Here is a 62500-nt window from a genome sequence, read left to right as displayed (position 1 = left end):
GCACTGTATTCTAGGCCGCAACTGCCATTCTCATTTGCAGCTCCCAGACCACAGAGCTCGCCGATCTATGTTGTCCAGAAGATCGGCGGTGATCCTGGAGAAGGTCAGTTCCTCACCGAGCCACCCAAAGAGATCCCGCACGGTTACACGTGCGCCTACATCCCTGACAGCATCAGTCCAGCACGCTCGGTGCAGATGGCGAACCCAGGAGCTTCTAGAGTAGACACAGAGAAACAAGTGTGGCTGGCAAAGTACGCTACTGGGCCGAGTGCTGAGCCATCGGCCCCAGGAGTTCTTAGTGTGGAGCAGGTCAGTGCAATACTGAGAGACCAGTTTGGCATCCTGCCCAAGAGGAAAGCAATCGGCTATTCCAAGCCGTATCCAAGCGACTATGACTTGATCCCACTGCCACCTAACTATCGGCTTCCTGAGTTCACCAAGTTCAACGGGTCAGAGGGAGCCAGCTCCATCGAGCATGTGAGCCGATACTTAACGTAGCTTGGGATGATTTCAGTGTCGGATCTGTTAAGGGTCCGGTTCTTCGGCCAATCCCTGACAGGCCCAGCTTTCGGATGGTATGCATCACTGGCTCCAGATTCAATTCGGACTTGGAGGCAGTTTGAAGATCAATTCCATACCCAGTACCATTCGGAGGCTGCTGAAGCCGGAATTGCCGACCTCGCCCAGGTCAGGCAAAAGCGAGGAGAGACCGTGTCAGAGTACATACAGCGCTTCAGAGAAGTCAAGAACCGATGCTACTCGTCGCGCATCACAGAGAAGGAGGCAGTCGATCTGGCTGTCCTGGGACTTGCTAAGCCGATCAAGGATGCGGCTTTTCAGTTGAAGTTCACGTCTCTGGCGCACCTGGTGCAGAAGCTTACAGCATACGAGCATTACCATCCTGAGCTGTACCAGGACAAGTTCAAGCGCCACGTAAACATGGCACAAGCTGAAGAATCTGAGGACTCTGGCGAGGAGCAAGAAGTAGCCGTGGTAGAGTGGACTCGGGGGGCAAACCCTGTCCCGTGCAAGTGGGTCAAACAGCAGGGACTTGTGAAGGACTTCGACTTCGACGTGACCAAGGCGGAGCAGATATTTGATCTACTCCTCAAAGAAAAACAGCTGAAGCTCCCAGAGAATCACAAGTTGCCAATGGCCCAAGAGCTGCAGGGAAGACTGTACTGCAAATGGCACCACTCGTTCACTCATTCCACGGGTGAGTGCAAGGAGCTACGTCGACAGATACAATCGGCTATCAAGCAAGGCCGATTAATCCTGGCTCAACACACGATGAAGGTTGACACCAAGCCCTTCCCGCAGGCTAACGTGGTGGAGCTGTCAGCTTTCGGATCCAAGGGCCAGGACTTGGCATTCCAGATCAACATGGTGGGACCCATGCGCCGCCATGATAGGCAGGGGAGAGAGGCCGCTTCTGGCAAACGGCCGCAAGATGAACGTGAGCTGGAACAGCGGCACGTGATTGAAGAGCAGGTGCGCCACATCCGCAACCAGCTTCCAGCTTCTAATCGGCTTCTGGGAGAATACCAGTACCAATACCAGCTACGCCGCCGATATGAATCGGAAGAAGATGAGTACGAGCACCGCTCAGGAAGGACATTGGGGAGGCACCAGGCTATACGCTACCACTGGCATTGCCCGTTCTTCAGGTACTGTTGGAATTCCGGCATGAGCCGATTACCTACTATAGATGATTGCTTGGAGTGCAGGCCTCGAGGACACCAGCAGGACAAGACATCAGTGTTCCGGCGCTTAGGTCCCGGAACACATCATGATGACCGTATGAAGAGGCCAACCAAGGGCGATTCCGAGCAATAAGAAGAAGAAGACAGGTACCATCGCCCACGGTGGTGTCCTGATGGGCTCAATCGCTCGCAGAAGCGCAGAGTACAGTGCTTGCGCAATCTGGAAGAGGCTGAAGCAAAGTATCTTGACGTGCCGAGGAAAGCGCGTCCGGATCTCGCGGAGCAGGTCAGGCGACCGAGAAGGGAGGAAAGCACCCTCCAAGAAAAGAGTGGCGCCCCAGGCAGAAAAAAGCCGATGAGAAGCCATCGGCTGACGTAAACATGGTGTTCGTGCTCCCGTCGGAGTTTCGAGCACCCCAACCGGAAGAATCGGCCGTCGCACAGTTGGATCTGGGCCCACGGCCGGTCATCTTCGAGAAGCCCAAGGAGAAAAGCTACAAGCACTTGAAGGGATTGTATCTCAAGGGTTTCATCAACGGCAAGCCTGTGAACAGGATGTTGGTCGACACTGGTGCTGCAGTCAACCTGATGCCATACTCTGTGCTGCGCCGATTGGGTCATTCTTCTGCCGATCTGATCAAGACCAATGTGATGCTTAATGACTTCAATGGACAGCCATCAGAGGCAATGGGGGTTCTTAACTTGGAACTGACAGTGGGCCGCAAGACTGTACCAACATTGTTCTTCATCGTTAACAGCAAGAGTACATACACAGTGCTGCTTGGAAGGGACATGATTCATGCTAACTGTTGTATTCCCTCCACAATGCATCAGTACCTCGTCCAATGGGATGGCGATGAAGTCGAGGTGGTCCAGGCAAATGATTCCAGTGAGGTTTCCCTCGCAGATATGAACGCCTGGGATGCGGAAGGACAAGAGCCGATCTCAGGGATCGCCCTGGAAGACTGTGATCGGATCGAGGCGACAAAAAACGGACTGAGGCTGGTCTTATCCACTGGCCTCACAGAATAGATGCATCCTGGCATGCTGATAGGGAGGCCGATCCCAGCGACCGGCCCCAAAAAATAGAAAAATTCTGTTTGTGGTCGGAATTGTTACATCGTGTACACATGATGGCCTGCTCTGGCAGTTGGCCACTCGTTGACTATTTGGCTCTGAGTGATAATAGAAGTATAGAAGCGGCCAGCCCGTGCGGTTGGCCAAATAATTTTTCTTGTCATCTCCCTGTGTTTGCCGCTAATCTTGTAGACAACGAAGACTCGCCTGCGTTCGCAGCTGGTTTTTCAGACGACGGTAAATTAGGATACGGGTTCACGTCGGCTGACGATTTGGAAGAAATTGATATCGGTCCTGGGGATAAGCCACGGCCGACATTTATCAGCAAAAAGTTGGATCCGGTCTTGCGTGAGGAGATGATTGCATTACTGAAAGAGTACCGGGACTATTTTGCATGGGACTACACTGAAATGCCCGGTCTGGATAGAAGCATCGTCGAGCATCGGCTCCCACTCAAGAAGGGATTTCGGCCATTTCAGCAACCAGCACGTCAGATGAAGGCCGAAGTCCTAGAGGAGGTCAAGAAAGAAATAGAGAAGATGTTGGATGCTGGTTCATCAGGCCGTGCCGATATGCAGAATGGATCTCCAGTGTGGTGTCGGTGCAAAAGAAAGATGGCCGATGGCGTGTCTGCGTCGATTTTAGAGATCTCAACAGAGCAACTCCGAAGGATGAATACCCGATGCCTGTTGCAGAGATATTGATCAACGCCGCTGCTGGCCACAAAATGATGAGTTTCATGGACGGTAATGCCGGTTACAACCAGATCTTCATGGCCCCAGAAGACATGAACAAGACCGCGTTCAGAGTACCAGGCGCAGTTGGCTTGTTCGAGTATTTGGTTATGACCTTTGGACTGAAGAATGCCGGTGCAACGTATCAACGTGCCATGAATTACATTTTTCATGATCTCATCGGCAGATTGGTAGAAATCTACATTGATGATGTTGTGGTCAAGTCCAAATCGGCTGGGGGCATCTAGAAGATCTGCGCCAAGTTTTAGAACGGACTCGAAGGTTTGGGCTCAAAATGAACCCAAAGAAGTGTGCCTTCGGTGTATCGGCCGGTCAATTTCTAGGATTCCTGGTGCATGAACGGGGAATCGAGATCGGCTTGAAGAGTCAAGAAGCTATGAGGACGATGAAACCACCTACTACGAAAAAAGAGTTACAGAAACTCATCGGTAAAATTAAATTTGTCAGGCGATTTATTTCTAATCTGTCTGGACGCATTGAGCCGTTTATGGGTTTAGTGAAGATCAAATCCGATGATGAGTTTCGCTGGGGGGCAGAACAGCAACAAGCTTTCGATGAAATCAAGGAATATTTGTCAAAGCCTCCAGTATTGGTTCCTCCTCAGCATGATAGGCCGTTTTATGTGTACCTGTCCGTGGGTGACACTTCTATTGCTTCGGTGTTGGTTCAGAAGCATGACGGCCAGGAGAGGGTAGTTTTCTACCTCAGCAGACGCATGTTAGACGCCGAGACCAGGTACCCTGAAATCGAGAAGCTTTGCCTTTGCTTATACTTTACATGTACAAAGCTTCGTCATATTCTGCTCTCGGTGGAAACAATTGTTATATGCAAATCGGATGTCATAAAGCACATGTTGTCGGCTCCTGTCCTGAAAGGCCGACTTGGAAAATGGATGTTTGCATTGTCAGAGTTCGATATCCGATATCAGCCTGCAAAAGCAGTCAAGCGACAAGCACTGGCGGATCTTGTTGCGGACAGGATCAGCACTGATATTGCTGCGGTATTTATTCGTGCTTGGGCTATATTCTTTGATGGATCGGCTTGTGATGATGGGTGCGGTGTGGGAATTCTGTTGGTCTCGCCTCGTGGGGCGACTTATTCCTTTTCCATCAGAATGACTGCCCCATGCACCAATAATTTGGTAGAATATGAAGCCGTTCGCAAATGGATGGAATTACTCCTTGAAGCTGGAACAGAAGCGGTGGAAATTTTTGGGGATTCAAAGTTGGTGATTTCTCAGCTCACGGAGGAATATAGATGTGAGAGCGAGGCTCTTTTTCCGAAATGGATGCAGTGCCGTGAGTTGATGTCACGATTCAGGTACATCAATTTCCATTGGATACGCAGGACTCTGAACAATGAAGCCAATGATTTGGCACAGATGGCTTCCGGGTACAAGGAAACAGCCGATGGAGTCGATGTGGAGGTTCAGTTTCTAGAACCTGAAGACTAGAGAGCCGATATCTTCAATTACTTGAAGGATTCGGCTCGGGGGGCACCCAGAAGGATAAGACTCAAGGCCATGAAGTATGTTCTGATAGGGGATGACATGTTCTACAGGACCTTGGAAGGACTACTGCTCAAATGTCTGGGGCCTTCAGAGTCAAATCGGCTCTTGCACGCGGTTCATGAAGGAGCCTGCGGTACGCACCAATCGGCTCATAAGATGAAATGGCTGATTAGGCGATCGGGTTATTACTGTCCCACTATGCTTGAAGATTGTTTCAAATATTACAAGGGATGTCAGGCATGCCAGAGGTTTGGCAAAATTCAGATAGTGCCAGCATCAGTGATGAATCCTATCATCAAACCCTGGCCATTTAGAGGTTGGGGGCATGGACATGATTGGACAGATCAACCCGTCGTCTAGCAAGGGTCACCAATGGGTCTTAGCTGCCACAGATTATTTCACAAAGTGGGTAGAGGCAGTGCCCATGAGGTTAGTAGCATCGAGAGATGTGATCAGCTTTGTCAAAGAACACATCATTCACAGATTTGGGATCCCTCAGACCATTACGACCGATGGAGGATCGGTCTTTATATTAGAGGAGTTTAGAAAGTTTGCCGATGACATGGGGATTAAGCTGATCAGATCATCTCCGTATTATGCCCAAGCTAATGGACAGGCTGAAGCATCTAACCAGAGCCTTATCAAGCTCATAAAGAGAAAGATCGATGAATATCCTAGGCGCTGGCATGAGGTGTTATCAGAAGCTTTGTGGGCATATCGTATTTCGTGTCATGGGTCCACCAAGTCATCACCGTACCATCTAGTCTACGGCCAAGACGCTGTGCTACCATGGGAGATCACGGCTAGATCAAGGCGTGTTGAGTTTCAGAATGATCTATCTGCCGAACAGTATGCAGCCTTGATGAACGATAATGTGGAGGACCTGACAAAGCTAAGGCTTTGGTCGCTGGAAAAAATCAAAGAGAACAAAGCTAAAGTTGCCCGTGCATACAACAAGAAGGTCAAGCCTAAGGATTTCTGAGTTGGAGATTTGGTTTGGGAGGCGGTATTGCATTGGGAACTAAAGACAAAAAGCTTGTAAATTTGGCCTAAATTGTTTAACCATATATGCCCCTTTCACCTTTGGCAGTAAAATTCATTTGAGAAACCATCAGGTATGTTGGTTTATAGGTCTCCTTGATTATAGGTGTTTTGGTTTATTAATTGATGGGATTCTAATTTATTTTGTGAACACCAGAATCATCGAAATTCTACCTGGCCAAACTTTGTTCGAAGAGGTGCTATCATGGTCAGTTCACGACATTTTGAAGCAGCAACGGGCCCCTTTTAAGGTATGAGCCTCTCCCAACAGGCAATATTCCTTATTTGGCACCTGAAACATCTCCATTTCATGGTTTCCATGTTACTACAGGTGGAGACGATTCCCAATGAATTTGAAAACCTTTCTGGTCTATACAAAGGCATTTCGTTATCCAACAATAGAAGAGATTTGGAATCAAATCTGCTCTGGCATGGATACCATATCCATAGGCCTAAATGTTGGCCTAGATGTTGAGAAACTCAAGAACAGCAACAGGCCAAATAAATACGAAGTCAAGCTCATTTTGGGAAAGATAATGAAAAAGGATATGCCAAAAAGAGGAGATATCATGTTATTGTCAAAGAGGGGATTGAACTCAAGCGACCAAATTATCAAGGCTGGCTCCTTTTGCACTATCCTAGTGGTTACCTGTAGCACCCTAATTTAATTTTCCTAGTTAATAATAAATTTAATTGGTTTTATTTATTTTTTTCTAGGAATTTATTTGCTTAGTCTTGCATTTAATCTAATTTTTGTTCCTTAAGTAATTAAAATTTTATTATAGGTCTACTTTTAATGTTGCATTCATGCTGGTGCATTTATTTTACTTTTTTGAGTGTTTGAGTTGAATTCAAATTCAACTTTGAATTCAACTAGTTTGGTTGAGTTTGAATAGGAATTAGAATTAGAGTTAGAAAGGAAAAGAAATAGAAGAAGAAAAAGGAAAAGAAACCCAAAACCCTCAACCCAAGTCAGCCCACCTTCCCTTTTTCCTTTCCCGCTCAGCCCAAGCCCACCAGCCAGCCCGGTGTTCCTCACCCCGCGTGGCCCAGCTCCTCTCTTCCCTCCCGCACGCCTCCCGCGGCCCGTCTCCCCGCACTCCGCTCGGCCCGCTGCAGCCGCTCGCCACGCCAGGAGCCCGGCGACCAACGCCCAGCTCGCTCGCGCGTCGCTCAACCCACTCAGCACCGCTCCGCAGCACGCGCTCGCCCGGCCCAGTCACCCTCGCCTTCAGCCCACGCGGAGCTTTCACCTGCACCGCGTCCGCCTGCCAACTGGGCCCCGCGCGTCAGTCGCCCCTCCCACGCCCGCGCGTCACCTTTTCTTCCTCGTCTCGCTGACCGGATGGGCCCGCTATCAGTATCTTCTCCTTCCTCCTGCGAGATCTTCGCCGGACTCCCCGCTTCGTCCGCGCTGCGTCCCGCTACCCCGTGGGCCACCCCGGGCCTTGCAGGGCCAATCGCCAGCTACCCTCGCACCTTCTAGAAGCTACCCTAACAGCATCACGCGGCGCCATTATCGGTCTGTTTTCCCCGCGCGCAGCCCAGCCGCGAATCACGGCGAGAGATCGCCGGACGCGCACGCCTAGGACCCCCAGATCCTTGCATTTAAACACCGAGACCCTCCCCTGCGCTCTCACGACGCCACATCGTAGCCGCCGCCCCGAATCCCATCACATCCACCCCCACCACCGCTGCGCAAGCATCTGCGCCGCCGCAATCCCCCATCTCCGATGACGGCTGGACCTCCCTGACCCCACCACCAGCCTCTCAGCTCTACTTCGAGGCTTCCCGCGGAGTCCAGAGGCCCTGAGGACCCCTTCGGCGCCACTTCTCCGAGCTCCTGCCCGATCGCCGCCCGTGCGCCGCCGCGGAACATCACCGTCGCCGCCTTTGTGCCGTTTTCCCCATCAAGATAGAGCTCGGTGAGCTGCATCCCAACCTCCCCTTTCCTCTGCGCATGTTCCCTTGGCACGGGATGCACCCTAGCTATCCGGACACCGCGCGCCGGCACTGCGCCGCCGCGCAGGGCCGCTGCCGCTCTTGCCCTCCCCACTCCGGGCCTTCCCGAGGTCCAAAAAGACCCCAGGTGGACTACGCATGGAGCGTAGTCCGTCCTAGAGCCGATAATGTGCCAAAGAGAGCCCAGGAACGCCGGTTAGGCCAAGTCCGGCGACCCTCCGCCGCGGAGCAGAGCTCCGGCGGCCTTCCGCCGCCGCCCCGCGCGCCTCTTTGTCCTGAGCCGCCCGATTAGATTTCAGCGGGCTAGATTAGATCAGATCCTGATCTAATCCGGACCGTCAGATCCAAAACCGCCGGCCCAGATTAGAAGATACCCTTTCGCCTAGTAATCTTTCTAAAGAGCCCCTTCCTTTATTGCTAATCAACCCGCGGTCCTGATCTATTCAAAAATAATTACGGTGTGGCCCTGTTTTATTCACTTAAGCCCCTGAGCTTTCCCAAATTAGCACCCGCAGTCCAGGCCTTGTGTTTTTGCACGTTAGCCCTTAAATTTAATGTTTAATTATGTTTAGGCCCTCGGGTTTTGCAGAAAATCCCCTGAAACTTAGTTTTTATCGCAGATAAGCCCCTGAACCTTGTTTTTAGCCTAGATTTTGCGTTCTAGCTCCGTTTTAGGCGTTCTTTATGTCCACGCGATCGTTGTAACGCGTAGAATAGTTTTAGACTAGTTTAGTGTATTGTTTTTATGTATTGATGGGAGTTTGGGTAGTTTGTTCAGACCTAGAAATGTTTAGCTCTAGAATTGGTGACCACCAAATTGAAATCAGTGACTGGTTCTCTCGTCGAAAGTCCCATCTCTTTATCTCGGCATGTTTTGAGCTATAGGATGAATGCCCAAGTTATCACAAACTGTTTCCCAGCCAGTACATACCTCTGTTCTGAAATCATCTCTTTCCATCAGATTCATCGAGGAAAGGCAACGAAAGGAACAAGTCGAAGTGGCCATCGCAACAAAGTTTGCAGCTCTTCCATGGAGATTTGGCCGTGGAAGTGTCATCTGTGCACTGAAGGCCTTATTGGATCGCCTTGGCGTCTCTTCGGTTGCGCTCTACCAACTTCATTGGTTGGCTCATCATCCTTTAAATCGACTTTGTTTTTCTCCCCTGTTGACTCCATTGGTTAACTTAGCCGCTCTTCGCATTTCCTTTTCAGGCTAGGGATATGGGGCAATGAAGGTATCCACAACGAGACTTACCACATAAATATGTAACCCGCTTTAGGATGTCAATTTCACTGTTCTTACACGGTTTAGGTTACCTGGATGGCCTTGGAGATGCTGTTGAGCAAGGTCTTGTGAAAGCTGTTGGAGTCTCGAACTACAGCGGTTGTTGTCTGACTTTGGTATTCTTGTGATATCATTTGTTAGGCTAGGTACTTCTTTTTCTGTAAAACTAACTCAGATCACGTTTTCCATGACTGTACAAAAAAATGCCTCCGAGATGCTCGTGCGCAGCTTAAGAAGAGGGGCATTCCACTCGCTTCAAATCAAGTAAATTACAGTCTGATATACAGGAACCCATAGGAAAATGGGGTGAAGGCAGCTTGCGATGAGCTCGGAATTACTTTGATTGCGTATTCCCCAATCACCCAAGGTAGAACATCTTTCATTCTGTGCACATTGTTGTTCTACTACTACTCAAGCAAGGTGTTGGAGCTATTGTGACGTGATGGACAGTGAATTTCGTCCAAAACTTTACAGGATCTAAACACACGCTTAGTGGAAAGAAGGTGCTGGAGCTATTGTGACGTGATGGAAACTTGTATAGTGTCAAACTGTCAATGTTCATGAATTCAGTGTCCAGTGGACATCAATGCTCCAAGATCTGTCAGAGCTTAAGATGCTTACTAGTCCATACCTTGAACACTTGAAATTCTTCCTGTTAGACAATCAGCAGCAAACTACGACTTACGTTGAGGCACTTCAGAACTTCAGATATACTAATGCATTATTATTCAAACAATCTCCAAGTTCTGAACATTGATGAACAGAACTGAATGTTGGCAATTGTTGGTCAGGTGCACAAGTGTTTGGTGCAGAGGAAGGAGATTCAGTGTATGGTTATCTCGTTTTCAGAAACTGAACCTTTAGCTACTGCTTTTCAGTTCCAAAGATGTACTAAGAATGGCCAAATCTATTGGTTGGGCAATCGTATTGAGATCAAACTGAATGCCTGAAACTGACTGAAGTACAGAGCCATCTTTTTAACTTTTCAGGAAGGGCTCCATACACTATTTGTGTTTAGTTCTAGGGAGTCAGGTCCAGACAGAGACGCTCGATGGTCATCAGTGGTCATGACATAGAACCATTGAGCTCAAGACAATGATCTTTACTGATGCTGATCTCTCCTTCTCACCTTGTTTGGTGGGCTTTGCATCTGGTGTTAAAGTCCTTTTTGCCATTGCGGCTAAAGGTTGTTTAGTATGGATCTGAAGTCTGACCAGGTGAGGAAGGTACATGAGGGCGGTGATAGTTCACAATAAAATCTGATATTGACTGTGCATCATTATGTTCGGCGCATGATGAGTTTGCGTGATCTTCATTAGTAGGGCAATTCACAATAAAATTAGAAAAAAAAATTCATCGCTATTTAGTTTGTTTATTCAGTGAATTTTTTCCAGTAAAATACTAGTTGGTTTGCAAACCCACCTGAAACCATCTTAAACCACCTTGAGCAGCCCAAGTTGAAACCATGTAAGTATGAATTTTCAGGAAGTGTGATCATCTCATACAAATAAACCGCCAAGTTGAAACGATATTTTGACCCAGATGAGTACCACTATTCTCACTCAAAATGCTCAGAAGAATGCATAAGTGGTTAAGACACAGATATCTGTGTTGCTTGGGTTTAGCAGATATATTAGCTTGGCTTAAATTTAGATCAATTGCCAAGATCTTATCATCCATCAATAACATGCATAATGGATGAATAAACTCCTATGAATCAATAACCAGTTTCAAGGACCCACAACAAAAAATAGGTAGGAGTAGCAAAGTTCTACGTTTACTAGACTTTTGCAGAATCACTGTTTAATATTACTAAATAAAATGTAGTAATAACTGCAATGAAATGGCTGCTACAAAAGTACAAATATCAGATAGCTTCGCACAAATAATAACATGGAAATATCACTTTTATTCAAGATGCTTATCAGTTTGTTCAGAACACAGGAAAGCTTTCTTCTGAAACAATCTAGCATGCAGACTTGTTTACCGCAACTGAACCATAAGGTTTCAGAGATGCTTGATCAAATGTTCAAAGTACTTATTGGGTAATTTTGCTCATATCAAACTCAAATTGAACTACAGAGTACTTTTCAGCAAAGCAAAGCACATATCCAACATAATATCATTCAAGAACCCTGCTAAGGCAAATCTTAACAAAAGCTCCAACAAGACCAAACATATGTTTACAATTCATGAGCAGGAGTTTTTTCAAGACCCATAATTGAGCATGAAAACTTATTACTTGCTCAGCACTTATTCGGTTCAGAGAGGAGCTAATCCATACTGATGAAAATCTGCAGAACAGAGAAACAGAGTGAATATATGTATATTCAGTTCCAAGTGCCCACTTAAAGTATGATAATAAAATATTTTTTTTACATGTGCACACGAAGCAATTGACAGGACAAACGACATTTGGGAACAGATGGGTAACATTATTCGCTCAAAGTGCTAAACAGAAAGCATAGATGATCGTAAACCCAGATATCTGACTTTCTTGGGTTTGCCAGATAAGTTCCTAGCTTGGCTCAGATTAAGATTAATTGCCAAGATGTCGTCATCCATCCATAACATGTATACAAGATGAATAAGTTCCTAGGCATCTCTAACCAATTTCAAGGACCCTGCAACAAAAAATAGGTGGGAGTAGAAAATTTCTACAGTTACTTCACTTTGACAAATTCACTTTTCCATATTTTCATGGACTAAATTCTAGAAACTGAAAAACCATGGACTACGCAAAGTTGTACCTGGGATGTAGAAGCTCGTGTATGGAACAACACCGTGGGTGTGACCATCACCACAGTCCTCTTCCCTCACATGTCCGGACTCTAGAGCAATACTGAACCAAGCATCCTCTGTCCCCACAAAAAGACCCCAGCGCCATGGGCAAAACCAACATAATCATTTACGATGGCAGCTGCATCAACTTGGAGCAGTGTCAGGAGCTCAATGGATCCTTTTGGTGCCCATGTAGCATCCCCCTCAGGACCTGTCTCCATTGACCAGAGCCAGAGTCTGGAGTTCCCCACCCTTGCGAATCCCAACATGCCGTCCTCCGACGTCGTGAGCACCGCAAAATCCGAAACGAAACCGAGAGGCAGGTGAAGCACAGACACGCTCCGCTTGGCCAAATCATACTCTAGAATGTTGTTGGTCGCATCAATCAGGAAGTAGAGCGCATTCCCCGACAAGGGCGGTAGGAACCATTTCGACCCCATAGGTTGGGGAGGGAGGGCCGTAGGTTGGCTCGCTGCAGGCGCCAACCTCCGATGAGTAGACGTACACGTGCATCTCCTCAGGGCCGGAGTCGTCCAGGAAGACGACGAGGAAGGGCCCGCGGCGGCAGTCGAGGTGGTCGCACTCGCCGTGGGCGGCGCAGACCACCGCCGCGTTCCAGCTGAAAGGTGAGTGCGGCAGGGCAGGGCCAGGAAGCTCCCACAGCTCGTCCGTGACGGGGTCCCAGACCTCGAGGTTCGGCCCCCAGGGCGTGGTGGTGAGGAGGACGCGGCCGTGGCGGGCGTCGAGCGCGCGGCGGTCGAGGCGGTCGGCGTGGCTCGGGCGGAAGGGGGTGGCGGGGACGAAGCGGGCGACGAAGTCGTACTCGCAGTCGTCGTCCTCGCCTCCGTCCCTGAGGTTGGCCAAGAAGCCGAGCATGGGAGCCGCACAGTGGCGCTCGGCGAAGCCGCGGCGGAAGCCTGGAGCGGAGACGATGCGGCACCACCGCCTACACACGGTGGCGGCGCGGGTCGTCCGGCGGCAGGCGGAGGAGGATCTCCTCGACGAGCTCGTCCATCAGCCCCTCCGCCATGCTGCTTGCTTGACCGGACCCGGAGCGCCCGCGGCGAGCGGCGGCGGGAGGAATTTTTTTTTGATAAAACGTACCTGTATTAAACATAAAGATACCGTACAAAGTCGAGGGCGGTGGGCCTCTCTCATGACACGGGAAGAAAGGGTAACTGTTGTGTGGATGACTTCGCTCCCTATGCGTGTGTGTTAGGTTTGCCTTGCAAGATTAAGAACTCGATTCGAATCGGCCGCCACTCACGGTCAATGAGACTGCTTAACATACTTGTCACATCGAGTAACAAGTGCAACATGATAATAATGAATACTGATGATGTTTGATTAATTCTTTAACATGGGTGATTAGAGATAGATGCTCATTTAAAATGGTTAATTGAACTAGAATTATGAAAGCTAAAAGCTGAAAGTAAGGATTTATTATTAGCTGCTTTTCGGTAAAACAAACTCCTCAGCCAAAAGTCTTGCATGTTTAGTTAAAGTGGACTAAGGTATAACCATTTACGAGTAAGCCTTGTTGAGTATTAGTATACTCAGTCTTACTTGTGGCATTGTTTTCAGGTGGGGCTTTTGAAGCTATGTTCATTGGTAGAGCTTGGCCGTGATCCTTGCCTTCTGGTTGTTCCGTGGTGTGGAATGGACTTTCAGTTGGTACTGACTCCGCTCCTCCAGAGTGATGTCTCGTATGGGCTTATCGAGATGTCTAGTTATCGCTAGTTTGCGTATTTCTGCTTCCGCTAAACAATGAATACAAAATAAACTGTAATAATTAAAGAACTTCTGTAACTGGTTTCATTTTCTTAATCCATCCTATAAGGGACGGATTGAATTATGCTACGTCCACCAACATTTGCGTCCCCCGCTGAGATGCCTTATTAGTGTGCACCAAACATTGTGTACTCTAAATCAAACATTGTGTACTCTAAATCTCGTGAAGGGACGGATCCCAACACCGAAAATTCCCATGGGTTGGGGGCCGTCAGCGTAGGGACCGTGTTGGAGCCGGTCGCGGTCGGTACTGACCAACGCGACGTGGCGGGCTTTGATTCGCCCGCCATGCCGCGTCAGCGCCACGTAAACTAGTTGTCTGTGACAGTTTGAGCTCCAAAAAAATTGCAAAAAATTCAAAATTTCACCCCCCATCCATCTATAAATAGAGGTGCCCGGTTTGAGCTCATTCCACACCTCTCTCAACTCATTCCACTCCCTCTCTAAGTACATTTCACACTAGTTCTCCACCATTTCTAAGCATATTTCAAATAGTTCTCCACCATGACCAATTGGAGCACGAACACGCAGAAGTACTTCGACCTCCTCAACGCCGACACACCGTTGGCCAATGTTTCTGAGGAGTTTGTCGATTCTTCTCCACTCCATCGCCGCTCCGAGCCCGCTCCGTCATCGCAGCCCCGTGTGCTCTTTCCACCCTGTTCATCAACGGGCCTTGAAACGTTTGGAAAAGGAGCTTAAACTTGACGAGGAGGATGCGAACTTGGTGGAGAAGGAGGAGGATGACGAGTAATTTGTATTTAGTTTTTAAATAAAATTATATAATCTTTATTTTAAATTATTATGTAATTTTTATTTTTAATTTCGATGTAATTCCTGAATTTTTAAATTTAATAAAATAAATTTGTCTTGGCGGTACTAGGCTGATCGGTACCTTTGGAACCAGCCTAAGTTTTGGTGATTTTTTCCCATCGCCCCGGCGGCGAGCTCGAGAACGGTCGCGGAAACATTGCAAACATTGTGGAAGGAGGCAAGCACCAAGCACCATCGATCGACTTACCAACGCTCGGTTTTTGCTAAAGGGTGAGCAAGGAAGGGGTGGGAAGATGAATGGCGGCTGCGGGATGGAGATCGAGGTCCGGTGGCTATGGTGGCGGGATGGAGAGCAAAGTGGGCGGAGGCGTCGAGGAGGGAGCTGGGAAGGTGTGGGAGCTCAGGACTTCACGAATCGAGGAATGAGAGAGAACTCTGAATAAAGAGAGTACATATTAGAATTCCGTTTGAAAATCAACAAAGAGCAGATGGCAAATAATACTTAGCCTTCCGTCCTAATTGTATATTCCAATCCACGAAAGCTCGAGCCAGTAAATCGGCAAGACATACCACGAATCAGTTTTTAGCTTTATATAAATACTTCTATGCAAGAGTACTTTCAACATTGGAACTAGTTGAACAATAATTCTGAATAAAGGCAATTCACCAATCCAAGACAACTCTAAAAGCACTTTTAATGGCAAATCAGAGCACATAAGGTACATTGAACTGACCTAAAAGCAAAATTGTAATATACTGTTCACATAAATTCTTTGCAGGTTAAAATGAATTAATAAACAAAAAGAAACTAATGGACAAACAGAAGCTCAGGGACTCAGTCACGGTGTGTCATCCGGCCAGCAGAATCGCAACAAACACCAAGAGCAGGCACAATTAGCACCAAACGAATCACAGACTCACTAGATCCTAAGCTAGCTAACAGAAAATCACAGAAAAGGTCACTCGGCTTGAAGATGACGGCATGATGTTGTTGTCGTGCGGCGCGGCGCTGCAGCTGAGTTGGGCTTCTGTTTAATATGTAAATGGCGCGGTCGTCACTGTTCCTCGGATTGGAACCATCGGATGAACCATGCATCCCAACTCGCAATGAATTCAGACATCTCCAGTGCGCAAGTGTTTACTATGGCAGTCTACAGGACACGGCTGCGCCGGCCACCTATAGCGTACGGATACACACTGCCCACACACGGTGGGCTCGAGCGGCACGGCATGCTCCACATTGACCGTGGTTCACAAGAGTGAGCGAACACTGGAGCCCTCGTTTAGTCCCCCGTGTAAATTTTTTAAAATGGAATCTTTTCATATTTAAAGTATTAAATATAAACTAATTATAAACCTAATTACAGAACTCGTCTGTAAACTTCGACACGAATTTATTAAGATTAATTAATTCGTTACTATCACATGGTACTGTAGCAGCTACTATGGCAATATAGTGTCTAATTATGTCTAATTAGGCTTATTAGATTCATCTCGTAATTTACAAGAAAACTATGAAATTAGTTTTTTATTTCATTTAGATTTAATACTCTATGCATATGCCGCAACATTCGATGTGATAGTTTTGAGGTGTAAAATTTACGCAACTAAACAAGAGGCAAGAGGCAAGTGAGAGAGAGAAACCAGAGGAGTGAATGCTGCATTGAACAGTGAGCAGCGTCTGCCTCCGCGTCAAAGCTGCCTCCACTGCATGGAACAGTGAGCAGCTTCTGCCTCCGCGTCAAAGCTGCCTCCACTACGATCCATCAAAGTTTGACCCATCAAATCTACTGACCCATCAAAGCTGTCCTGCGGTGCTGCTGTCCCGTGGAGCATCCATCAAAGTTTGACCCATCAAATCTACTGACCCATCAAAGCTGTCCTGCGGTGCTGCTGTCCCGTGGAGCGTAGCGGCAGCCTCCTAGATTCTCCACTGCTCTCGCGCATTCATGATGCTCACCAGCAGGCTCGCCCAATTCCTCCGTGTGACGCGCATTTGTGCTGCTCACCAGCAGCCTCACATTTGGTGCTAAGCTGAAAGCATTTTTTTTATTTAAAAACAAGGCACCATGTGAAATTTCATAAGTGATGTTAGGTAAGGTTTCTGGGGTTGACATTTTTACACAAGGTTGCCCTCTGAGTAAGGAATTTACTGCATAAAACTTAGCTCGTTTTGCTTAGTAGATTTATCATGATAATTAAACTAAACAGATAAAGCTAGGATCATCTTTTATTTATTTAGGACAGCATGAAAGCAATGGGGCTCAAACTTTTACTGACGTTTCCTTATATATATATATATTCTGTCAATATTCTGCAGGTACACTAACCGCGATTCGATAAGTTAAGAACGGTTAGAATTTATCGACTAGATATAATAGGGAGAGACGTATTCATGTTATTCAACCGTACTAACCGCGTAAGCTCAACAATAGTTGGCAATTATTTATCTTGAGAGGGCGAATAGGTCGTGCATGCATAGTGTGAATATGTTTGATTTGATTTCTAGAATTTGAAATTGTTACATGAGTCTTTTTAAGGGATTTCTAGTGTGGATCTTCATGGATATGTATTAGTATACTTAAATCATAAGTTGAGTTTAAACTTAATATTAGGAGCATGTTTGTTGAAACATTTAGATTTCCTTGGATGAAAAGATGGATTTGAGTCATGCCTTCATCCTTAGTCCCATCTTGATGTTCTAATGATCTTTTCGTTCCAAAGAATCTCAAGTGATGAAACTAAATCTAGAAATGGTACCTCAAGAAAGTCTGAACCATATAGCTGTCGAGCCTACACTTCATGATAGCATCATCATGGCACAATTACATGATGAAGGTATCAAAATCATCAAGGAAAAATTATCCCAAGGAGAAGCAAAGTACAAGTGTTTCCGAGTGGATCATAAAGGAGTTCTATGGTTTGAATTTCGTCTTGTTGTACCCAAGAATCACCAGCTTAGAAAACAAATCCTTGATGAGGCACATCTCTCGAAGTTTTCTATTCATCCCGGTAGTACCAAGATGTACCAGGATCTTAAGCAGAATTTCTGGTGGACTCGGATGAAAAGAGAGATCGCCAAATATATTTCTGAGTGTGATGTCTGTCAAAGAGTTAAAGCTAGTCACTTGAAAGTAGCTGGTACTCTCCAACATTTACCCATTCCATCCTGGAAATGGGAGGACATCAGTATGGATTTTATCGTTGGCTTACCCAACACTTCGCAGAAGCATGATTCTATTTGGGTAATCGTTGATAGACTCACCAAGACCGCTCATTTTATTCCTGTGAATACAACTTATTCTGCCAAGAAGTATGCAGAGATTTATCTCGACCAGATTGTCCGTCTACATGGAGTTCCAAAGACGATCATTTCTGATCGTGGGGCTCAGTTTATTGCACGTTTCTGGGAGCAATTGCAAGAATCCCTTGTAACTAAATTGATTCGTAGTTCAGCTTATCATCCACAAACAGATGGGCAAACTGAACGAATCAATCAAATCCTTGAAGACATGTTGAGGGCATGTGCTAATCAATATGGCAAGAACTGGGATAAGTGACTAGCACTGGTAGAGTTTTCATATAATAACAGCTACCAATCTAGCTTGCAAATGGCACCATTTGAAGCGTTATACGGTCGAAGGTGTCGAACTCCTTTGAGTTGGTCACAAGCTGGAGAACGCAAAGTATTTGGGCCAGATCTAGTTACTGAGGCAGAAGAGAAAGTCAAAGTTATCCAGGCTAATCTTAAAGTAGTCCAATCAAGACAGAAAAGTTATGTAGACAAAAGAAGAGATCCTTTACAGTTCAAGGTAGGGGATTTCGTATATTTGCGAGTATCTCCTACTAGAGGTGTTCAACGCTTCGGCATAAAAGGGAAATTGGCACCCCGATACATCGGACCATTTGAAATCATCGAAACTTGTGGACCAGTTGCTTACCGGATTCGTCTTCCTTCTCAGTTGGCCGCCATTCATGATGTCTTTCATGTATCTCAACTCAAGAAGTGCATCAAAGTGCCCACTGAGATTCTAGAACCACAAGATATCGAGATTGAACCCGATTTATCTTACGCTGAGTACCCAATCAAAATTTTTGACACCAAAGAAAGAAGTACTAGAAGGGAGAAAGTTAAAATGTACAAAATCCAGTGGAATCATCATACTGAGGAAGAAGCCACTTGGGAGACTGAAAATTTTCTCCAAAGAAATTTTCCCGACTTTCTTAGAACCAATCCAGGTACCAAATCTTTCCGTACTTATTCTTCCTGTAATCTCGGGGCGAGATTCCTTTTAGGGGGGAAGGCTGTGACACCCTAGGTGTCTGCACAGTAGAATTGCATTTATTTTGTGCATCATGTGCTTAATTTGCTTGAAAAATGACCTTATTTTAAAAATCTAAGGGTAGTTGTGTAAATATGATTTAATGCAGGGTCTTTTCTATAACTTAATTTGAATAGGGAGAGCAAATATTGCTTTTGGGGAGGGTTTATTTGTAAAATTCAGTGTAATCATTGCTTGGCAGAAAATTTTGCTTTTTAGTTTGAAATTAAACTGAATTTGCATTAGAAAAGACAAAAGTCCATTAAATTCAAAATCCTTCCTATGTTTTCAAAATAACTCTTTAACCTTTGGCTCTGGACCCACCTCCCCTCACGCTGGAGCCCCCTCCCCTCGCCACGCCGCCCCAGCCGAGCTCCGCGGCCACCACCTCGCCGCCGCCATAGCCAGCGCAGCACAGAGCCCTAGCACCCCAACTTGCGCGCGCCCCAGCACCTGGAGGAGTCCCGCATCACTTTTCCCCTCCTTGCCTCGCTCGCTCTCTGCCCAGAACCTCCAGAACACCGCCGCCGTCCACCCGAGCTCCGACGAGATCAAAGCTCATCTTCGACCAGCCACTGCAGCCCTCTTCCGCCCACGCTGACCCTACCATCAGCTTCGCCTTGTCCTCGCGCAGCTCACCGACCCCTCCTCGTCCCCTATTATCCACCGGAGCAACCTCGCCGCCGTACCCCGGGCGCCGACCGCCACTGCTCGCCGTCGACGACCTAGCTCTGACCATCCCCTCGGCCTCCCAAGCCCACCCAGAGGTGCGCCATGACCTGGTGAAGCTCCCACGCCTCTCCACCCTCGCCGTCGGCGACCCGAGCCGTCGGGATAAGGCCGGTCAACACCCACCCCCTGCTCTGACTCCGGCCAGGGGCATATCTGCTAGGATTCGAATTCTTTTAGGGGCCTATCTGCAAGATTTCATGTCTTTTCCTTTTTACTTTTAGGCTGAATTTTGAAAATGCCTAGAAATTCGTAGAAAATTAGAAAAATGCAAATCCAAATGTTTTGGAATCCTTGTGACAAGAACTACAAGTTTTGTTACATGCATATTTTCAGTTCTTGTGTGTATTTTAATCCAAGAAAAAGAATAGCATAAATAGGCTTAATTTGTTCCATGAGTTCTAATCAGTAACTTCATGTGATTTTTGTCTAGAACGTGTCTTGCAGTGTTGTTATCAGCTGGTAAAAATTTGAAACCTTTTCGACATCATTAGCTATGTCAAAGTTTCAAGATTCTTGAATATACTAGTTTTCCTAATTTATTTGTACTGGTAGAAATAATCAAGTTCTGTGTGTGAAACTTTTTCCATGATCACATGTTACTAAAACTTTGTTGTTATCTAAGTTTGGGAAATTTTTGATCTGTTTAACTATTTCTTTGATTTAATGCTGTTTAAGAAGACTTTAATTGTGATAAATAGTTACCTTCTTAGAAAATTCTGATAATTTTTGGTTTATTTTTGTCTAATTTATTACTTCAGTTTTGTGTCTAGATAAATTATGAAAAATTTATGAGCTGTTCATAATAATATGTTGTCTGTTTTGAAAAAGTTTGAGCTTCATAAGTGTTGTAGTTTGTCCTATAGAATTCAATCTTGCTCTAAGAACTATCTGAATAATTGTTTTATTCTGATTAAATCGCTGCATGAAATGGCATGAATTTTACAGGGTAGATTACTCTATGTACATCCTGTTTGAAGTAATTTTTGCTGAATTTAAATATTGTTTGTGTACTGAGTTACTCATTTCTTTGCAAATCATGTTTGACATGTTATATAAACTATTTGAAACTTACTTTGTAAGTTTAATCAAATTGTCTTGTGATGTTAACCATGTTGTTTTGTGTAGCTCAATGTATTTATGCATAAAGCAAAACTAAAATCTAGGAGTTATACTAAGTTGCAGGGCTCAAACTTTACTAACATGAATCTAACATCAATTAGGGGCTCCAGAAATGTGGGTGGAGAGGGGAGGGACGAATCTGTACGACATGGGGCATGATCTCAGTGGATCGTGGCAGCAAGGCCACTCTGCCACTTGCAATACCCCGTCGCGTGTTTAAGTCGTCTGCAAAGGATTCAGTAGGGCTGGGCCTTCGGTTTCTTCGGCGTCGGTTTCGGTTTTCACCGAAGTTTGGGCTCCTAACCTGGCATCGTCGCTCCTGACTGTCTTCCTCCCGCCGCAGCGGCTGGCCGCTCAACCACCAGCGGCTGTCATCCACACCTACGCGTGGTCGAGCGCTGCGTCCCCACTCCCCAGCATCGCGAGTCCGCTCGCCCCAGCAGCTGTCGTCCGGCATTGCAAAAGGCCAGCCGCACTGATTCAACCTTGGGCCCCTCCGTCCTTGGCCGCCCCTCATCGCGTGGAGTGGTGGTGATGCCGTGCGGCCATGTCGCTTGGGGAAGAGATGAGCACGTGATGGGTGGCTTGGGATTACGGAGGAGAATCATGGTGGTGGCGGCGGCGGCTATGCGTGTGTGCGTGCGGCTTGATGGAGTTAGCATGTTGGGCTGTTGGGTCATGGTGGGCCGATATTGGTGCAGCCTTACGGAGACTGGAGATGCCATAGCGTTGCTGTGCGGTGTCGAGATTTCGGTTGGCTCGGTTGTTCGGTGCCGCAGCGACGAGAACCGAAGCCGAGCCGAAGATTTCGGTTTGTAAAAAATAAAAACCGAAGCCTAACCAAAAATCGAAAAAACCGTATTTTCGGTTCGGTTTGGCTTGGTTCAGTTCGGTGATCAGTTTTTGGTAAAATTATGTCCAGCCCTAAGATTCAGCCCGCCGCTCATGAGGAAGGGAGCTTCGAGGCGGCCTGCCACAGCTCATCGACCGGGCAAGCTGAGCCAATGGCATGAGCCCTTGGGGCGCGAATGCCCTGATGTGGGTCGGGGCGAGCGGCGGGCACAGGCGCCGGTTGCTAGTTTGGATTCTAACTTAGAGGCGTTCAGTCATAATCCGACACACGGTAGCTTCGCGCCACTGCCTTTTCAACCAAGCGTGATGACCAATTGTGTGAATCAATAGTTTCTCTCATACTAGGTTGAATTACTATCGTGGCACGGTCATCAGTAGGGTAAAACTAGCCTATCTCACGACGGTCTAAACCCAGCTCACGTTCCCTATTGGTGGGTGAACAATCCAACACTTGGTGAATTCTGCTTCATAATGATAGGAAGATCCGACATCGAAGGATCGAAAAGCAACGTCGTTATGAACGCTTGGATGCCACAAGCTAGTTATCCCTATGGTAACTTTTCTGACACCTCTAGCTTCAAACTCCGAAGGTCTAAAGGATCGATAGGCCACGCTTTCACGGTTCGTATTCATACTGGAAATCAGAATCAAACGAGCTTTTACCCTTTTGTTCCACACGAGATTTCTGTTCTCATTGAGCTCATCTTAGGACACCTGCATTATCTTTTAACACATGTGCCGTCACAGTCAAACTCCCCACCTGACAATGTCTTCCGCCCAGATCGGCCCAGCAGAGCCAGGCCTCGGAGCCAAAAGGAGGGGCAATGCCCTGCTTCTGACCCACGGAATAAGTAAAATAACGTTAAAAGTAGTGGTATTTCACTTGCGCCCCAAGGCTCCCACTTATCCTACATCTCTCAAGTCATTTCACAAAGTCGGACTAGAGTCAAGCTCAACAGGGTCTTCTTTCCCCGCTGATTCCGCCAAGCCCGTTCCCTTGGCTGTGGTTTCGCTGGATAGTAGACAGGGACAGTGGGAATCTCGTTAATCCATTCATGCGCGTTACTAATTAGATGACGAGACATTTGGCTACCTTAAGAGAGTCATAGTTACTCCCGCCGTTTATCCGCGCTTGGTTGAATTTCTTCACTTTGACATTCAGAGCACCAGGCAGAAATCACATTGCGTCAGCATCCGCAGGGGCCATCGCAATGCTTTGTTTTAATTGAACAGTCCGATTCCCCTTGTCCGTACCAATTCTGAGTTGGTTGTTCGACGCACGGGGAAGGCCCCCCGAGAGGGCCGTTCTCGGTCTGTTCCCCGGTCAGCACGCGGCGGCCTGCTCTCGCCGTGGGAGCAGCTCGAGCAGTCCGACGGCAGCTGATGGGTTCGGGACCGGGACCCCCGAGCCCAACCCTCGGAGCTAACATGTGCCGCAACATTCGATGCGATAGTTTTGAGGTGTAAAGTTTATACAACTAAACAAGCGCTAGATAAAATGTGTTAAGTTTGCATAGCCCGTGAAAGTTTTCCCGGAAGCTTGCGGTGTAAGATTAGAGGAAGGTTTGCAATGCAAGCTTCAGACTGGTTGTTGCCGCGCCGCCCACACCCACCCGCCCCGCCCCGCCCCGCCCGTCGTTCCTCTCTTCCCCTTCTACCTCGCGCCGACACGAGTGGATCTGCTGCTCGTGGAGCTCCCTGCCGCGCCCTCTTGTGTGGAGCTTCCGCCCTTGGAGTAAGCGCTTCCCTCCGGCCTCCATCGAGCTTCCCTCCCCTTCGCATTCGTAGATCCCGGAGATCAGGCGGCGGGCAGGAAGACCACACCCGGCGTGTCTCTAGCCGCGGACCACGTGGCGGCGGACATGTTGCTTCCGGCTCCACTGGCGCCAAATACAGCGCCCAACAAGCAACCCTCCTCCGTGCTGCCGCCGAGCAAACCCTCGCTAGCGTGCCGCGATAAGTTGCGCGCGGTGGCGCACAAGTTAGCTGAGCAACCTGTTCATGGCACCGAGCCCGGGGCCTGGGGAGTCCTCACAGCCATCTCCGAGAAGGCCCGTCTCCTGCCGCAGGTGAATAGATTCTATGTTTGTTTTCTATTGTAATAAAATCTGCTAACTGATTGGAGTCTTTAATTTGGATCACCTGAAGGGAACGGATATTCCATTATGTGCCGATGAGCACTGCTTTGGCCGCACAGTCCATGATCACCGTTTCAGGATTTCTGATATATTGGTCAGCTCATGCCATTGCAAGATATATATGGACACCGTGTTGAAGGAGTTGAACCCCAATGGGCCTTCACCCATTTTTCTCAAGGACACAAGGTTTCTATCGATTCTTGATCTTACTCTGTCAATCATAGCTATTTTTTCTTCAATATAACTAGCTGTAACTGTGCAGCACAAATGGCACATACATCAATTGGAAAAGGTTTAGAAAATCTTCAGCTCCAGCCAAGCTTACTCAGGGGGACATTATATCATTTCCATATGTTGCCCATGACGGTATGTGTCCACTAATATTTTGAAAACTTTGGTCCTCTGTGCTCCATGCATACTTGCTCATGTAGAGTTTGTTTTATGTTTAGTTATCACTATGATGCTTCTATTTCCCCTTGTATGCCTTAACATTTTTTTTATTTCTACAAACTGATATGGCCTTTTTCTGCCTATTAATTTTGCAGAAGCTTCCTACACATTTGTCTACCGTGAGGTTACTGAAATCCACTCAGAAGAGAATGGAACAGCCACTAAAAGAAAATTTGGTGATGGAATGTGCTGCCTTATGTTTTGTTGTCGCATTACAACTATATGTTACAAGTTCAGTTTTTTTTTACAAATATTTGTATCTGACTCTACAGGTGAGGTTGGTTCTGAAAACAAGATGCTAGAGGACACTATGGTTGGTTCTGCTGATGGTCCTGTTTCGCTAGATGTTAGAAGACCGCAAAAAACTAGAAAGGTAGGTAGGCTACTTTAAGATGCTAGTTTTGTTACCTGGTAGTTTTCGAATTATATTAATTATTATAACCTACATAGGGTCCCAAGGAACAACTTGCATCACATTTTGCCATGATCAAGGAATTGAGGACTGAAATAAAATTGGCTCATGTGCGGCATGAAAAGGTATTTGGAATGACCTTATTGTTCCATAATAGCTTTTGTAGGATAATATCTTGTTTCTTTTCCATTAAAATTGTCCTTTTTTGTTACCATACAATATATTAGTAGGAAGTTGTAGACATAATCATTTTACAATATCTTATAATGTAGGAAGTGAAGGAGTTAAAAGATACCATAGCGAGTTCACAGCTAGCTCTAGTGGGGAATCAAAAACGATTTGATTTGGTTAGTGAATTAAATATGGAGTTAAAAGGTACGATAAAGTATCTTGGGGAGAGGCTCGATGCATCTGATAAATCGCAAGCTGAAGCTGGCAACACAATTAATAGGTAATTCACAAGTACTAATGAAATTCTTTTATTAGGACCTTCAAATAAAGATGACACTCCACATTCCCCTTTACATTTTACTTGATAACCACAATCATAAGGGGCTACTAAATGTATTCCAATATCTTCGAAAATCTCCTAGATTGGAATGACAATAAATTTTTTTATTATAAAGCAAGCCCATATATAATATAACAAAAAATTACTCACTCGTAAGTCGAAATATTTTCAGGCTGAAGTTTAACATATGTAAGCTTGAGGCGCAGTTACAAGAGGAGAGGAACTTGAGAATGGAGTATGATAAGTCTTCAGAAGACTTAAAATGTTCATGCCAGGAATAGAAAGAAGTTATTAGCAAGCTTCAGGTTTTACTTTTCTCTAATGATTCTATTCCGTTTTTTATGCTTTGTTGATGATTTCTGAGATTCTTTGCTGTTATGTTCAGTTTATATTGATTTTTCCCCCCTAGCGCAGGATAAAACTACCTGCACATATTACGCTTTTGAACCGCTTTACAGAGAGGAGCTGAAAAAGCTAGAGAAAAAAAAGAAACAAATAGATTAGTTTGATTCTTCATCGGCATTGGAGGGCAATTCCAGCAAGGTGGAGACTGAGATAGGTGATCTGAATGCAAATACCAGCATCCTAAAAGCTGAGATAGCTGAACTGAAGGCCATTGCCAGCAATCTAAAACTCAGATAGGTGCTTTGAAGACAAATACCTGCATGCTGATGAGCTTTGAGTAGCTTCTGAAAGTGATGCACCTTGTGACTTTGGTGCTTTGTCTCTATGTCGTCTTGTTTTTCAAGCATTAAGGTTTTTCGGTTCTGAGCTTATGATGGCCGTATTAGACATGGATGATGGTGTGGCATGGCCTTGGTATCGCTTGGTGTTCCCATGCGATGGCTACTTGTGTATCAGTCCAATTGGTGGTGACTACGCAATGTGTCTATCCGTCTCAGCTTCTACCAGGCGTTGGCAATTTGTGTATCACTTTAGTTCCTGTTACTTAAATATTACTCCAACCCCCCATTTCATTAACAGAATCTTCTCCAAGTGGTGAACTGGACACAGCTATATACTAAACTAGGCACCCCCAATACACAGCGAGACATCCTAGTACGCCACAATGGATCCAATACAATGCAATACAACCCCGTTTGAAATGATGAATCAATCATTAGTTGTCTTGAGACAACAAAAAATGGTTCATGGGTTTCTATGTTTAAAATCGCGGGCTAAGATATTCAGCGGAAGCCCTTCCAAAAAGCTAAGAGAGCTATAGCGAAAGTTATAGCAGAGCTATCCATTTAGCGGTTTGCAAAAAAATTATACATAATGTGGCCAATAACATCAGTAATGCAACCAATTTCAGCAAATTTTTCATAGTCATACGTCCATAATACATACAAAATTAGCATAGAACGGGATCATGAAAGGGGCAGAAATTGATACATACAAAAAAATTATACATAATGTGGCCAATAACATCAGTAATGTAACCAATTTCAGCAAATTTTTCAAAGCCATACGTCCATAATACATACAAAATTAGCATAGAACGGGATCATGAAGGGGGCAGAAATTGATAGAACGAGATTAGTACCTTCAAGAGACTCTTGCATCGGCGTTCGCATAAGCCTCAACTCTTTGCTCCGCAAGCATGCTCAGTTTCGTGAAAGCCTGAAGCAAACTTAGTTTAGCTCTTCGTGCATTTTAACCATAGCAGACAATAGGACAAGATACGAGTAGTGGAAAGCTAAGGGTATTTTCATTGCAAGTCTTTGCTGGAAGCCTGAGTGCCTGACTAACTGACGAACGTTATAGTTGGGATGGAAAAATTAAAACATAACAGTTTTAAGGATGAAAATAAATACCGCTGTGTACGGATCGTCAGATGGCTGGTCTAGGAGAGGGCGAGAAGCCGTCCCCACTTGAGCAATACGTTTTGCAAGTGCATCCAAAGGCACATCCAACAAAACAGATAGACCTTTCTTCATGTAATTCCTGTTTTTTATTTAAAAAAGGAAAGCAATCATAATTACTATTTTTCTGAGAACAAACAGCAAGTTCAAATCACAAGACGGGAAACCAAAGTTATTCTAGTACCAGTTGATTGGCCTAATAACAGCACCACCTCCGGTTGCAACAACTAATCGCCGCATTGAGGACAAATCCCTCAAGACATTACTCTGCAACACAGAAAAGCAGAGGAACATGAAAGTGTCATTCCATAAGGCTTTCTATTTTCATTACTAAAATGACAATAACAATTCAACGAATTACATAAGAAGATATATAAAAGTTGTCAAAGAGCAAATAAAATTCAGCAAGCATTTACCTCATTCTCTCTGAAAAACGCTTCACTATGAATCTTAAATATTTGAGCAACGGAAGACATGCCAACTGCTTGTTCTACCAAATTATCACTGTCGAAGAATGAATAGCCCAAAACTTCAGCCAATATATTTCCCACCGTGCTCTTTCCAGAGCCCATCATTCCTGCAGTAAGAACTCACGCATTAATTTCTGATGAGGCGATACGACAGATCAATATATAACTTGGTCAACAGAGAAGTATCGGAAGTTCAGAACTAACCAACTAGGTAAATGCACCGCCCATTCAAGTGGAACATAACTTCTTCTGATTTCCTCTGCAGTTATGATGGAAATATATCACAAACAATGGCCTAAACGCAAGAAAAATATGATGGCACATGCGATTTAATTCATATTAGAACTTTGGCATACTATTTGTTTACCTTTAACAAGAGGGCCTCGTCAACTGAGTTATGCACGCTCCCACTGCCTATTATTCGAGGTAGGAGAGCATGCGGTGAGCAAGTTATTGGACACCAACAGATATTGATGTAACAACAAATAGGAGACATCATCATCAGATGTCAGCAGGTGAGCGAAGTCAACATGTTTCACATATCAACACTTTGGAAATAAAGAACTGATAGGATGTCAGCTTACCTTTGGAAGAGGAATAAATGATCTATTTTTGAAAAGCTTCGTTATGTCACTGGACCTTGAAGGCTTCCATCCTTTCAGGTCCCCTACCAGCCGCTTCAAGGATGATGACTGAATACATTTCATAGTAATAGGGAGTTTAGGCACTGCTGTTGCAATCCACCATGCCAATGAACTATGATATGGTGCTAAGAAAGAGAAAAGCTACTCAGAACAGTTTAAAATTTAAAAGAAGCAGGCTTTAAAGTTGCACAACAATGCAGGGAAGTGACACAAAGTTGGTGTATCCTTCTTTTCTTCCTTTACACCTAGTTTGTTTTACTGGCTAAACTACAGTTCAGCAATTGCCAAGGAGGCCATCTAGAAGCCCTCGTTGCTCTCTATCGCTACACTTGGCATTGCAGTGGCTTTTGGTAGCACGTCTGCTTTGCTCCTGACAAAATACTCTCCAGTCACAAAAAGGTCACTTTGGAAACCGATAGTCACCAACATGCTACTTTGACTACTAAGTACGAGTATAAAGTATATGCAAAATGTAGCAAAGACTACTAATTATGAGTATTAAGTATATGCAAAATGTAGCAAAGCTATAATATTAATAAATTATATGTCAACCAATCTAGGATATCGATGGTCAGAGTAAACATGCTGATTGAAAACAACCCAAAATGGCACAAACACTCTTCTTTTACTGGAGAGAGCATAAATCAATTAGTAGCCCCATTTAATAGCTGTAGCGGTAATTTTTACTAGAATAAGTAAATTTCTTTGTACTAATCAGACCTCAAAGCAATGCAGTACAACACTGAAAAAGGGTGGATGAAGGAATCTTGTCAGGCCTGACTGTGCAGCCTTATGCACCTATAGAACTAGAAAGGCCAGAAAGTAGTGTCAACTTGCACAATTCATTTTCAAACCAGGCAGAATAAGACCATGCTTTGCAGGAATATAATGATAAAAGCCCAGCTTGTACTCACGAAGGATAAACATAAATAGGCATTGCTTTTGCATTTTTTTTTCTCTCTAAAACAAGCATGCCATTAGGCCAAGCATAATGATATCTAGTTTAGATACAATCCTGAACTAGTAAATTATCCAACGGGCAACGGCAACCAACTATAAAAAAAATATGGCTTCGTGCCAATGATATGGCCGCCACATCAACCACAATAAAGAGCGCTTACAGGAATATTCGGCAGAATGGGCTAAGCAACATCAGCATGATAAATTGTTACTAATTTGGTTCTCATCACGAGTCACTATCATTGCAACTATTACGACCAGAAGCATTGGATGGAAAAACTAAAAGTTAGTTAGGCACCTTGCGTGGTAAAAAAAAATAAATGTGCAGAAACAAATACATGAATAACTGGGAGAATAAATGTTTTCTGGACCAGTTGCAACAGGGGAGGATCAGAAAACAAGCATATCTTCTTTAGCAGGTTGGCAAGAAAATTACCAGCGGAGACAGACGAGCCAGATTACGGAACAGCAGAGTCCTCTATATTTAAGCAGAACCCACATAAGAACCAACAACAAAATATATAATTGAGTGCAAGCAGGTAGGGCTAATGGAGCTTATACGGCTTACAGGTTCTTTATCCTTAGGTGCTGCTGTTGATGCCTCTGTTATGTTCTGCCCACATATCAAAACTAGAGGTCCAGTAAGTTGATCAAACATTTCCTCTACCTTTTCAACAAATTCTCTGCGATTTAATCTTGGAACTGCCCTAGACAGCCACTGGGAACTGTCTGGAAAGTAAACAATGGCTGGTTGTAGAGATGACAGTACCTATTTTGTAAACATAACATTATAGATAAGTTTATTAAGCAAATCATAAGGACACAAACACTCGTGAATATTGTCACTCGTACAGCAGACTGAGTGGTGAACCTATGCAAGCAGATGCATGTACACGAGAAAGGAATATATCAAGATAATACAAGTTATATACAAACAGTTATATTAAGATAAAATACCTCGCAAAGTGCTTCCAGTGCAATATGCCAATCTTCCGCCTGAGTATCATGGTCATGCTCAATATCCTGAGCTAGAAGTACAAAAAGAAAAGAACGCTAAATTGCAGGCATGTCCAAACTGAATATAGCAATATGGACGCTTGGGACTAGAAGCATACTGTCAACCAAGTAAACTGCTGGTTTAGCATTTTGCACTTTGTCTACTTCATCTTTGTTACCATCAGCCACCCTCTCCTCAGGAGGGTCAAATATAACAGCCACTTGATCACCATTGATCTCATACACCTCTCCACGCTGTCCATTTGATAAAGTTCTGCAATTATAATAGATAGAAGAATGTTCAATTATAAAGGATTTGTACTTACAAATGTTGAGAGATAATAATGCATCCCCCATTGGCAAAGGCTCGAGCATGCAATATAAGGAAATACAACCATGAAACCAAGTCATCCATCAAAACCAATGTTGGGAATAAGGCTAAGCAAGTGTATGTAACTATATAAGATTCTGCATCTATGTCTCATTTATAAAACTAAGCAGTATAAGAATACAAGCGTTTCCAAAGAAGTGGTGACATGTACAATTTACATGTACCAAGCAATGTTAAAATGAACTCCGCTTATGTTGTCTCAACATAGTAGGTCCCAAGCCCTGGTAAAGGAGGAGGGTGCGATAGGCTTGGCGAGCCAGCAGTGAACCTAGCCATTCTAATGGAGATGAAACCCAAGAGAAATCCGTTGGGGCGTAACCCTCTTAGCAACGCGTCATATCGGAATCCGGGTATGGTGTTAAATGGGCAAGGGCCGGGTCGTCTCCCCCTTGGTGACGCGTCGTGTCGTGATCTGGGCACGGTGTTAAGTAAGCAAGGATCAGGTCATCATTTTCTGAGTGGTGCGCTACATCGGCACCTGGGTGTAGTGAAAAATGAGCAAGGGTCTTCACATCTCTCTCGACAGGTGCGAAGGGCAAGGAAGTTAGTCGAACCAACTAGGATTCGTGTAGGTAGTTGGAATGTAGGGTCCCTTACAGGTAAATTAAGGGAGTTAGTTGACGTAGCAACTAGGAGGCGTGTAAACATCTTATGTGTTCAAGAGACTAAATGGAAGGGCCAGAAGGCGAAGGAGGTGGATAATACCAGTTTCAAGCTATGGTACACAGGGACAACTGCAAATAAAAATGGAGTAGGAGTTTTAATTGACAAGAGCCTAAAGGATGGAGTGGTGGACATGAGAAGGCTAGGGGATAGGATTATCTTAGTTAGGCTTGTTGTTAGTGATACGGTCATGAACGTAATTAGTGTGTATGCTCCCCAAATAGGTCACGATGAGAGTGCTAAGAGGCAATTCTAGAAAGATTTAGATAGCGTGGTTAGAACTGCACTTTCTAGCGAAAAGCTTTTCATAGGAGGAGATCTTAATGGCCATGTAGGTACAACAAGGGCAGGTTTCGAGAGGATTCATGGAGGCTTTGGGTATGGTAGTAGAAATCAAGAGGGAGAGGAAGTCCTTTTCTCCCTGGCTGACAAGTGTGCCAGGGCCGCTGAGGGCCGCGCATGGCACTCAGCCCCCCAAGACGGAGACGCCAAGGCTGGTGGCTACCGTCCAGGGCGGTGGCAAGAAAAAGAACCAGGGTCGCGGGGAGCCACAAGCCGGCGGTCTGGTCGCTGCAGCAGCGGCACCAGCTGCTGCGGCAGCGGCTGGGGGCCAGAATGCGCATGGCAAGCGTCCGCGCCCGCAAGGTGGCAACAGAGGTTCATGCCCAGTTCATCCCACCGCTCGCCACAGCGCCGCTGACTGCCGCGAGATCCAAAAACTCGCGAAGCAGGTCAGTGGGCGGTGTGAGCAAGCCTCCAAGGACGGCTCACCCCCTCCTCGCCAGCGGTCTGGCAAGGAGAAAGCCTCCGACAGTGAGGCCGCTGCCGGGGAGAAGGAGCTGGGGTACCAATCCCCCGCTCGGGAGCTGAAGGGCGTTTACAGCCACGACAACTCTGACAACGAGGAGCGCCGCAAGAAGCTGTACGTAATGTACAGCGGAAGCTGGGAGCATGTCTCCCGGCGGGACGTAAAGACCCTTCGTCGAGAGGTCCTTTCGGCGAAGCCGGGGGTCCCGAAGGCGGCGCCGCACCACAGGTGGAGGAACACCACCATCTCCTTCGGGTCATCTGACTGCCCGGAGAACATGGCCGGGGCTGATGTACTACCTCTAGTCACCGCCCCTGTCATAGCCAACATCAGGCTCTATCACGTGCTGATTGACGGTGGGGCTGGCCTCAACGTCATCAGCTATGCAGCGTTCAAGCAGCTGCAGATCCCGGAGTCCAAGCTGACTCCCTCTCGCCCATTCTCCAGAGTGGGCCCACATCCGGTGTTCCCTCTGGGGAGCATCACTCTGCCGGTCACGTTCGGGACTGAGGAGAACTTCCGCACAGAGAGCGTCCAGTTCGATGTTGCGGAGGTGAACCTCCCGTTCAATGCCATCATTGGCAGGCCAGCTCTCTGCCGCTTCATGGCCATTGCGCATTACGGGTATTTGGTCCTGAAGATGCCTTCCCCTGCCGGTGTCCTCACTGTGCGGGGTGACCGCACTGCTGCCGTCGCTGTAGTTGAGAAACTGCATGCTCTGGCGGCAGAGGCTGCACGTTCCGAGGAGGACCCATCCACCTCGCGAGCCAAGGTGCCTGCCAGGGCACATAAGGTTCAACCGTCCGACCCAGACAATGTTCCCGTGAAGACCGTGCAGGTCGGAGCGGATTCCTCCCGGACCACCCGCATCGCGGGGAACCTGGAGGAGAAATAGGAAGACTCGCTCATCACTTTCCTCCGGGCAAATGTGGACGTGTTCACCTGGGAACTGTCACAAATGCTCGGGATCCCCAGAGATGTGATCGAGCACCATCTGAGGATCTACCCTGTCGCCACGCCGGTACGCCAGAAACCTCGGAAGCAGTCCGTGGAGCGGTAGAACTTCATCCGTGAAGAAGTCCGCAAGTTGCTACACGCTGGCTTCATCAAGGAGGTCCACCACCCCAAGTGGTTGGCCAACCCGGTCGTCGTCCCAAAGGCCAACGGGAAGCTTCGGATGTGCATCGACTACACCAGCCTCAACAAGGCATGTCCTAGAGACCCCTATCCTATTCCACATATGGATCAGATTGTTGTGACATCCCAGAGTTTTAAAATGCTAAGCAAGAAATATTAAATATGATTTCATGCTTAATAAACAAGAAAAATTCAAATTATGCATTTCTTTTGGAAAATAACATATGTGTATGTATGTGTGTTTATGTGTATATGAAATTTTGCACATAAAATGACAGGTCAAATGAACCATAGTATTCGAGGTTTTAAATAATCTTTCAAATTTTAAACAAATATGCTTTAAAAATAATTTCTAAAATATAGCTCAAACGAACTTTGGTCCAAAACCAAAGTTATAGGTTTTCAAAAGACGAACAACTTTTGTGTTCAAAGTTTTATGAGTTGCCACACAAAAATGGGAGAAAACTTTGAATTTCGAAGCATATAGTACCTATTCAAATGTACTCAAGTTTCAAATTTGATCTTTCAAACGAAGCCTCAAATGAACTTTTGCCTAAAACGAAAGTTGTAGATCTCGAAATTTTGAGCAAGTTTGGTATTCAAAAGGTTTTCATTTGAGGCCATGTAGAAGGAGAAAAATTGAGTTGACAAAATGAATTTTGAACTTTGATCTAATTACGGTTTTGCACTCACCACCATCTCTCCTCTCTCCTCTCTGTTTCTCGCCGTGACGACATCGTTCGCCGCCGGCGTCGGCCACGCACCGCACCCTCGCCGCGCCCCGGCCAAACAACCTCGCGCGCCCCCGGTATCGCTCCAAACCACTCCCTCCTGGTGTAGCGCGCAGCTGCCATGCGCCCCGTAGCCTGTCCGCACGACACGCCGCCGAACGTCGTCGCCGCTCTCGATGTCGGGGCCACACGCGTCGCCGCGCCGCTGCCCGCGCCGCCGCTCAAGCCGTCCTCACCCTTTCACGACGCCAACTTCGATTTCCCCTCTTCAGCTCGCTATTTCCCAGAGCCGAACCCTCCTCTCCGTCGCTCAGAGTGAGCTTCGCCGCCTGCCATGGTCGCTGCCGCCCCTGCACCCGCGGAACCCCTCCTTCATCTCATATCGGCCCAAATTGGCACCCCAGCGACATTCCCTTCCTCCTCCCGAAGCTCCCAGACCAGGCCGCCCCACCCTAATGCCGCCGGTGTGCCGCCACCGCGGAGCAGAGCTGCCGCCGCCGCTGTGGACCATCGCCGCCGCCCTGCTCCCGCGGAACCCCCTCCTCCACCCCACCCCGAACCAAATCAACCCCGCAGCCGGATTCACCTCGCCACCAGGAAGCTCGCCGACCCCTCCGCGCCCCCGCTTCCTCACCGGAGCACCCCTGCCGCCGCGCAGCACCGCCGCCAGCGCCCGCGGCGAGCCCGCCTCCGGTCGTCCCAGCTCGCACCGAGTACACCCCTAGGTAGCTCTTGGCCCCCTCCTTCTTTTCCCCACCCTAGCCCTCGTCGCCGGCGAGCTCCCTCGCTGGAAATCCTAGCTCCACCACCTCCCCTGCTCTGCATTCCGGCCAAGGGCCTGGATGCAAGGGTTTAAAAGATTTGAGGGGCAGTTATGCAAATTCTAGGGACCCCGTTGTAAGGTTTAGTTAGGTTTTTCTAAATTTTGCTGTGAACTTTGAAAATTCATAAAAATTCGTAGAAAAATTGTAAAAATGCAAATCCAAATGTTTTGGAATCCTTTCAACAAGATCTACAAGTTTTATTACATGCACATCTTCAGTTTCTGATTACTTTTAAATCTAGGATAAAGATTAGAATAAATAGCATATGATGGTTGTAGGAGTTCCACACATGAACTAAGGATGATTTTTAGACAGTAGTTGTACATCACTGAATAGAGTACTCCATACAAATTTAATGGCCAGAAACCAACTTTAACTGGGTGTTTTATCGGATCTTATTTTAGGCTAGGATCAAATATCACATTTGTGTTCTTGATGTTCTAGTGCATATTTTTGAGTGAAACTTTTTCAGCACACTTGATATACTACTAGAATAGTAGGATAAAATTTTGGAATCCATTACAACTGTTTAACTATGGTTTTGATTTAATCCATGTGTAATAGTGCTATTTCATGATAAATAGTTCTAGTGCTTAGAGAAATATGAAACTTTGTCCAATTGTGGCAGTTAAGTTAAATAGCTCTAGGTGCTTATGTTAGTGTGTTGTACCTTATGAATTCTTAGCATGTTGCACTTTCATGCATTCATAAAATATGTGTTGTTGCATTTCATTTAGGTACGATAGGTGAACCACGTGAAAGATGTGACGTTGGAGCCGAGCCAGAAGATAATGAATAGTGGACACATCTAGAAGATGGACGGATGGATCCCAATGTGCATGACCGATAGACGATGCTCACCGAGCAATTATCCTCTAAATAACACTGACCTAGTGTTAATTCCAGGCAAGCCCCGGAGCATGTCCTATATATTTTAAATTTATGCAACTTATTATTATTCCTATCTACTTGCACATTTAAGTTTACAGGAGTTGCTTGGAACCTTAGCTGCATGATCCTAGGTACCTATGCTTGAACACTAGTATGTGTAGGTCGCTAGTTGGCTAGGCTAATGGTTCGGTAGAAGTCGAGTGATTTCCTGTCACTCGCGAGAATTATAGGAGTTGAATGTTTACTACATGCTGCAACTATAAGGCCTACGGGCGGGGTCAGGGCACTATATTTCTGGATGAGACCCCGTCTGTTTAGTGAAAAGTTGATAAGGTCGCAGAGTGTGGTAGTGGTGGTTAAGCGTTTGAACGTACTAACCACATGCCGAGAAATATGGTAATCGGTAAGCTTGAGTACTGGATTGCACCGAGGCCGGAACATACTCCCCACCATCTTTGAACGTTGTTCTCATGCGGCCACTGTAACACCCGGTTTATAAAAGAACATAAACCGAGCAATCATATACGTGCCAGGATCAAGTCACACGTATATACAACAGAATGAACAGTATATCAAAGCACATATCACGTAAAAAGATATAATAAAGTGAATACAAATGTTATTTATTACATTAATGACAAAAATGTCTGATACAGCGGAAGCGAAGTACAAAATACGATAAAGCTCTCCGAAGCTGAAGCAGGGCGCCACAGGGACGTCGACTGGGAGACGAACACCTAGAAGTCCTCGTAGTCCTAGTAGCGCTGGACGAACTCCCTCGTGTCGGCAGGAACTGAGCAGCAGTAGCGTAGCCAAGAGGAAAAAGTAGAGAAGAGGCAAGAGTGAGTACACAACTTGTACTCAACAAGTATAACACAAACTATGAGGCTCTAAGGTGGGCTGACTCAACTGCATTAGCTTTTAAGGGTTGGCAAGATTTTATTTAAGCTATTTACTACTAGTTGATGAATTACCATTAACCCAGTTACATAGTAATTAGTCAAGTTTAATCATGTAACTACTGAGAAACCAAACCAAAACCAAGCCACCAAGGTAACCCCGAGAAGCACCTCCCTCGTCGGAAGGAGATAACTTCACTAATCAAAAGGAGGATCTGGGCCGCTCATAACCGTGAGCACGGCTAGTATACCAGTTTTACACTCTGCAGAGGTTGCACATCTTTACCCATAAGTCGTGAGCTACGCCAGAGGTTCATCACACTTCCTTAGGTGAGATGACTAGCGACTCACTACGAGGCCGTTACAAAGAATCTCGTTGGTAAAGCGTAACCGCTAAGAGTTAGGTCGGCGACGATGGGGCCCACCTCCGGGGGTACAAGCACAGGAGCGCAATCCAAGCACAGACCAAGCCGGAGGAGCAGGGACCATTGAAGCTTGCTACTCTTGCCCCGCAGGTAAGTTACTCCAAACCAAAAAGACCTAATTAGTAAGCCAAGTCTATCCCATTCTAGCCTTGTGGTAGCGCTGTTGTCCCAGGTTGTCGCTCTATGAACCGGTCCTTATGGAGAGTGGCCAACCAAGCACTAAGCACCGTGCTGGCCCCCTAAACCATGTTTCTACAAAAACCATATTTTAACGAGACGTGAGCCACTCATCCACACAGAGGGCTACTCTCAGAATTAAGTTCAAGTAAACCATTAGTCAAATTAATTAAAAAGGACCAGAGTGTGTTATAGCGCAGCAACCTAGCACAACTAACCAAAATGCAACCCAAGGATATATATAAAGGATATAAAGTGGCTAGGAAAGTCCTTATAGGCATACAGTATTAAATGCAGTATGAAAATGTATTTAAAAGTGATGGGTTGTTCATGTTATACTTGCCTTCCTCGTACTGCTCTGGCTGCTGCTCAAACTGCTCCGAAGACGGCTGCTCCGGGTTCTGGTACTGGGGCTCCTCAGATGGATCAACGTCTACTCACGAACACATGGCCAAAACAATGCACGAAAATAAGCATACGAGCAAACACTAACAAAAGCTAAGAAACAGTACATCAATACAATAAAACAGCAAGAAAAACCAAGTCTAAACTGTTCTACTCGTTACAACGATCGCGTGGATATAAAGAACGCTAAAAACGGAGCTAAAACGCATTTTCTAGGCTAAAAACAAGTTCTAGGGGCTTATTTGTAAGAAAACTAAGGTTCCAGGGGGTTTTCTGCAAAAACCGAGGGCCTAAACATAAATACTGAAAAGATCCAGGGGCTATCACGTGAAAAAGCCAGGGGTGGACGGTGGGTTCGAATACTGGAAAAGTCAGGGGCTAAAGCGTAAAAGTAAGGACAGATTTGTAAATACTTTTCAACCGAGTTGGACGGCGCGTTGATTTCAAAGAAAGGCGAGGGCTCTTTAGCAAATGTGACAGGCCGAAGGGGTACGGTTGGATCTCAGCCGTTGGATTCGGATCTGAGGGTCCAGATCTGATCGGTTTGGGATCTAATCACAGGCGTCCATCTCGGATCGGACGGATCTAGGCAAAGGCACTCGGGGCAGCGGCGGAACACCGCCGGAGCAGAGCTCCGCGGTGGCGGCTCGCCGGAGTAGGGGTTTTCTGGGGCTACAGAGCTCCGTTTGGGCCGGGGTTTGGCCGTGGAGGTTCGGTGTGGAACGCGTAATCCACTGGAGTGGAAATCAAGGTGCGGCGGGGTTCGTAGCGGGGTGCTCGGCTGTGGGGGCGGCTCGGTGTGGCGGTGCTTCGCCGGCGTGAAGCGTGGAGGCTATCCTGGGCGCGAGTCAGGGATTAAAATCTAGCGTAAAAGGGTCAGGGGCTCGGGAAGTGCTCACCGGTGCCCGAAATCGGGTAGAGCAGCCGTGCAGGGGCGGCGGCGTTAAAGGCGAGCGGCGGCGCAGGGTCGGAGTTCGAGGAGGGGTCGCTGCAGACAGAGTCCGGGCACCTGGACTCCAGAGATCGACGTGTGATGTCCCTGTGAAGCAAATCCAGGGGTTAGCGAGGCACGGGGGTCGCTGGCGATGAGGGATTGCGACGGCGGCGAAGCTCACCCGCGGCAAGGTCTGCACCCAAATTCCGGCGATGCAGTGGCACAGGTTCGGTGCTGAGGGCTTGGAAAGGTTCACTGGACCGTGGCGAAGCTTTTGCGTGGCACGGGGAAGCTTGCACTGCAGCGGGGCGGCGAGCTCACGGCGGCGCAGAGGAGTGGCGGCACGGCGGAGCCGGTGGGGGCGGCTGCTAGGGTTTACGGCGGCTGTGGAGGCGAGGACGGGGTCCAGGGAGGCCGCAGGGGGCATTTATAAGGCGGCGGCCAACCTAGGCGTGCGCGCCCGGTTTGGAAGGCCGGCGAGATCCCAGGCGGGGGTCGCGGGCGGGCGTTGCGGGAGGAGGAGGACGGACCTGGCGAGCGGGCCCGGGCTGGCAGTGAGAGCGACGGGGCGCGCGGTCTGCGGCAGAGGGGCGCCGACAAGCGGGGCCCAGTTGGCAGGGGCGGGGCGCTGGCTTGGTTGCTGGGCGACGCGGGACGGCCGCTGCGAGCGTGCTGGGCCGGGCGAGCGCGGGTGCGGGAGAGGGGCGAGCGTGCTGGGCCGCGGGAGATCGGGCTGGGCCGGAGTGGAACGCGGGCCAGGCTGAGGTGAAGTTCGGGCCGCGGCGCGAGCTGGGCCGAAGTGGGCCCGCGGGAAGGGAGAGGGAGGAGTGGGCTTGGGCTGTTGGGTTGGGCTGGGGTTTAGGTTTCCTTTCCTCTTCTATTTCTTTTTCTCTTCTATTTCTATTCCTAATTCAAACAAAGTTTGAATTCAAAACAAAAATTTGGATTCAAACCACACTCAAATAAAAGTATGCACCAGCATGAATGCAACAACAAAAATTAAACCTATGATAAATTTTAATTTCTTGAGGAACAAAATTGGATTAAATGCCAGCTAAACACAATAAAACTTAGAAAATTAAATAAAGCCAATTAAATTTATTACTAAATGCTGAAATTTAAATTAGGGTGTTACAGCCACATGCGGGTGCAAGAAGGCTCACGACCCGGCGTCGTACCATGGCGTGGATTCTTGTAGTCGAGGGCGGTGGGCCTGTTCCGTGCAGCGGGAATTGAAGGGAAAAGTCGCGTGGGCGAAGCAAGACGTCGATCCCCATGCGTGTGTGTTAGATCTGCCTGGTCAGGTTAACAAATTCGATTCGAATCGTCCACTTCTCACGGTTTGGGACTGCTTAACCCTTTTGCCACATAGAGCAAGAAGTGAAAGATGATGATGATGATGAATATGGTTGGTTGGATGATGAAAGATAATTGTTTCCCACCATGTATGCTATTGGATAGATGCTCACCTAGAATGGTTAATTGAACTAGAATTTGGAAGCTAAAATATGAAATTAAGGATCTACTCTTTACTGCTTTTCGGCAAAACAAACCCCTCAAGCCAAAAGACTTGCATGTCTAGATTAAGAGCTAAGTATACCCTTAGTCGGGTAAGACTTGCAGAGTATTAGTATACTCAGCCTTGCTTGTGGCTTTGTTTTTCAGGTGGTACATCGGAGGTTACAGTTGACGTCATGTACGGGCTTCATCATGATGTCTGGTTTCGACGCTAAACTATCGTTTGTTTTTCGTCAAACTTGAACTCTGTTGTACTTTTATGAATTCAAACTCGGTTTGTAATAATAACAATCAGTTTTCATACTCTGTACTGTAAAATTTGTGGAATGTTGCATTCTCTGGATTGCTTTGTCGATCCTGTTTCAAGTGGTTTAATCGGGATTTTACCCGACAGCACTGCCGGATTACTCCGTTTTAAGTGCGTGTTAATCCTAGTTACCGTTTCAGTGATGGTTAGCGTACTTAAGCCGGATTAATTTAGGCGGGACTGCCACAATTGTGGACTCCACCTCCGGGTGTGACCTTTTGTCTTTCCTAGATGCTTACTCTGGTTTCCACCAGATACAGATGTCTAGAGAGGATAGGAAACATACTGCTTTTGTAACAGTGGATGGACTTTATTGCTATATTGTCATGCCATATGGTCTGCGGAATGTCTTACCCACATTTGTGCGAGCTATGAACAGAACTTTCTGCAATTTAATTAGAGATATAGCTGAGGTATATGTCGATGACATCGTAGTCAAGACTAAGGTAGGGTCAACACTAGTTGAGGACCTATCCCTCGTCTTCGACCGACTGTGTAACACCCCTGTGTTAATCGTCTCGTTAATCTTGAGTTAAATCGCTAATCATGGACTCAAATTCATCGTTAACGCTAATCGCGTTCGCATAGTAAACATCTACTTAGCTGTGTTCGATCTCATTTTTGTCCTTGATCCGAGCTCCAAATCAACTTCCGCCCAAAACGAAAGTTGTAGATCTTCTTTTTCTCTACAACTTTTATTTTGGCCAAATTTCATGTTCCCATATGAAAATTTGAGTTTCAACTGGTAAAACTCGAGCAAAAATCATTTAAACGAAGAAACAGTGCATCTCCTGTGCTCGGCACTGTGCCGCCCCGACGCCATACCGGCGTCTGGTCGCCGGCGAGCGACGCCACGCGTCGGCAATCGCGCCCCGACACCGCTCTTCACCTTGCACTGGCCTGGAAGCTTCCGTTCAGTCCATCCCTATCCCTTTCCCGAGCTGCTGCGCAGAGCACGAGCTCGAGTCGCCGCCGTTCGTCGCGCCGGCCACGGCTCGCCGCCCCACCTCGATTCGTCGCACCCTGAGCTGCGCAGCCTCACCGTCCACCCACTCCGACCACCCACGAGCGCGGCCGTGCCCTACCCCGGCCGAATCGGCCTAGCACCGAGCTCAGACCGCCGCTCGCCATCGCCGTTCCCGCCGAACTCTGCCCCTCTTCGTCGAGCTCCCTCTCCGAGGTCTCCTCCGCCCAAAATCGACCCACGGTGAGCTCAATCGCGGCCTCCTCCTACTCCCCGACCTTTTCCCCACCCGAATCGGCGCCGCCGTCGTCGAATCGCAGCCGCGCCGCCGCGGAACGCGCCGCCCGCCGCCCGCGCACGCCGCCGGCTCTCCCTGGGTGCCGTCCCTCGCCACTGCCGCGCGCCCTAGGGCCGCCTAGTAACCCTAGCCGCGCTGCCGCCCGCTCCCGCCGCCGCCGAGCTTCGCCGCGGCCGGAACGCCACGCGCCGCCCGCGCCACCACCGCGCTGCCCCGGCTGCCCGTGTGCGCCGCCGCCCTAGTGCATGCGCACCCCTGTGCCCTAGCCCGCGCGCGCCCCCGCACCCCCCGGCCGCAATGGGCCTCGCCTGCAGCCCCGCCGCGCCGCCGCCGGTCAGCCCCGCCGGCGGGGAGCACCGCCGCGAGCTACCCGGCCGCGCCCCGCGCGTGCGGGTGCGAAGCAGAGGAAGGGGGCGGGCCGGATCGCTGACTGGTGGACCCCGGCTATCAGCCCCCCTTAAATGTTTTTCATTTTCTTATTTTAGCTGAAACTTTAAAAATCCATATAAATTCACAGAAAAATGCGAAAAATGCCAAACCAATTTTGTTAGGTTTCTAAAATCTTGATCTTCAGAGGAAAAATGCTTGAGCATGCACTTTGTCACTGTTACCCCTGTTAATATTTGTTTTGTGCTTGAGCTAGTTTAATTATTACCACTTTTTTTTTGTTGCTATAAAAATTATGAAAAATTTGTAGTAGCTTACTCTTGGTATGTGTAGTCCACTGTAAAAGTTTCAGATGCATGGCTTATGTGTATGGTTGTGGATCTGTTAGTGTTGTTTTCCTTTTTCTAGGGCTAAAGAGGTGTTTTTCTATATCAGTAAATGCTGGAAACTTTTGGGTGGAATGCTTACTGCTTTCAAGTTAAGCTGGTAGTTTTAGTTGCTAGATCATGTATGCAAGTTAGGTTTTGCTTATAATTAACCCCTAGCCTTACTCTTTCTTTATTTAAGTGTTGTTAGTTGTTTGTCTCTTGCATGCAAAACAAACCCAGAGTCTAGGTAAGCCTTGCTGAGTCTTAGTATACTCAGGGTTGTTGTTGTAACCCTTCTGAGCAGGTTGTGTCCCTGCGGACTTCGAGGAGATCTGTGCGTCCTGGATTGGACAGCCGCTTCCTCCGGGTTGGACCGTCGAGTGGGCCCCGTCTTCCCCGTGAAGATTGGGCAGGTTGGCGTCACATCGGTGGGCAGAATGTGGAGCTCACCTTTTATCGTCGTCGTAGCTATCGTACTGTGTTTCGAACTCAGTTTTAAACTTCCGCTGTGCGTTTGAACTCTGTTGTTTGTATTAAACCTTTTATGTAAAACCTGTGTTGTAAATTAATTTGAAGATTTCTGTATGCTGGTAACACCTGTGCTCATCTTCGTACGGGTCTAAGTGCAATTGTGATCCTGGAGTACAGTAGTTTAATCGGGATTTTACCCGACAGCCTGTCAGGTTACACCGTTTTAAGTGCATAGTAACTTGATTAAGTATTAAGATGATGGTTGGTGCATTTAAGCCGGTTTAATTTGAACGGTGCTGCTACAGCTGGCATCAGAGCTCTAAATTGCACTGGGGTGATTACCTTGTAACGATTTTGGGTTTTTCGAAAAGTTGACGCTAGATGCGCTAAGGAATAGAATAGATAGTTCGTATGCCCTATTTATGTTTTATAAGTTAGGTGGCAACTAAGTATCTATTTTATTCCAGCACTTCCAGCTTTTACTTTTTGTTAAACCTTATTTCGGTAACGACGCACCTACGCTAAGGTAAGCAAGGTAAGCATTCTGGTAGTCCTTAGAATAGCCCACGTGTTTCATACGTGCGCGGGTCCCGTATGATGAGCATACGAGGAGGTGATAAGGCTCAATTCAAACGAGTCTGTCGCTATCTGCCGCCTGATATGGAGTGCGGATTTCATGCCGTGTGATTGTGATCACGGCCATTTCGTAAGGCAATGTTACGAGATGTAAACCTGTCATGCGGTTGGCCATGACCGTGACCCTTGGGACACGTCTACCCTTGGATGTCCCGTAAGGCGAGTGTACGGGAAGTGAATACGTTGTTATGACGTATGCAGCGCTGCCCATTCAGCGTCGAACGTCTGGGTGCCATCTCTATAGTGGATGGTAATGTATGTGTGAATATGTGGGAAACTGCATATGCGTTACCCGTGTGGCGTAGGACACATGGGGGCCGTTCGTGTGTGCTAGCACGAAGGGTCCAGAAATGGATATTTATATCTGTCTCTGTGTTCTTCTGCAGGAAACTAACTTCGTAAGCGCGTTATAAAATCCTTGATCGTAGGAACGACTAGTATATATATAGGGAGAGTACGTAAACGTGCCACCGATTGTTCTCGTATGCCATATTTTGGTACTTGTTTGGGTGAGAAACGCTAGGACGTGGCATGCATCTCGCATCTTGCATTCCTGAGTTGTTGTTTGTTTTGTTACCTTCGGTTGCGCTTCACAAAAATTTATTTGGATCACCATGTTTTTACTATGTGTTCTTAAAAATTTATTTGTGTTGCGTTACCAAGTTTAAACCTGTTTCTTTTGAAAACTGTTACTTACGTTAGCGCTATGTGTTCTTACAGATGGCTAGCTTCACGCACGTGATCGTGGACGCTGAGGGTTGGGCGCACTCCAATGCCCTCCACACCGGCCACTTTCCTCGTCTGCTGTGGCAGATGCTCAGGGCGTTTGACTACACTGAGCCCCCACAGTACTCCGGACACGAGTCTAGCTTGCTGGGCACCGAGCGCTGTCAGATGATAGTGAAGATTCCTGCTTGCCCCGCTCGCTTGGAATGGGACTCGTGGCAGCTCACTGTCTATGGTAGGAAGCTGGCAGACTCCTGGGAGATTGCAGCTAGGAAGGCCATTGAGGAGTTCTCAGAGAAGCATAATGCAGAGGTGATAGATACTCCTTACAGTGTGTTTCCTCTGAAGGATGAGACCACTCAGGCCTATGCAGATCGGGTTAACCGCAACCTGAACTACATGATGCCCGACTACAACATCAGGACAGCACTCTCGTTCAGCTACTCCTCAGCTTTGAGCAACATGTATGAGCAGCTGCGTGAGGAAAATGCGATATGCAGGAGCAAGGCTCGAGAGGCTCACCTCCATGAGCAGCACATGATTGGTACCCAGGACAAGATCAAGACCCTGAAGGCCAAGTCTAGAGCAAGGAAGATCAGGATTCAGGAGTTGCAGGAGGAGTTAGAGAACAGGACTCAGATGGTGCAGCACCTTGAGGGGCAGCTTCAGCAGGCCCAGGAGTGGATTGAGGATGCCCAGGCTCAGGTGCAGGCAGCAGCAGAGATGGAGGCTGATGCAGCAGAGGAGCCAGAAGAAGAAGAAGAGGAAGAGGACCCTGAGGAGATCGAGGGAGTGTCTGGAGTCGAGTCGGGACCTGGGACTCCGTGAGGACGCAGCGGGATAGTGTTGATTCTCCCCTTGCAGTGTAGCCTAACTGTAGGATAGTTGGGTAGGATCACCAACATAGTGCTCTAGGCTAACCTTGGGTTGAGAATTCTTTTGTGGCTCAGTAGTTCGAGTCATGTAGGATAACCCCTCGCTAGTGTGGTGTGTAGCCGGGTCGTGTAAGACCCCATAGTGGAGTGTTGTAGGGTCGTTTGTGAACCCTTCTCCCATGTTAGTTTGTTGCCGTAGCACGGCTTGGTTTGTACTGAACCTTGTTCCAGCTGAATCAGCGTGGCTGCTTAATGTAAAAATTTTACTCCCGTGATGATCTTTCCTGTCAGTATGTGAAATTTCATGTCATGCTATGGGTTGCGCTTTGACTGTCTTCAAATCTGAAATTGATGATGAGCGATGTTTAGTATCGCATACATTAGAGCTACTCTGGGCGAAACTTGTTGTGTTGATGCACTTTCAACCAAAGCAAGTTAGTTTATCTTCCCTTGGTGAACCATATCGCGAGGGGAAGGATTCATGCTGTGTGTTCATATTATATATGCACATTCGTTATAATGCATGAATTAGTCCTGATAGCGAAATGGCTAACCAGGGGAATGATTATTTTGCAGATGGGTGATAATCATGACAATGACAATCACGAGGCACTGCCCCAACAACCTCCATCTTTGGCTCAAGATGTTGCAGCTCTTATCACTGACCGCAATGAGCAGACGGAGTTGATAATGCAACTGGTGCAAGCACAGGTCAATGCCGGCAGAGGTCGACATGCTCCCCCGCTAGCACCAGCAGAAACTGAATATGTCGGATTTCTGGCCACCCAGCCACCTCTGTTCCATAAGGCCGATGATCCCCTTGAGGTTGATGCCTGGATTTGCACCATTGAGGATAAGTTCAGCATCCTCAATTGCACAGAGATGGACAAAGCCACCTTTGCGGCGCAACAACTGCGAGGACCGGCAAAAATATGGTGGGTCAATCACAAGGCCCTCCTTCCCGCTGGTACACGTCTCACTTGGGATGAGTTTGTGGCAGCGTTTAAAGCTCACCACATCCCTACGAGCTTAATGAGGCGAAAGATGGCAGAGTTCCTAGCCCTGAAACAAGGGACCAACACCGTGCTGCAATATGCTCAAACCTTCAATCAGCTATCTCAGTACGGCGGTTTTCATGTGGATTACTGATGAGAAGAAGCAGGATTGTTTCAGAAGGGGACTCAGCACAAAGCTTCAAGACAAGCTAGCTCTCACCACATGCAACAACTTTACTGATCTGGTTAATAAGGCCATCACGCAGGGAGATGCCACGCTGGCACACAAAGCTGACAAGAAGAGAAAGGCACCTGCTGGATCCTCCAGCAATGCACCCCAGAGATACAAGCTGGTTCAGACAGGGAATCAGCAGGCTTCAAACCGTCCTCCACAGCAGGGCCGTTGGGTCGCTAGGCCACCCCAGCAACAGCAGCCGTGGGTACCTCGTTTCCCGACACAGCAGCAGAGGCCCCTAATGCTACAAGCTCCACGCCCCAACAACTACCCCTGTTACAATTGTGGTAACCTGGGGCACTTTGCACGAGACTGCCGTCTGCCATCTCGGCAGAACATCTACAAGACTCCAGCACTAAGTCAAGGTTCCAGCCAGAAAGATCAGAAAAAGAAGGTTGTACCTGCCAAGACTGGTCGTGTGAACTACACCACTCTGGAGGAAGTTCCGGAGGGCACCCAAGTGATGGCGGGTACGTTCTCCGTTAATCAATGCCCTGTTACTGTGTTATTTGATTCGGGAGCATCTCATAACTTTATCAGTGAAGCATGTGTGGCACGACTTCACTTACAAGTAACATGCCTAGAGAGACCCTACATTATTCAGACACCTGGCACCCGATTAAATGCTGGCCAAGTAGTTCGAAATGTTCCCCTTAACTTGGGTGGGAAAAATTTTCCACTTACTCCCATTGTTCTTCCAAGTCAAGGGATAGATATCATACTTGGAATGAATTGGATGAATAAGCATGGCGTTATCATCAATACCTCTTCTCGTATCCTTCAGTTCAACTCTTCCATGTATGGTTCTATGGACATTCATCTTTGCCAGCATGCAATTCCAGCCACTGTCATATACCATCTGGAGGGGAAAGTTCTAGAAGTAATTCCGGTGGTTTGTGAATACCCCGATGTGTTTCCGGAGGACTTGCCTGGTATGCCTCCCGATCGGGATATTGAGTTTGTCATTGAGTTACAGCCCGGTACAGCGCCCATATCTCGAAGGCCATATAGAATGACTCCAAGCGAGTTAGCGGAATTGAAAATCCAGTTACAAGAGTTGCTGGATAAAGGCTTTATTCGACCGAGCACCTCACCTTGGGGTTGCCCGGCTCTGTTCGTGAAGAAGAAAGATCACGGACTGAGGCTATGTGTGGATTATCGACCTCTGAATGCAGTCACCATCAAAAACAAATATCCACTTCCTCGTATTGATATCCTTTTTGATCAACTAGCCGGAGCTAAGGTATTCTCAAAAATAGATCTACGATCTGGTTATCATCAAATCAAAATCAGACCGGTGGATATACCAAAAACGGCCTTCTCTACTCGTTATGGTCTCTACGAGTATTTGGTGATGTCCTTCGGATTAACCAATGCTCCCGCCTATTTCATGTACCTCATGAATTCGGTATTCATGCCGGAGTTAGACAAGTTTGTCGTGGTATTCATTGATGACATCTTGATCTATTCCAAGAATGAGGAAGAACATGCTCATCATCTTCACATAGTACTTCAGCGTCTGAGAGAGCATCAGCTTTATGCCAAACTTAGCAAGTGTGACTTTTGGCTGAAAGAAGTGCCATTCCTCGGTCATGTCATATCTGCTGAGGGCATCTCTGTGGATCCCAGTAAAGTACAGGATGTACTCGATTGGGAAGCCCCAACTTTAGTTCCTGAAATCCGCAGTTTCTTGGGTTTAGCTAGGTATTATCGTTGGTTCATCCCAGAATTCTCCAGAATTGCGAAGCCGATGACTGAACTTCTTAAGAAGGGTGTCAAATTCTATTGGAGTCCTCAATGTGAGGAAGCTTTCCAAAAATTGAAAACACTTCTCACTTCTGCTCCAATTTTGGCCCAGCCTGATACTACAAAACCGTTCGATGTCTACTGTGATGCCTCGGGCACAGGACTCGGCTGTGTCTTGATGCAGGAGAACCGAGTGATTGCTTATGCTTCTCGATCACTCAAGAGGCATGAAGAAAACTATCCCACTCATGATCTTGAATTTGCAGCTGTGGTCCATTCACTGAAGGTCTGGCGACACTATCTTTTAGGTTCATTGTGCAACATCTATACGGATCACAAGAGCCTCAAATATCTTTTCACTCAAGCTGATTTGAACATGCATCAAAGAAGATGGCTTGAGTTGATTAAAGATTATGAACTCGAAGTGCATTATCATCCTGGCAAGGCGAATGTAGTTGCCGATGCGCTAAGTCACAAAGCTCACTGTCATTGCATCTCAGCTATACCATTAAGCGAATCTCTTTGCTTTGCAATGGAAAAGCTGAACTTAAGTATTGTACCACATGGCACATTGGCTCATCTAGAGCTTACTCCTACTCTTCGTGATCTCATCATAGTGGCACAAAAGCAAGATAAGGGGGTGAAGGAAATTCAGAGAAGACTATCAGAAGGAGACCCTAAAGTGAATTGCTTCCACCAGGATAATGAGAATGTGTTATGGTTCAAGGACCGGTTAGTGGTGCCTAAGAATTTTGAACTCAGAAAACAGATCCTTGATGAAGCTCATACGTCACGATTATCAATTCATCCGGGTAGCAACAAGATGTACCAAGACCTGAAGCAACGATTTTGGTGGACTCGGATGAAAAGGGAAATAGCCAAGTATGTGTCAGAGTGTGATATCTGTCGAAGGGTTAAAGCCAGTCATCTCAGACCAGCTGGGACTCTTCAACCCTTGAATATTCCAGAATGGAAATGGGAAGATATAAGTATGGATTTCATCGTCGGCTTACCTCGAACTCAAAAGGGTTACGACTCTATTTGGGTTGTAGTGGATAGATTAACCAAATCGGCACATTTCCTCCCAGTTAAGACGACGTACTTGACTAAGCAATATGCGGAATTGTACATGGATCGCATACTATGTTTACATGGTGTGCCAAAGACTATCATCTCTGATCGAGGAACTCAGTTCGTTGCTCGTTTTTGGGAGCAATTACATGCTTGCTTGGGAACGCATCTTATTCGCAGCTCTGCATATCACCCTCAAACAGACGGTCAAACCGAGAGGATAAATCAAATTTTGGAAGATATGCTCCGTGCTTGCGTCTTGACCTATCCACAGAAATGGGATCAATGCTTGCCGTTAGCTGAATTCTCTTATAACAATAGTTATCAAGAGAGCATCAAAATGGCACCATTCGAAGCACTGTATGGTCGTCGATGCCGTACACCTCTCAATTGGTCTGAAACCGGAGAAAGAACAATATTTGGGCCTGACATGGTTCAAGAAGCCAAAGAACAAGTTCGCCTTATCCAAACCAACTTAAAGATTGCGCAATCTCGACAGAAGAGCTATGCAGATAAAAGAAGAGACCCACTCGTCTTTAAGGTCGGTGACCACGTCTATCTAAAAGTATCACCTTGGAAAGGCGTGCAAAGATTTGGAATAAAAGGAAAGCTAGCTCCCCGCTACATCGGTCCATATCCAATTGTGGAACGATGCGGTCCTGTGGCTTATTGGTTAAATCTTCCAGCGAATCTTTCTGCAGTTCATAACATCTTCCATGTATCGCAACTTAGAATGTGCCTTAGAGTTCCGACTGAAGCTGTGGCAAGTGACTCGATTCAATTAGAATCTAATCTCACTTATTCTGAGCATCCTATCAAGATTATCGATCGCAAGGATCGAGTTACTCGTCGCACAACCAACCGATTCTACAAAGTACAATGGAGTAATCACTCCGAAGATGAAGCTACTTGGGAGAAGGAGGAATTCCTAAGATCCAAGTATCCGGAGTTTTTAAACGTCCATCTAGGTACTACATCTTCGAACTCTTTCCTCCTGTTTGAATTCTCTCGTGCGTGAATCTCGGGACGAGATTCCTTTAAGGGGGGAAGGCTGTAACACCCCTGTGTTAATCGTCTCGTTAATCTTGAGTTAACTCGCTAATCGTGGACTCAAATTCGTCGTTAACGCTAATCGCGTTCGCATAGTAAACATCTACTTAGCTGTGTTCGATCTCATTTTTGTCCTTGATCCGAGCTCCAAATCAACTTCCGCCCAAAACGAAAGTTGTAGATCTTCTTTTTCTCTACAACTTTTATTTTGGCCAAATTTCATGTTCCCATATGAAAATTTGAGTTTCAACTGGTAAAACTCGAGCAAAAATCATTTAAACGAAGAAACAGTGCATCTCCTGTGCTCGGCACTGTGCCGCCCCGACGCCATACCGGCGTCTGGTCGCCGGCGAGCGACGCCACGCGTCGGCAATCGCGCCCCGACGCCGCTCTTCACCTTGCACTGGCCTGGAAGCTTCCGTTCAGTCCATCCCTATCCCTTTCCCGAGCTGCTGCGCAGAGCACGAGCTCGAGTCGCCGCCGTTCGTCGCGCCGGCCACGGCTCGCCGCCCCACCTCGATTCGTCGCACCCTGAGCTGCGCAGCCTCACCGTCCACCCACTCCGACCACCCACGAGCGCGGCCGTGCCCTACCCCGGCCGAATCGGCCTAGCACCGAGCTCAGACCGCCGCTCGCCATCGCCGTTCCCGCCGAGCTCCGCCCCTCTTCGTCGAGCTCCCTCTCCGAGGTCTCCTCCGCCCAAAATCGACCCACGGTGAGCTCAATCGCGGCCTCCTCCTACTCCCCGACCTTTTCCCCACCCGAATCGGCGCCGCCGTCGTCGAATCGCAGTCGCGCCGCCGCGGAACGCGCCGCCCGCCGCCCGCGCACGCCGCCGGCTCTCCCTGGGTGCCGCCCCTCGCCACTGCTGCGCGCCCTAGGGCCGCCTGGTAACCCTAGCCGCGCTGCCGCCCGCTCCCGCCGCCGCCGAGCTTCGCCGCGGCCGGAACGCCGCGCGCCGCCCGCGCCACCACCGCGCCGCCCCTGCTGCCTGCGTGCGCCGCCGCCCTAGCGCATGCGCGCCCCTGTGCCCTAGCCCGCGCGCGCCCCCGCACCCCCCGGCCGCAATGGGCCTCGCCTGCAGCCCCGCCGCGCCGCCGCCGGTCAGCCCCGCCGGCGGGGAGCGCCGCCGCGAGCTACCCGGCCGCGCCCCGCGCGTGCGGGTGCGAAGCAGAGGAAGGGGGCGGGCCGGATCGCTGACTGGTGGACCCCGGCTGTCAGCCCCTCCTTAAATGTTTTTCATTTTCTTATTTTAGCTGAAACTTTAAAAATCCATATAAATTCACAGAAAAATGCGAAAAATGCCAAACCAATTTTGTTAGGTTTCTAAAATCTTGATCTTCAGAGGAAAAATGCTTGAGCATGCACTTTGTCACTATTACCCCTGTTAATATTTGTTTTGTGCTTGAGCTAGTTTAATTATTACCGCTTTTTTTTTGTTCCTCTAAAAATTATGAAAAATTTGTAGTAGCTTACTCTTGGTATGTGTAGTCCACTGTAAAAGTTTCAGATGCATGGCTTATGTGTATGGTTGTGGATCTGTTAGTGTTGTTTTCCTTTTTCTAGGGCTAAAGAGGTGTTTTTCTATATCAGTAAAGGCTGGAAACTTTTGGGTGGAATGCTTACTGCTTTCAAGTTAAGCTGGTAGTTTTAGTTGCTAGATCATGTATGCAAGTTAGGTTTTGCTTATAATTAACCCCTAGCCTTACTCTTTCTTTATTTAAGTGTTGTTAGTTGTTTGTCTCTTGCATGCAAAACAAACCTCTGTTTTTATCCACGCTGCTCTAAGCAAGTTAGTAGTAGTTGTTTTCGAAGGAAGCACTTCAGGCTAAATGTTGAGTTTTGGTTTTCGCATCGTAAGCACGTATGCATTGCTCTGTGTCCTAACGGTTGCATGTCATATTTTATTCGTGTAGACGCCGCGAACGAAGCTGTCCATGAGCTAGTTGCTGCGCCGGTCCAGGAGCCACGAGCAGAGGAGCAGCAGCAGGACGCCGTTGAGCACGCTCCAATAGACTTTGTTAACCCCGCTGACCTGCAAGGCAAGCCCCGGAGCATAACCTTATTTTAATTATTCAATGTTTATTTAAGTATTGTGCATTTATGTTCTAGGAGTTGAATGGAACCTTAGTATGCATGTTTCCCTAGGTACCGTGGGCCTATACTAGTATGCAGGTGTCGATAGAAATGCTTTGCTAATTAGGATTTCGGTAGGAGTCGAGTGATTACTGTCACTCGCGAGTTTAGGATCTTGATCCCTTAGCTTTGGCTTGAAATTAATTGTTGAGTAAAGAGAAATGGAGACCGGGCGGAAATGAGTTGGTTTTGGTATGGAATAGATGGAAAGTAAGTTCCGCCTGTGTCGATTGAGGACCGTTCCGTTGTTGGCAGTGCTGATCGAGGATTGAACAGTACTAACCACATACCGGAAGTAGGAGGTAGTCGAAACCGGTAAGCTGTGTACCACCTTACAGCGGTGATTTGAATTCCGCCATGCTACGCTGGGCGTGGGAGTTGGCGGGTGTTGGATAGGATGCCGCCTCCGGGTTCTCCGGGAGTTCACTGCGAGGGGCCCATCACCTGGGTTTTAGCAGGCATAGTTCAGATGCCGTGGTAATGTGGAAACAGTTGACTCGCGTGGCCCGACGGGGCTTACATGTGTCGTGTGAGTTAGGTCCACCTTGCAAGGTTAAATCGGATCGATTCGCCGTGACTCGCGGTTATGAGAGCCTTGATCTCTTTGTCGCATTGTAGTAAGAAAGTGGAATGAAAACGGAATGGAAAAGACTGGTTTGGAAGCTACTAAAAGATAATCTGTTCCACCATGTGTGTTTTAGATGAATAGGCGAACTTAGTAATACTTGGTATACTAAATGGAGCTAAAATATTGAAAGTAAGGATTCACTTCTAGCAGCTTTTCAGCAAAAGAACTCCAGAACCAAAAAGCCTTGCATGTCTAGGTAACGGGCTAAGTATACCCAGAGTCGGGTAAGCCTTGCTGAGTCTTAGTATACTCAGGGTTGTTGTTGTAACCCTTCTGAGCAGGTTGTGTCCCTGCGGACTTCGAGGAGATCTGTGCGTCCTGGATTGGACAGCCGCTTCCTCCGGGTTGGACCGTCGAGTGGGCCCCGTCTTCCCCGTGAAGATTGGGCAGGTTGGCGTCACATCGGTGGGCAGAATGTGGAGCTCACCTTTTATCGTCGTCGTAGCTATCGTACTGTGTTTCGAACTCAGTTTTAAACTTCCGCTGTGCGTTTGAACTCTGTTGTTTGTATTAAACCTTTTATGTAAAACCTGTGTTGTAAATTAATTTGAAGATTTCTGTATGCAGGTAACACCTGTGCTCGTCTTCGTACGGGTCTAAGTGCAATTGTGATCCTGGAGTACAGTAGTTTAATCGGGATTTTACCCGACAGCCTGTCAGGTTACACCGTTTTAAGTGCACAGTAACTTGATTAAGTATTAAGATGATGGTTGGTGCATTTAAGCCGGTTTAATTTGAACGGTGCTGCTACAGACTGCGCGCCACTGGACACTCGTCTTCGACGGGTCCGTCCGTAAGCAGTGGGCTGGAGCTGGTGTGGTACTCATCAACCCAAACGGAGATCAGCTGAAGTACATGGTGCACCTTGAGTTCAAGGCCACCAACAATATGGCAGAGTACGAAGCTTTGATCTTTGGCCTAATAGAAGCCCTGTCTCTGGGGGTCCGGCACCTCCTGGTGAAGGGAGATTCTCAGTTGATCATCAAGCAGGTCCGGGGGGATTGCGGATTCATCAAATCCTAGCTCGCAGCATACCTCACTCATGTGAGGAAGCCCGCTCCGTCGGAAAGCCCACTCCGGTCACACCAAGCCCGCTTCGGCGGAAAGCTGACTCCGGACGTACCAAGCCCGCTCCAGCGGAAAGCCGACTCTGGTCGCACCCCTGACTCTACATCTTTGTAAGTCCTACCCTTAGAGGCCCAGCAGGGAATAAAATATTTTCCTTTGTAACTAGGTAGTACTTCCGTGTGGTCCAGACCGGTGAGCCTCCCCCGTGGAGGGGTCCGGTCCTCTGCGAACCAGGTTCAGGGATGCGTACTCACCCTCTGGGGAGGTCCGGAGCCGTGTAGCCACTTAGCCTGGTTCCGTACCCTAAGCCTGCATGCTCTACCTCCCGAGGGCGAGTACCATAGTACCTAAGACTGGGGTCCCGGAGGTCCGGACAGCTCCGGCCTCATAAACCCGTGTTCTGGCTTACATCGCACATCTCATGTACATCTAGTTATAAAGGAAAAGTTTATTCTCAGTTCGCCTCTAAGGATGTTACATTCCAATTTCAATCTACGCATTCTATTTGCGTTAACCCCCACGTGGCTTCTTACTCTTGTGTGGTGATTGTGGTCCGAATTGAGTTGGCTAGTTAGTGACTTAGCTCGAGACCCCTCATGGAAGAGAGGGGTTCGGACCCCTGGGAACCTGCAGGTTCAGGGAAGCGCACTTATTCTCCGGGGAGGTCCAGAGTCATGTAGCCGCTTAGCCTGGTTCCGTACCCTAAGCCTGCACGCACTACCTCCTGTGAATGAGTGCCGTAGTACCTAGGACTGGAAACCTGAAGGTCCGGACTTTCTCTTAACCTAAAGGCCGGCCCCTTGAGCTCCATTCACTGAGCCTAACTGTCTATCTCAAAGGATCACAGCCAACAGGATTTGGGACCCGTGGGCACGCTACTAAGCATCTACCTTGAGTCATGTGCAGGTCCAAACGTGATGATGCAGCAGGTGACCCAAAGGATGGACGACGCAGGACAAGACCCTTGCGCAGGACAAGATTGCGGTGCACACCGCTGGGCGCCAGAAGCAGCCAAGTTGCTCACAGTAGTGGCCCTACCTGCAGGTTCGTTGCCTCTCCCGAGGCGGGCCCGGGGGCCTCTGTCGGTACTCTGCAACTGGGGTACCTACTCCTACTGTGCCAAGACTCGCGTAGTTATCTGTAACTACGCCCTAAGGAGCTGAACAGCCAGACCCCTGGGGTCCGACTCCATCTCACCGGACCAACGGTCCCAGACCCGCTTCCCGCTCGGGGACGGGTCCGGTGTCATCACGTGTCCCAGAGGTGGAAGTGCTCAGCACCTGTGGCCGCGGACCCGGACCCCTGCAGGTGGGTCTGGGACCCCGTGAACTCTCGGCTCAGCTAGCTGCTCGGGAGGTCCTATAGAACATGTCATCCCCTATCAGAACATACTTCATGGCCTTGAGTCTTATCCTTCTGGGTGCCCCCCGAGCCGAATCCTTCAAATAATTGAAGATATCGGCTCTCCAGTCTCCGGGTTCCAGAAACTGAACCTCCACATCGACTCCATCGGTTGTTTCCTTGTACCCAGGAGCCATCTGTGCCAAATCATTGGCTTCATTGTTCAGAGTTCTGCGTATCTAGTGGAAATTGATGTACCTGAATCGTGACATCAACTCACGGCACTGCATCCATATTGGAAAAAGAGCCTCGCTCTCACATCTATATTCTTCCGTGAGCTGAGAAATCACCAGCTTTGAATCTCCAAAAATTTCCACCGCTTCTGCACCAGTTTCGAGGAGCAGTTCCATCACTTTGCGAACGGCTTCATACTCCACCAAATTATTGGTGCATGGGGCAGTCATCCTGATGGAAAAGGAGTAAGTTGCCCCTCGAGGCAACACCAACAGAATTCCCACACCACATCCATCATCACAAGCCGATCCGTCAAAAAACATAGCCCAAGCACGAATAAATAATGCAGCAATATCAGTGCTGATCCTGTCTGCAACAAGATCCGCCAGTGCTTGTCCTTTGACCGCTTTTGCAGGCTGATACCGAATATCGAAATCTGACAATGCAAACATCCATTTTCCAAGCCGGCCTTTCAGGACAGGAGCCGACAGCATGTGCTTTATGACATCCGATTTGCATATGACAATTGTTTTCGTCGAGAGCAAAATATGACGAAGCTTTGTACATGTAAAGAATAAGCAAAGGCAAAGCTTCTCGATCTCAGGATACATGGTCTCTGCGTCCAACATGCGCCTGCTGAGGTAGAAAACCACCCTCTCCTGGCCGTCGTGCTTCTGGACTAACACCGAAGCACACCCACGGATAGGTACACGTAGAACGGCCTATCTTGCTGAGGAGGAACCAACACTGGGGGCTTTGACAAATATTCCTTGATTTCATCGAAAGCTTACTGCTGTTCTTCCCCCCAGTGAAACTCATCATCTGATTTGATCTTCACTAAACCCATGAATGGTTCAATGCGCCCAGACAGATTAGAAATAAATCGTCTGACAAAGTTAATTTTATCGATGAGCTTCTGCAACTCTTTCTTCGTAGTAGGTGGCTTCATCGTTTTCACAGCTTCTTGACTCTTCAGGCCGATCTCGATTCCCCGTTCATGCACCAGGAATCCCAGGAATTGACCAGCCGATACGTCGAAAGCGCACTTCTTTGGGTTCATTTTGAGCCCAAACCTTCGAGTCCGCTCCAAAACTCGACGCAGATCTTCTAGGTGTCCCCGAGCTGATTTGGATTTGACCACGACATCATCAATATAAATTTCTACCAGTTTGCCGATGAGATCATGAAAAATGCAATTCATGGCACGTTGGTACGTTGCACCGGCATCTTTCAGTCCAAAGGTCATAACCAAGTACTCGAACAAACCGACTGCGCCTGGTACTCTAAACGCGGCCTTTTTCACGTCTTCTGGGGCCATGAAGATCTGGTTGTAGCCGGCATTATCGTCCATAAAACTCATCATTTTGTGGCCAGCAGCTGCGTTGATCAATGTCTCTGCAACAGGCATCGGGTATTCGTCCTTTGGCGTCACTCTGTTGAGATCTCTAAAATCGACGCAGACACGCCATCGGCCATCCTTCTTTTGTACTGGTACCACGCTAGAGATCCATTCTGCATACCGGCACGGCCTGATGAACCCAGCATCCAGCATCTTCTCCACCTCTTTCTTGACTTCTTCTAGGACTTCGGCCTTCATGTGACGTGCTCGTTGCTGAAACGGCCGAAACCCTTTCTTGAGCGGGAGCCGATGCTCAATGATGCTTCTGTCTAGACCGGGCATTTCAGTGTAGTCCCATGCGAAACAATCCCAGTACTCTTTCAGCAATGCAATCATCTCCTCACGCAAGACCGGATCCAACTTCTTACTGATAAATGTCGGCCGTGGCTTATCCCCAGGACCGATGTCAACCTCTTCCAAATCGTCAGCTGACGTGAACCCGTATCCTAGCTTGCCATCGTCTGAAAAACCAGCTGCGAACGCAGGTGAGTCTTCGTTATCGACAAGATTGGCGGCAAACACAGGGAGATGACAAGAAAAATTATTTGGCCAACCGCACGGGCTGGCCGCTTCTATACTTCCATCATCATCCGGAACCAAATAGTCGATGAGTGGCCAACTGCCAGAGCAGGCCATCGTATGTACATGATGTAAAAATTCTGACCCCAAACAGGATTTTTCTATTTTTTGGGGCCGGTCGCTGGGACCGGCCTCTTTATCTCTATTACACCCCGTAGCATGCCAGGATGCATCTACTCTGTGAGGCCGGTGGATAAGACCAGCCTCAGTCCATTTTTTGTCGCTTCGATCCGATCACAATCTTCCAGGGCGATCCCTGAGATCGGCTCTTGCCCTTCCGCATCCCAGGCGTTCATGTCTGCGAGCGAGACCTCGCTGGAGTCATCTGCACGGACCACCTCCACTTCATCGCCATCCCATTGGACGAGATACTGATGCATCGTGGAAGGGATACAACAGTTGGCATGAATCCAATCCCTCCCGAGCAATACCGTGTATGTACTTTTGTTGTTGACGATGAAGAACGAAGTCGGGATCGTCTTGTGGCCCACTGTCAACTCCACATTAAGAACCCCCATTGCCTCTAATGGTTGTCCGTTGAAGTCATTAAGCATCACATTGGTCTTGATTAGGTCGGCGGAAGAACGACCCAATCGGCGTAGCACAGAGTACGGCATCAGGTTGACTGCGGCGCCAGTGTCGACCAACATCCTGTTCACAGGCTTGCCATCGATGAAGCCCTTGAGATGCAATCCCTTCAAGTGCTTGTAGCTCTTCTCCTTGGGCTTATCAAAGATGATCGGCTGTGGGCCGAGATCCAACTGCGCAACAGGCAAATCCTCCGGTTGAGGTGCCCGGAACTTTGATGGGAGCACGAACACCATGTTCACATCAGTCGATGGCTTCTCATCGGCTTTTGTCTGCTTGGGGCGCCACTCTTTTCTTGGAGGGTGCCTTTCCACCCTTTGCGGGTGCTTGACTTGTTCCGCGAGATCCGGACGCGCCTTCCTCAGCACGTCAAGGTACTTTGCTTCTGCCTCTTCTAGATTGCGCAAGCGCTGTACCCTGCGCTTCTTCGAGCGATTAAGCCCATCGGGACACCATCGTGGGCGATGGTACTTGTCTTCTTCTGGCTCGGAATCACCCCTGGATGACCGCCTCACACGGTCATCATGACGTGTTCTAGGCCCTAAGCGCTGGAACACCGATGTCTCGTCCTGCTGGCGTCCCCGTGGCCTGCACTCCAAGCAATCATCTATAGTAGGCAATCGGCTCATGCCGGAGTTCCCACAGTACCTGAAGAACGGGCAATGCCAGTGGTCGCGTATAGCCTGGCGTCTCCCCAGTGTCCTTCCTGTGCGGTGCTCGTACTCATCTTCTTCCGATTCGTATCAGTGGCGCAACTTGTCCTGGTACTGGTACTTTTCCAGAAGCCGATTAGAAGCAGGAAGCTGATTACAGATGTGACGCACTTGCTCTTCAGTCACATGTTGCTGTTCTAGCTGGTGTTCATCCTGCGGCCGTTTGCCAGAAGCGGCCTCTCTCCTCTGCTTGTCATGGCGGCGCATGGGTCCCGCCATGTTGATCTGGAATGCCAAATTCTGGCCCTCGGATCCGAAATCTGACAGCTCCACCACGTTAGCTTGTGGGAAGGGCTTCGTGTCAACCTTCATCGTGTGTTGGGCCAGGATTAATCGGCCTTGCTCAATAGCTAATTGAATCTGATGACGCAGCTCCTTGCATTCACCCGTGGCATGAGTGAACGAGTGGTGCCATTTGCAGTACAGCCTTCCCTGCAGCTCTTGTGCCGTCGGTAGCTTGTGATTCTCTGGGAGCCTCAGCTGTTTTTCTTTGAGGAGCAGATCGAATATATGATCTGCTTTGGTCACGTCGAAGTCGAACCTTTCACAAGCCCCTGCTGTTTGACCCACTTGCACGGGACATGGTTTGCCCCCCGAGTCCACTCTGCCACGGCCACTTCTTGCTCCTCGCCAGAGTCATCAGATTCATCCGCCTGGGCCATGTTCACATGGCGCTTAAACTTGTCCTGGTACAGCTCAGGATGATAAAGCTCATATGCAGTAAGCTTCTGCACCAGGTGCGCCAGAGACGTGAACTCCAACTGGAAAGCCGCATCCTTGATCAGCTTAGCTAGTCCCAGCACTGCCAGATCGACTGCCTCCTTCTCTGTGATGCGCGATGAGTAGCATCGATTCTTGACCTCTCTGAAGCGCTGTATGTATTCCGACATAGTCTCTCCTCGCTTTTGCCTGACTTGGGCGAGGTCGGCAATTCCAGCTTCAGCAGCTTCTGAGTGATACTGAGTATGGAACTGATCTTCCAGCTGCCTCCAAGTTCGAATCGAATCTGGGGCTAATGACGCGTACCATCCAAAAGCTGGGCCTGTAAGAGATTGGCCGAAGAAATGGACCCTCAGCGGATCCGAGACCGAGATCATCCCAAGTTGCGTTAAGTATCGGCTCACATGCTCTATGGAGCTGGCTCCTTCTGACCCGTTGAACTTGGTGAACTCAGGAAGCCGATACTTGGGAGGCAACGGGATCAAGTCGTAGTCATTTGGATACGGCTTGAAATAGCCGATCGCTTTCCTTTTGGGCAGGATGTCGAACTGGTCTCTCAGTATTGCACTGACCTGCTCCACACTAAGAACTCCTGGGGCCGATGGCTCAGCACTCGGCCCCGTAGCGTACTTTGCCAACCACGCTTGTTTCTCCGTGTCTGCTCCAGAAGCTCCTGGGTTTACCATCTGCACCGATCGTGTTGGATTGACGCTGTCAGGGATGTAGGCGCACGTATAGCCGTGCGGGGTGGGTGGCTCGGTGAGGAATTGGCCTTCTCCAGGATCACCGCCGATCTTGTGGACGATGTAGATCGGCGAATTTTGTGGTTTTGGAGCCGCAAATGAGAACGGCAATAGCGGCCTAGAATGCAGTGCAGCTTCCTCTGTGTGACTTCCCAGGGTTGGTCCCGATGGAGAGTACTAGTTCTTGATTATCTCCTGGATGACGCAATGCGCCACGCACTCGAGCTCGTTCATCAGGCTCTGAGAGTGCCGATGAAGCGTATGGGCCACCATGTAGTTCATCTCCTGACGCAGGGCCCTGGTGCGCTCTTCTGATGGTACAGACAAATCTACGTTATCGAGAGCGCCTTCAGGTGAGAATCCCTTCCACTTAATGCCGTGGTTCTGGGTTCTCTCAAAAGAGCCGATGAGATCGGCTTCCAACAGAGCTTTGATCTCATCATACTTCTTCTTGTGTTCAGGAGGGAGCTCTTCATACGTGATGGGATTGGGAGCGGGTTCTTGATCTTGAGCTCCAGACATTGTTGCAGTGGACGTTGTTGCCGAGAAGTGTCCCACCGGGCGTGCCAGAATGTCGTGCCAGAATGTGTTGTCGGTCGAAAACCACCGGCGAGCAGCGACAGGCAACACGAAGAGCCGGGAGGTTGCCGGGGTGCTGGCCGGCACTGCTCCCTCGTCGACGGCCCGCAATTCCAGCACACGCCGCGGCTTATTGAAGACGCAGGGCGTGCCACCTGACCTATTGTGGCAGTACCGCCCTAATTAATCTGGCTCAAGTGCGCTAACCATCATCTTAAAGATAATCCCGGCTAACCCACACTTCAAACGGAGTAATTCGGCAGTTATGTCGGGTAAAGTCCCGAAGAATCCACCTGAGCGTCAATCGAACCCAAAGCTTACATGCAACCCACACGAATGTGAGTGCAGAGAGTACAACATTTCACAGATACAATACATTACAGAGTCTTAACTTAATTATTACAAACCAGTTTCGAAACTCCGAAAGGTAATTTAAGTTCGAAAAGAAAGTAGTTCAGAGTTCACTGCAGCGGAAATAAAACGAGTTCTAAAGGACGATACATGACGTCATGATGAAGCCCGTACATGACATCACTCGGCATTGTCATCGTTGGTGCGTATCCCACTCCACCGACCAACCAGGCGGTAAAACACACGACCAAGTCAAACTAGCTATCTGATCTTCAAAAGTATCACCTGAAAACAAAGTGGAGCCACAAGCAAGGCTGAGTATACTAATACTCAGCAAGGCTTACCCGACTAGGATATAACTAGCCCTCTAACTAGACATGCAAGGCTTTTGGCTTGAGGGGTTTATCTTTGCCGGAAAGCAAGAAAGAGTGAGTCCTTATTTTCCGATTTTAGCGCTCAAGTTCTAGTTTGATTAACCATTCTACATTAGCATCTATCCTAAAACATACATGGTGAGAAACAATTATTTTTCATCATTCAATCATATTTTTCATCATCATTATTCCACTTCTTACTCTATGTGGCAAAAGGGTTAAGCAGTCTCAATATCCGTGAGAGACGGACGATTCGAATCGAATTTGTTAACCTGGCCAGGCAGACCTAAACACACGCATGGGGAAATGCAATCACCCACGCGATTTTTCCCCTTTTTCCCTGGGCATGAAACAGGCCCACCGCCCTAGGGTGCCCTGCACCCGTGCGTGACCATAGACCAGACAGTGGGGAGTATGTTCCACGGCCGGTTCCATCAGGTACTTAAGCTTACCGATTACCATATTCTCGGCATGTGGTTAGTACGTTCAAACGCTTAACCACCACTACCACACACCGCGGCCTTATCCATTTTCACTAAACAGACGGGATATCATGAGTACCACAACCCCGCCCGTAAACCTTATATTACAGTGCGTAGTAGTCATTCAACTCCTATAAGCTCGCGAGTGACAGGAAATCACTCGACTTCTACCAAACCATTAGCATAGTCAACTAGCGACCTACACATACTAGTGTTCAAACATAGGTACCTAGGTTCATGCAACTAAGGTTCCAAACAATTCCTGCAACTTAAATGCACAAATAAATAGGAATATAATAGTTGCATAAATTTAGAATAGGTAGGACATGCTCCGGGGCTTGTCTTCCTAAGCGGAGCTAGCCTTGGGCTCTTCTGAACTCTGGTTTAGGTCTTCAGTGATTTCAGTTAGATTAACTTGAGCTTCTCGCTGCTCACTCTCGGACTCCGGCACCAACTCGTACGTACCGTCAGGGAGAGTAGTCG

The 62500-nt window shown here is 47.8% G+C and overlaps 2 protein-coding genes and 1 long non-coding RNA gene across 12 annotated transcripts; 1 reads left to right on the top strand and 2 right to left on the bottom strand.

Moving 5' to 3' along the window:
• Positions 1–23245: 23245 nt before the first annotated feature.
• On the top strand, positions 23246–26137 carry LOC120681690. 10 transcript variants are annotated; one of them, XM_039963295.1, is made up of 9 exons: positions 23246–23773; positions 23853–24028; positions 24105–24208; positions 24388–24468; positions 24565–24665; positions 24743–24829; positions 24977–25155; positions 25388–25520; positions 25630–26132. In XM_039963295.1, the coding sequence occupies exons 1-8, from the start codon at positions 23567–23569 to the stop codon at positions 25494–25496; spliced, it is 1044 nt and encodes a 347-aa protein (XP_039819229.1). In that variant the 5' UTR covers positions 23246–23566; the 3' UTR covers positions 25497–25520; positions 25630–26132. The 10 variants fall into 10 exon arrangements, 6 of the variants coding, with proteins under 6 accessions (XP_039819229.1, XP_039819228.1, XP_039819227.1 ...); XM_039963294.1 differs by having other exon boundaries at positions 24388–24474; XR_005678005.1 differs by lacking the exon at positions 24977–25155 and having other exon boundaries at positions 24388–24474.
• A 582-nt stretch (positions 26138–26719) lies between these two features.
• LOC120682915 (shikimate kinase 2, chloroplastic-like) lies at positions 26720–28204 on the bottom strand. Its single transcript, XM_039964931.1, has 7 exons — positions 28185–28204; positions 27918–27960; positions 27755–27809; positions 27497–27657; positions 27265–27347; positions 27033–27162; positions 26720–26838 (listed from the first exon to the last, which is right to left on the bottom strand). Exons 1-7 carry the CDS (start codon positions 28202–28204, stop codon positions 26764–26766), a joined length of 567 nt encoding a protein of 188 aa, XP_039820865.1. The 3' UTR covers positions 26720–26763.
• An 8-nt stretch (positions 28205–28212) lies between these two features.
• Positions 28213–30231, bottom strand: LOC120681754. The gene is made up of 4 exons (XR_005678059.1): positions 30112–30231; positions 29723–29923; positions 29591–29632; positions 28213–28242 (listed from the first exon to the last, which is right to left on the bottom strand). It is a non-coding gene; the product is annotated as an uncharacterized LOC120681754 (long non-coding RNA).
• Positions 30232–62500: the final 32269 nt, after the last annotated feature.

This window comes from Panicum virgatum, chromosome 7N (genome assembly GCF_016808335.1).
Source record: "Panicum virgatum strain AP13 chromosome 7N, P.virgatum_v5, whole genome shotgun sequence".
NCBI lineage: Eukaryota > Viridiplantae > Streptophyta > Magnoliopsida > Poales > Poaceae > Panicum > Panicum virgatum.
Note: the sequence above shows the minus strand (reverse complement) of the source record. Positions and strands in the feature narration are given on the sequence as shown.

What these genes read in the sequence shown, in the direction of transcription:
- LOC120681690 (XM_039963293.1), top strand. Translation starts at nt 23,567, where the DNA reads ATGTTGCTTCCGGCTCCACTGGCGCCAAATACAGCGCCCAACAAGCAA. An exon ending in AGGCCCGTCTCCTGCCGCAG is followed by an intron (nt 23,774 to 23,852) that starts GTGAATAGATTC and finishes GATCACCTGAAG; the next exon opens with GGAACGGATATTCCATTATG. An exon ending in GACCGCAAAAAACTAGAAAG is followed by an intron (nt 24,666 to 24,742) that starts GTAGGTAGGCTA and finishes TAACCTACATAG; the next exon opens with GGTCCCAAGGAACAACTTGC.
- LOC120682915 (XM_039964931.1), bottom strand. Translation starts at nt 28,204, where the DNA reads ATGGAAGCCTTCAAGGTCCA. An exon ending in GCGGTGCATTTACCTAGTTG is followed by an intron (nt 27,658 to 27,754) that starts GTTAGTTCTGAA and finishes TTCTTACTGCAG; the next exon opens with GAATGATGGGCTCTGGAAAG. An exon ending in GTTATTAGGCCAATCAACTG is followed by an intron (nt 27,163 to 27,264) that starts GTACTAGAATAA and finishes AATAAAAAACAG; the next exon opens with GAATTACATGAAGAAAGGTC.